This window comes from Adiantum capillus-veneris, chromosome 5, assembly GCF_014529385.1.
Source record: "Adiantum capillus-veneris isolate H3 chromosome 5, ASM1452938v2, whole genome shotgun sequence".
NCBI classification, from domain to species: Eukaryota; Viridiplantae; Streptophyta; class Polypodiopsida; order Polypodiales; family Pteridaceae; genus Adiantum; species Adiantum capillus-veneris.
The window spans coordinates 21,860,424-21,932,512 of NC_140935.1; the positions used below are offsets into that span (position 1 = coordinate 21,860,424).

Genomic DNA, 72,089 nt, shown 5'->3' on the forward strand with positions numbered 1-72,089 from the left:
ATGGAATTTTGAAAATACCTTGTCAACTCTCCTCACTCCAACGCCTTTGATGCCCTAGTGCACTTCTGTACTAGCTCACCCGTTGTGCCTTAAAATCTTAGGGTGGTCCACCGAGGGGCAAGCAGTTTGTCGTGCACCTCTAGGTCATTCCACTGGCCTCCTTGAGAGACGAGTTTTGCCTTGTCAATCATGTCCTTTGTCATAATAGCCCATGCCTAGTTTTGTTTACAATGATTGACTTAAAAAATAACACCAAAGACTAGAGACCATGGCAGTGGGCCAAATGGGAGTCTGTCATGAGACTAGTGGAGCAAGGTGCCACCGCTTAACCTGTGAAAAGTTTATATTATGGCTTATGGGAGCTATTCTTTGAAATCATTTCTAAATGAAAAACTATTCTCCATGAAGACATAGCTTGATATCGAGGGTAATGGCCGGATGTCCACTAGATTGGAGCAATATGACAAAAGTATATTGTGTTATCGGCTCCTAAGGCGTGTTAAGGTTAATGGCAAGAGGCTAAGGACATGTCTAGTAGTAAAGGAGTATGAAACAAGGAGAAAAGAATCCATAGTGAGCACGGTTGCCGGCATTTTGACATTTGCATTGTAAGCTCTCTCAGCTTTGCATACATCGCCCAATGCGCCAAATCTTGTGCGCATATAATTAGAAGCGAGAATGGGAAGTCTAAGATGGGTTGAAAGGGGAGGCCGGAGTGAAGAGAGCCATGGAGAGACTGAAGGTAGCATTAGTGCTGGCTCTCATCGCTTTGATAGGGCTTACAAGTGAGGCAGCAGATCATGTGAGTAAAGCGGCGGACCGCGTCGTGGGCTTGCCAGGGCAGCCTAATGTCACCTTTGACCACTACGCCGGCTACGTCACCGTCAATGAAAGCCATGGCCGCGCCCTCTTCTATTGGTTCTTTGAGGCCACCTCCGACCCCATCTCCAAGCCCCTGCTGCTCTGGCTCAACGGAGGTCTCTCTCTCTCTCTCTCTCTCTCTCTCACACACACACACACACACACGCACGTAAGTCCAACTCCACCTGTTGACGTGTGCAGGTCCGGGCTGCTCGTCGGTGGGCTACGGACAGTCAGAAGAGCTTGGGCCGTTCCGCGTTAACAAGGATGGCGCCAGCGTTTCTTACAACAGCTATGCATGGAACAGTGGTTGGTAGGTAGGTAGAGAGAGAGAGAGAGAGAGAGAGAGAGAGAGACAGAGAGATGCAAATATACAAGATTTTCTCTCGTAACTTTTACTGGCTTTTATTCCTCTTGCCCTCGATTTAAATCCGGTTAAGTCAAATTTTCAACGAGCTCTAGGGAAATCATCCATGGTAGCCCATAGACAGCAACCAAACCTATTCTGGCTAGCTCCTTGAGTGCCTGGGAACTATCTGGTAGAATTTTGACCAAAATTCCGAATATTTCATGATTTGTTTTTGGCATTCTAATGTATTTTTTGAAGGGTAGCTCACGTTCTTTTTTGTTGGAAAAAAAAAAGGGTAAAATACCTCAAAACGGGTAAAATTCCTAGCAAAAAGCAACCATGCTGAGTATGGATCTCTCGAGAGGGGTCGGAATCGTAATTAAAGGTGCAAGCACCTCATCACTATATCACACGAGGCTGGTCAAATGGGATCAATGGTGGAGGGGGGGGGGGGGGGGGGGGGGGGGGGGGGGGGGAATTCTTTACTATCCAATCAAACTTTTGAAGAAAGTGGAAACTTTGCATGGAGTCGCCTTTGTCAACAAGATGTCATTATCACTTTGTAAACTCAATTAGACTAATCTAGGGAGGAGTGGCCAATAAATAGACGGTCACCAAAAAGTAGATGAACCCATCCCCAATAGAGACAATACAGAGACAACTTTGGACTATCGTTGGAATCATGTTCATGGGTCTAGAACCCCAAAACTCAATTAGTTTCCCTTTAAGATCCCCCGGAATCTTGGAAATTCAATAGGAAAAGTCTTGGAGCCCCAATTCCCGCGCGCGGTGCAACCAACCCGTTTAAGCATGTCCTCCTAAGTGAGATGCTCCTCACGTTATCACCATCGCCTACATGACTCTGTGCTCTCGCACATCAACTTTCCATCATCATCTCGACAATAGGTGCATCTCTGGTGTGTGTGTGTGAGAGAGAGAGAGAGAGAGAGAGAGAGAGAGAGAGAGAGACTCTGCTCCTGCTCCCACAAGCGTACCCGCACCAATCATGGCAATGGCGGTTGCCTACTCCATCATCAACGCTCTACCATTGCCATGTTGCTTCCTTTCCGTCATTGCGCAGGCCAAGGACCACCACAGGTGAATGCCGCCTCGGATACTCCCCCTATCCTGCTGTGCTTTGCTGGCCGTTGGTTCTGCCCTCCCAACTGTGTCACCTGCTGGGCTTTCGCGTTTCAACCCGATTATCTCATGTTCGTCGCCTGTTGCTTCTGAACAACCTTTTCGCCTCACACAATTCCCTCCTACGACGTTAAAATTGTCTTCTGCCGGCCACATTCCGAAAAAATCTCTCCCCATTCATGATGACAGCTGGCATGTCCTTCTCTCTCTTTCTCTCTCTCCACGTGCCATCCCCCTCCCTCTTTCCCTTAAAGCCACACGAGCATCTCTTAAGATTCCCTCAAATCAACCCAAAAGCAAAATTGGCAGGGCCTACTGGGTCCTCTTGCAATTTGTTAAAAAGTGTACTAAAACTAGACTTGAATCTTGAGTGTCTCTAATCTTTGAAGAGCACTGAAAAATGTAGTCTCATATAGAGACTACATTTTTCATAGAGACCATTTTTAGACCAAATACAAAAAATTATCAAGCATGGTAATGCTGTATGTAATTCACCTTGTCATGAGCAATGCAATGCAATTTTCAAATTCCAAACATGATTTGATTTGCAAAATCCCTCCCAGCTTTCCAGTTTTGCCTCTAATGTACATGATCAATTATGTAGATATGTCGCATCTATGACCATACTTGCAACATTATCTTAGTTTATTCATTACTTTCTCAGATTCCTTTGACCTGAGGCTCACCTCCTACGCTCCTACCTCGAGATGGCTACCCTTCAAAAGAAAAACTCAAGATCCGAACCTGCAATCGCTAGCATATCACCTCTCGTGAAAGCCTCATAACTAGGCAAACAAACGTGCACATCTGCAATTCGTAGCGATCCTTTTTATTTTAAAAAAATGTAAGTTGCTCCCCGTCTTGGTATCGGCTTTGTTCGATGCCAGCTTGCACCCTCCTGGATGTTGCCTTCGCCTTTGCACGTGCCATCTGCATGCCTTGCCTTTCCTCCCCTTGCGAGCCTGCCTACTCCCCTTTTCGTCTTCTTTGATTTCCAACGCGGATCCTCCGTGATTCTCAATAATAAAACAATAAGAATGATTGGGTACCCCCTATTGATCTATCCTACCAAAACCCCATTAATTAGCCTACTAGATTCCTTGAGAATCTGCTTTAGATTGGAAGCAAAAGACATCCCTATCACAAAATCATCCCCGTCACCAACCCTTGTGCGCAATCCGTTCCATCGCGATCGTTGCCTCTGTGCAGAGAGATCGGGGGAGATCATGCTCTCTATTTCTGGCTTGGGATCTTCCCAACGGAATGGGATGGAGTCAAGCATGGTCCTTTGCTACCGCTTTCACAACTCTCTCCTCCTTTTGACTAAAACAGATTGTGTCACCGTCTGATTCTCGAACACCTCCTTCAACATCCCCTCTCGACTCCTGCCCTACGTCCTTCTCTTCTCGTGCAGGTGAAACTCTTGCAAATGACTAAAGAGAACTAAGCCTTTATACATAAATTTTACAAGAGCACTCTGCAAACTCAAAACCCTATATTACATACTCTCTCTCTCTCTCACCGGTTGTCCCTTCACGCATCTGTGTGTGTGTGTGTGTGTGTGTGTGTGTGTGCGCGCGCGTGTGTGTCTTTGTCCTCCCTGGCATTACATGGTGCTCCCCCCCTTCCATCACTATGCATCTCTGCTTGCACCTTCTTTTGAGCAACATATTGCAACATTATCTCAACTTTTGTATAAATTTAGCTACCTATTGACGTTACATTGAATTCCCATTCATTGTTGATCTCTCTTTTTGGCTTTCTAAAAGAGGCTCCAGAGAAGTGTCGGGTTAGGCATACTCTCAATGTTTTCAGCGATGATTGAGACTTACCTTAATTGTGATTTTGGTTTTAAAGTATTAAATGGATGCTTTTGATTTCACCTTTCATTTCACTTCCTCACATGGCTTGACTTCTCTTGCATTCTATTGTTTTAGAACGACAAAGTGAAACGTTCACCTTGTATAATTCTTATAATTCTAGTAAGTTTATACATACAAATACATATACACACACACAAAAACACACACACAATATAAATAAATAAATATATAACATATATCAATGAGTTTTTTATTAGATATGTAAATTTATTTATTTATATACACACATGAGCATCTTTAAGGAATAGTTCATGTGCGTTACTCAATTATATCTATCCCAAAAAAAAAAAACTATTTGACAATAGGCCTCTAAAACTCGTTTTGACAACTGTCCATGGCTTTGCATGTAATATCTTTATTATTACTGCCATATGTGGCACTGTTATCGAAGGTGGCAAGAGTCTCACTTGTTGTAGTTTAAATATGCATGACATGAGAAAAAACGTAACAAAAAAGTTGGATTGATGTACTCTTCTATAAATATTAATAATAGCAAACTGATTTCAATGCTGGATGTTCATATTTGAATATATATATATATATATATATATATATATATATATATATATATATATATATTTTGATAAAGAAATGTGATAAAATACTGATGCTTTGACATCTCTCTGTGTCTCTGTCTCTAGTGGCCAATCTATTATTCTTGGAGTCACCAGCCGGTGTAGGTTTCTCTTACTCAAACACATCAAGCGATTATGACCAATTTGGTGATGCACAAACGGGTATATGTGCTACTTGTTATTTTTGTTGATCTATGCACCACCTTTCACAATAAAGAATGCCAACATCCATATGTAATGTTATGCAGCACTCGATGCATATGCATTTCTAGTGGGGTGGATGGAGAAATTTCCTGAATATCAAACTCGCGACTTTTTCATTTCAGGAGAGAGTTATGCAGGTAATCCATAAGGCTTGCCATCGACCAACACTAGAGTTTGCAAAGCATTTGTAGTGGCTAAACTTGATTAACTTTTTCTTATCTTAAACTCTTTGGACATGCTAGGCCATTATATACCCCAGTTGGCAAAAACCATATTGGATAATAACGAGGATGCCACTCTCAAAATCAATTTAAATGGCATTTTGGTAATACAAATCTTCTCTTTTCAATAAATGCATCTTATGGGGTGGGATAATTCTATGGTATTTAAAGAAAAAACATGGTTAGATGATTAACCGCCGGGCTAAATTCAGATAAGATGACAAGCAAACATATAGCCAAAACAAACATGCACGTGCACACACGCACGCACGCGTGCACACACGCACACATGCTTGTATGTATGCACTTTTTCTTATGCTTGTGTAGATATAGAAACCTAATATATATATAAAATTTATTAGTCTAGGCATTTATAGTGATTTGTTTTTGTGTATATGTATTATACATAACATGCATGATGCAATATATATTGATATTTATTATTATTATAATGTTTGCAAAGGAGATATGTTGAAATGAGCTAAAGAACTTGTAGAATAACTTGTGCTATGTTGAAACTGCAGATGGGCAATGCATTGTTCCATGATGGTATAGATACAAGGGGTGTTGTGGACTATGCATGGACTCATGGGGTATTATCGGATGCTTTTTATTCTAATATAAGTATGACTTGCGGGGAGTATGTTGAGAACTCATCTCAGCAATGCTTTGATTTAATCGATGAGATGTACGAGCACTACAGACCTGTGGATATATTCAGTCTCTACTCTGATGTTTGTTTGCAAGAGCAAACCACAAAGTTGAAGCCAACTTTGGTAAAGACACCTAGAAAGGTAAGAAGGAGATCCAATTCATACCTAAAAGCATGATGAGAGAATTTTCATGCATCTATCTGGAGAATAATGAGAGTATAGAAAGGAAAAAGAATTTACAAACTGTGTCAAAAAAGAATTGAGGTTATTTGTAAAATTCTAGGCTACTACTCCCAAAAACCAGATTTCACCCTTGGCTTTAATAAGGGCTGAATTTAAAATTAAGCCAGTATGTGACTAAAATCAGCACAAAACAAGGGATAGAAATAAGGGTTAGCCTTTGAATTTTGTTTGCAAATAGATTTTGTTCTATCTTTGACTACAAATTCAGTATATGCTTATGGTGAAATCACACCAAAAAAAGAATTCTCTTTTGTGTCCCAATGCTAGCGAGAATTTATAGTACATCAACTTGTACATTACCTTATCAAACTCATTTTCTAATTTTGTCATTGGAATAGTTTGCTATGAGAATACCTAGCGGGGCAAGTGGAGCGGGATACGATCCTTGCATGGACATCTATGTATATGCTTATCTGAACTTACCAACTGTACAAAAGTCTCTACATGCAACGCAAACAGGGCCCTCATTTGAATGGACATCATGCAGGTAAAGAGCATTATGATCCCCCCTCGCCGCCCCCCCCCCCCCAAAAAAAAACAACAAAACAAAAGAGCAAGCAAGAGATTATGTTAGAGATCAAGAACCAAATTATGATTATCTTTGATAGAGCTTGGCATTAATGTATGCCATGAAAATAAAGGCAATAAGTGTTATACAAATGCACCCAAGGGGGACTAGCTTAGTTGGAAGAGGGTTGGACTTGCATCACCAAGGTGGTGGGTTCAACCCCCGGTAAGCGCCCTTGGCGGTTTCTCAAGGCAGATGATGGTCCTGGGTGCCCGGCTTGATGCGTGGTGTTGGTGCAATAAAAAAGATGACTTGCCAGCACTTAATTTTTTTTAAAATTTATACAAATGCATACTCACTAATTTTCTATTACATACCATAAAATGTAAAATACCCTTTAGGTTTTATTCTCATCAATTCAAATGTTGTGACAGTCATCTACTCACAAGATGGACAGATGCTCCTTTTTCAATGTTTCCCACATTGAAAGAATTGATGAGTAAAGGACTCCGTGTGTGGATGTACAGGTGAGACGTTGAGTCAATGTAGACCCATCAATATACCTTTTCATGACCTATTTTTGGAAAGAGATGATTCCACATGTAGTGGTTTTTACGGATATTGAGCTAATTGTGCAGCGGAGATTGGGATGGTCGCATCCCACTAATGTCAACGCGATATTCAATTGCTGCAATGCAGTTAAATGTTACAACCGATTGGTACCCATGGTACTATCAACAACAAGTATGACATACTTTTTGTACTACTAATTTTGGATTTTAGTAGTTGTAATTTCTTTTGACAAAAAAGTTGCAGAAATGTGCCTTCCATAACTTTTAGCTCAAAGATTTGGTATACATTCCATAACCTTTTAGCTCAAAGATTTGGTATACCTTCCATAACCTTTTAGCTCATAGAGGCCAGCGGTCATGCGTGCACCAGTTATCAGTAACATGTTACTAATGCAATCATGCCAAAATTGTCAGTTTGCAGTTGCATTGTTGCATATAAGAGACATAATTGATGCATGAGACACAATACTTGACCACTATTAAAAACTAGCAATTCTTGTAGCTCACTAGAGAGTCAAGAAAAATTCCAAAATGTGTAATTAGATTCAAACCTATTTTTAATTTTGTTTTAATGCGCTCTTAATGCAGGTTGCGGGATGGATAGAAGAATATGATGGACAGACATATGCAACTATAAGGGCTGCAGGACATATGGTGCCCTCATTCCAGCCAGGCTGATCCCTTGCTCTTGTTTCACAATTCTTAGATGGATCTCCCCTTCCAAGTTCTCCTAAAAAATCAAAATAAATTTTAATACCAAATCTAGACATTGACAGAATGAGGCCTTTATATAACGAGAATTATGTAAAGGTTGATGAGGCTACAAGAAATTTTGAGGATTATGTAGTTCATAACCGCTATAATCACTTTACTCGTATTTATACGTATTTGGCTCTATCTTACTCTATTAGATAGAATCTTCTCAGATTCCACCTTACTCCACTTTGGAGTGCTGTGACAGAATGACTTGTCATTATGAACTTCGAACCTGTGACCTGAGCATCCACACAAATCATCTTAACTAAGCCAGGACCTCATAGCAGCTTTTGTGCCTCCTAAGCCGTGCACAAGAATTTTTTAAAAATAAATCGAGCTTGCTATTGCCCCCCCCTCCCCCTAGGGTCTATAAAAGACACGCCCCAAAGTAGAGGGATCGACAACAGGGGCTCTTGATCGATGATGTGTGCGTTTTGGAGCATCATATCGATGCAGTAGGGGGGGGGGGGGGGGGGCAAGATTTTATACACGTATCCTCGCCATGTGTGCAACGACGCACGATATGTGGGCTGGATAAGGTGTGGGAGTGTGGAGGGACAGGTCCAAGGTTCGAACCGCAAGCAGATGGTGGGAAGCCTAATCTTTTTATCCCATGGAGATGGAATCAACGGTGGATAAGAGCATAATTTTGGTCTTCCAAAGGTCCCTCGTGGAATTGGGGCTATTCTAGTGCAATTTGACAACTATAAACGACTTTATATGTTGAAACCAAGAAACTACGTATTTTTTGGGCTCTCTAACTCAATTAAATCTCGTTGCTTGAACTCTATCTTGAATTTTTTATCGTGCAAAATCTCTTGAAAATCTTGAAAAACTCTTGCAATAACATTAAAACCAAGGTTTTGGGCACCTCAATTGTGTATGTACCACGTACTTTGATACATTTAGTTGATCTACATAGAAAGTTTGATATTATTTGAGGTTTTAAATGCTTATGTCTCAAGAATGAAAATATCAAAGTTCTCTCTCTTATGCGCTTTTATATTTAAAATAATCCAATAAATGTTGCATACCAAAGCCCTTCTACTTTCCACCTTGAGTCTTCAATGAAAAGAGTAAGCAATATATCACTTTTTAAAACTCACAAAAACATCAAAAATATTTTTTTGTTTGTATTCAACGATATGCTTGAAATGGCTATGTCAAACACATAGAACTTTCCATGAGTATAAAATATCAAAGTCCTCTCTCTCTTATGCTGTTTTGAATATTTAAAACAATCCAATAATTGCTGCATACCAAAGCTCTTTACTTGCCACCTTGAGTCCTCAATGGAAAGGGTAAGCAATATATCACTTTCTAAAACTCACAAAAACATCAAAAACATTTTTTTCTTTGTATACAACGATATGCTTGAAATGGCTATATCAAACACATAAAACTTTCCATCATTTTATATACTCCCAAGTCTAATTTTTTGCACATAAAACTTTCAATTATCTATAGCAAAATTGTGGAATTGGACACCTAGATTTTTTTACAAGGTCGCTTCATTTTTTCTGGAGCTTATAAAGTCGATTTCTTCAAACCATCAAACGCAGTCTTACGAGGGTCAACTTGATGAGTATAGTTCATGATCATGGTAGATTCTAAAATGCAAGCTTTTTCGTGTAGCAAGGGTGAGGATTTGAGCATTGTGCATGTTTGGGTACACAATCACCTCATTTTCCTTGCCTCCCTTGCCTCGTTGCAAAAGTATTTAAGAGTTATTACGCAATAACTCCAATTTATGGTGTTATTTGAGAGTTCTTATGCAATTAGTCCAATTTAGTGTGGATGTCATGACAACGTGTACGGATCCAGAACACCTAGCTTAATAGCCTTGTTGGATGTATGATTATATCTTTCTACACATAGATGGTATGTATTTCAAGCAATGTGTAATGCAAATGTGGCTTTTGTGTTTCTCAAGGATAACAAAAGCGTGCATGGAAAGACAACAATAATTGCTTCTTGGTGTGGAATGAGCTAGTCACTTTTGATAGCTATTCCAGGTTGAGTTAGTAGAGCTAGTTTAACTAGGTTAGGCAAGCACACTTTAGATGACAAATCAGATAGGATGACAGATCAGATAAGACAAAGTGAACTAAAATGGAAGTGTGAGACTAATACTATAACTGTAAGTGTGTCTTCAGTGAGACACACTGAGACTAATACTATAACTGTAAGTGTGTCTTCAGTGAGACTAATACTATAACTGTAAGAGTGTCTTCAGTGAGACAGACTTTAATAGATGCTAATCATGTCGTCAAGTTCATTAGAGAGCATGCCTTTACTTATGCTCTTTTTAGAACTACATCACCTAGCAAGAATTTGCAGATATTTTGTGTAACACGATTTGCAACAGTGTATTATGTTCTTGATACATTGAAACAGGTAGATCCGCCCTTTGAGAAACAGTTTCAGGCAGAAGATGGGATATTTGGATTGATAAGTATTCTCGCTATGAGCCTGCTGCCACTAAGTGCTTTCAACTTGTGAACTCTCTTGTGTTCTGGAGAAATGTCGAAAAAAGTATCAATGTTACAGAGCCCTTAGTGCATCTAATGTGCTTGGTTGACAAAGATGCGTTCATATTTGGGCGGTTTTATTGATACATTCATGAAGCTGTTCACAAGCTGAAAGAGAGTATGTCCTTTGCAGTAAGAGAGAAAAACATGATGGTCTCTTTTGCTGAGAAATGGTGGGATCAATTACACACCCCATTACATGGAGCAGGCTTTGTGCTAGATCAAAAGTTTCAAATGTAGAATTAATCTACTAATAATGAGGTCAACAATAATTTCAAGAAAGTGTATGCTTAGTTATTGGCTGATGTAGATGAGATGGTTGCTTATATACAGAAGACAATTTACACCAACATGGAAGGAATTTTTGGAGATCCATGGCACATAGATGCAATCAAGACAATGAGTGCACCTATTTGGTGGAAAGAATAAGGTGGGGAGAAAGTGCTTCTAGAACACATGGCTATCAGAGTCTTGTCAATGACCACCTCTAGTGGAAGTTGTGAGCGGAATTGGTCATCTTTTTCCTTTGTACACACTAAGGAAAGAAATCGTTTAACTCCTAAATGGGTTGCAGATCTAGTATACGTAGTTTGCAAGATGCAACTAATGCACAAGCCAGTAAGGATAGCTACATGGGCTACAAAGCAAAGCTTTGGATGTTTTCAGACCCACAAAGCAATTAGAGATGAAGCCCACTCTGATGATGAAATTGAGTGGGATCTTGAAGATGTGGATCCAAATTATTCAGATGCAGAGGAAGTAGATGACTTGGTGCCTATGATTGATACTCTAGATGATGTATAAGAAACATTATTAATCAAATGAAGCTCTTGAGTATTAGACATCTCTCTCTCTCTCTCTCTCTCTCTCTCTCTCTCTTTGTGTGTGTGTGTGTGTGTGTGTGTGTGTGTGTGATAAAAAGTAATTTCATTAGTTTAGTTGTTTCTAAAAGTTGGGATTTTACAAAAACTAGCAATTACAAAAAGGATGGAATGTGCATAGAGAAGATCTAGCTTAGATCTTGGACGTAATCTCCCATGATCTCCAACAAGTGAAACTCATCTGTTTCCATGGATCCACTTGTCCCTGCTTGCGATATACCTTCTTCTAAGGGTCCAAACTATAAGGAAACCAAAGCTATGGAGGGTGCCAGTGGGGTGTAACCATGCTGAGCTTGAGTGAACGTGTAGAGGAAAAAGGGGATGAAAGAGAGAGAGAGAGAGAGAGAGAGAGAGAGAGAGAGAGAGAGAGAGAGTCGATACCAAGAGAAAAAAAGGAACAACACGCTATATTGATTGTATATCTTTGTAAAACCACCTTACAATATAAAGAAGCCTTGCCATGCAATCTTCTAAAAGAACTGGAGCTGCATGCTCTACGAGCTATTTCCCATTGGCAATTGGGCTTGAAACCCTACAATCCCTTCTCAAGCCTGAACTAGACAAACCACGCTCATGATACCTCAAGTTTTTGGTGTACTCGAAAACCGTGAGTTTTAGATTCTTTCACAAGCAAGGGTTTTGGTACACCCATAACGTGGTGCTACTATTAAGCTACCAACTAATGGAGTTTCTTGTTGACTTCCAAACCTTGGGTTTAATGTGTACCCAAATCTCATGAGAAGTGGGACAATGGGCTCATAACATATGTTTTTGGGATGTCTTACCACTTGTCTGTGGCAATGTCTTTAACCCATACAAAATTTTTTCACGACAGTAATTGATAGCTTGTAAGCTAAAACAAGGCTTTGATAGAAAAATAGACTTTGACTGAAAAGTATGTGAATGTGTTGACAGTAGAAAAATGATAAAAAATTAATGACACTCAATTGGTAAAGAATAATTTGTGAAGTCTTGTACAACAATTTCGAAGAAAATCATTTGCACAATGATGGTGTATCTCCCAAATATTGCGGCGATCCTTGTATCTTCTAGCTTCAAGAAGTTTCTTAACATCCGGGCTCTTAAGCCTCTCGTATGCTTTTGTAGCAAAACATCAGCTTTGGTGCGCTTCATCCATAAGGTCAACATGTCTTCTTGGAGTTTAATTCTCTCCAACTAGCTATCATCGTTTAGTTTTGGCTCCTAAAGTGTTTCAAGAGTGCTCTACAAAATTTCATATACATGCATCATTTTTGTATGCATGCGAAAATTACTCTTGCCACTTACAACCCACCAACTCTGCACAGGACTGCTCCAAGGCTACATTTTGAAACCGCTATTATTGATTAGCTACTGCCCACAACTGGACAACGTTTTGAAATGCTGTTTGTAAAATTTGCTGGCCAATTCCTATCAAGCAGCATTTTGAAAACGCTCTGCTGTAGCATCATTGAGTCCTCTTGAGGGATAGTGCTTGCCAACTACCAAATCCGCAGCGTTTTAAAACACATGCACAGACTGCGTAGTGTATGGGGAGGCTTGACCTAGTCACACCAAATTTGGCTATGCAGCATACAACATCTTGAGATGCTAGTCGCAAAGGAGATTCTTCCTGTCTCACTTGCAAGCTCTGTCTCTGCCAGCATTTTGATATGCTTCTGCAAGTGCTGCTTAGGGTTGCCACTGGCTCTGCATACCACTCCAACAATGATGCCTTGAGATGTTGTTGCAAGTGCCAATTTCCCTTGCATTTTGAGATGCCCTCTCCTGGGCTCTGATACCAATTGTAAGAAAAGCAAGGCTATGGAGGGTGCCAGCGGGACGTAGCCATGGTAAGCTTGGACATACAGAGGAGGAAGGGGATGAACGATAGAGAGAGAGACTCGATACCAATAGCGAAAAAGGAACAACATGCTATATTGATTGTCACTATCTTTGTAAAACCACCTTACAATATAAAGAAGCCTTGCCATGCAATATTCTAAAAGACGTGGAGTTCACCTGCATGCTCTAAGAGCTATTTTCCACCACGGGAAATTGGGCTTAAAACCCAACATAAATTTTGCTTCATATCTTGCTAGTTTATGCTTTAATCCAATATTCTCTGCTTCTAATGCTTCACATTAAGCATGCAATGATTGAGCAGTCTCTACTTGGTTAGCGAGTTCAATGCCTTGGCTAGCCAATTGCTCAAGGATTCCTATCTCTGTGGGGATGTAAGTGAAGCCCTTCTTGCGTAGATGCTCTCCCTTATTTGTCCCTTGAGCGTGAATTGGTTCTGTCGACTGTCCCTTCACTACAAGAGGTACTTCACATTAGCGACGCTTGCAGTGCGACGCTCAAAAGTGAAAATCCACGGTGTCGCTATGAGCGTCGCTATAGGTGTCGCTATTTTCTTTGTTGCATAGCGACGCCCGTAGCGACACCGACAGGGGTTAAAAAAAACCGAGAGCGCCAGCTGAGATCTGAGTTTTTGGCGCTCAAGCGAAAGAGGTAACCCACGCTCTCCCTCTCTCTCTCTCTTTCTTCCCTACACACACACACACACACACACACACACACACACACACACACACACACACACACACACACACGAGGAGAGGAAGGAGAGCCAGGTATGCTCCTTCCCTCTCCTCTCTCTCATGTTTCCTTCCCCTCTTTCTTTCTCTCTCCCTCTCTCTCTCTCACACACACACACACACACACACACACACACACACACACACACACACACACACACACACACACACATTGTGTCTTTGAGAGAGAGAGAGAGAGAGAGAGAGAGAGAGAGAGAGAGAGAGAGAGAGAGAGAGCACATGCATAAACAAAACACACACACACACACACACACACACGTAAACAAAGAATGTATACACACACACATTGAGAGAGAGAGAGAGAGAGAGAGAGAGAGAGAGAGAGAGAGAGAGGAGAAAACAAAGAGAAACAGAAAGAGGGAGAGAGAGAGAGAGGAGAAAACAAAGAGAAAGAGGGAGAGAGAGAGAGAGGAGAAAACAAAGAGAAAGAGAAAGAGGGAAAGAGAGAGAGAGAGGAGAAAACAAAGAGAAAGAGGGAGAGAGAGAATAAAAAACCAAAGAGAGAGAGAGAGAGAGGGGGAGAAGACAAAAAGAGAGAGGTAAGGGGAGAAAACAAAGAGATAGATAAAAAAAGTAGAGAAAATATGAAATGAAATGTTGTATTAAGATTTAGGGTTAGGTTAGATTTTAAATTACATTTCATTAAAATTAGATTAGATTAAGATCTAAGATTAAGTTAGATTATATTTAACTTACATTTAAAATTTATGCTCAATTTAAAATTAAGGTAGACTTAAGATTAGGTTAAGATTTGAATTAGATTTAAGATTAGGTTAGATTACATTTAGATTTATGTTTATGTTGAGTTTAAGATTAGGCTAGATTTAGATTTACGTTAAATTTAGATTAGGTTAGATGTAAAATTAGGGCACAATTTAAGATTAGCTAGCTAAGTTAGATTTAAGTTAGATTACATTTAGGTTTAGGATTTGTGATTGTATTAGTTTTGGGTTTATGTTGAGTTTAAGATTAGATTAGATTTAGATTTAAGATTAAGATAAGATTTAAGATTAACTAGATTAGATTTAGATTTTATAAGTTCGATTACATTTAGCTTTAGGTTATATTAAAATATTATTAGATTAGATTTAGGTTTATTTTGAGTTTAAGATTAGATTAGATCTAGATTTATGTTCGATTTAAGATTAAATTAGATTTATGTTAGATTTTAGTGCATGTCAATGAAGGCCTTTCCCAAAGAGCAAACACTAGTTACACAACAATATGTATATTCCCATCAAAATCTGACACTTATTAGCTCACACACTAACCATATTCAATCAGTCACGAATAACCATATGCTCAATTAGGTTAGATTTAAGATTAGATTTTGGATTTAGTTTTTATGTTAAAGTCTACCTTTGGGATTACAGTAAAAAAATTAGAGTTAGGCGAACTGTGATCCCTCTCTTCCTCTCTACGGATGTGACCTTAAGTTGGAAATCTTTCAACGGCATGATACTCGGAGGCCAACATGTAATGTGCTAAGTAATCCCTCGAACAAAGATCTGCTATGAAGAGATGTTAAGATGCTGTGAATTGCTATAGCTAGAGAAGAGGCAAAGGGTGTGTAGATTTCTCGTACCCACAAATATAGACATTGACCAATAAAGATGAAATTATAACCCGGTAGTTCTGATCTCCGTGCACCTCTAGACCAAGGTGTGTGAGGATTGGACATGACTAGAGAATGTGAGGTAGTTTACAGTGTGAACAGAGAGAGAGAGAGAGAGAGAGAGAGAGAGAGAGAGAGAGAGAGAGAGAGAGAGAGAGAGAGAGAGAGAGAGAGAGAGAGAAGACGGAGGATGCCAATAGAAGATTAAATTTCTGTCCAAGTTATAAGGTTTTTACCTTCATTATGAGTAGTGACGAGGATGTGGGGCCGTCCAACCGAAACACCTATCTCTCAACAAGGATCTTATGTCCTTGTAATCAATGCAAGCATATTGTGCGACAGATAAGACGTGTTTCTTTGCAGCACGTTCGTGAATTTGGTGAGTTTGATCCATATATTATAGATCAAGTTGTTGCCAATTATAACTCGTCGGACTCTGATGCTGGCCAAGATGCAGCAAGCTTGCAACCCAATAGATGTGTTCGCGCAGGGACTTTGGTCAAGCAGCATACCTGAGGCCACAAGATGTAGCCTCTGACAGCTCGAAGGATGATCAAGCAGACCACATTCCCAACGAGGCGATGTTTGAGCCCAAGATCGATGAAATGATCGAGACGATCATGGATTCCAAAAGGCTTATCTATGATGATATGCAAAGTGAAGCCGATACGCCATTGTATGATGGAGTACGTGTGTCTAGATTGAAGGCGCTCCTGGTTCTTCGCAACATGCAGGCAAAGTTTGGATGGAGTGACACTAGCATCACAACGCTTTTCAGGTGATCTATTACAGTGTGTTTACTTTAATTAAAAACTCTAGATGTATAATGATCTGATAGATTACTTACACAAGTGTACAACATTTTTTTGCTGTGTAGATTGCTCAAAGAGCACATACTGCCAGCTAATAATGTGATGCCAGATTCTAGAGAGGAAGCAAGAAAGATCTTGCAAAACTTGGGGATGGATTATAGTTTGATTCACGCTTGTCCTAACGACTGCATTCTTTTCAGAGGGGAATACATAGACATGGAGAAGTGTCCGAAATGTGATTCCGAGAGATATCGAGTAGATCTCCACGGAAGAAAAATTCCACAAAAGGTTTTGCGACATTTTCCCATGCTTCCTCGCATCAAGCATTTCTTCAAATGTAAGTCCATGGCTGCCCTAGCATCATGGTATGGAGGAGAATAAATCTTCGGATGGTGTGCTACGGATTCTTGCAGATTGCATAGCCTGGAAACATATAGAAGAAACATGGCCGGATATTGCCAGGGAAGCTCAAAATTTGCGCCTAAGCCTGGCTATGGATGGCGTAAATCCATTTGGTCAGAGATCAACATCTTACAGTGTATGGCCCGTTGTCATTGTCAACTACAACATTCCCCCGTGGTTGACTACCAAGAAGGGGCACCTGTGGCTAAGCTTGATTGTGCCGGGGCGGTATAAAGTGAAGAATATGGATGTGTATCTTTGTCCACTATTGGAAGAGATACAACAATTGTGGATTGGCATAGAAGTGGTGGATATGAGTTGACACACAGGTCGACGGAATGCTTTGATCAGAGGCATTCTAATGTGGACCATACATGACTATCCCGGACTAACAGAATGCTCAGGTGATTTACACTCAAGCTCAAACACTATCAATATTGGTTTTTCTCAAGCTTATCTATTGTCATGTGTATACATGCAGGGCTTCAAATGAGCGGATACAGAGCATGTGTCACATGTGGACCTAGACTTAATGCACGTCGGGCGCCCTCATTGAAGAAGCAAATCTACGAAGGTCATCAAGTGTGTCTTCCAGAGAATCATGTGTTACGTGATGGCTTTCTGGGAAGCGAGCCACCAAGGATGTCTGCACAAGCATGGCTAGAGCAGAAGGAGATGTGTGATGACAGTTTGTCCCCAGGGATGAAGAGACTCTCTCTATGGTACGGGTTACCATATTGGCCCAGACTCATGATCAATCACTTGCTCGATCCAATGCACATATTCAAGAATGTGGATAATCTGTTGTGGGACCATCTGACCGCAAGAAAGATACTTTGGGAGCCAGGGTTGACCTTAGAAATGTGGATCGTATGGAGCAATATTGACCGCAGACAGCATCGGATGGATCGATAAAACTCCCTAAAGCGCCATGGATTTTGAGAGGAGCCCAAGAACGCAAAGTAAAAGAGACCATTCAATATGTGCGGACCCCCACTGGCGTAATGCACTCGCTCCGAACGTGTTCCACTAAAGAAGGAAAGCTTATCGGTTTGAAGTCACACGACTGGCATAAAATGTGTCAGGTATGTTTGAAGTGGAATATATCATAATGGGAATTGTGTAACAAATTCATGTGTGGACTTTAATATCATTGCTAGACGTATTTTGCAGTTTATTTTACCGGTGGCCATTGAGGGATGTTTGTCTCCTAACGTTCCTAACACAATCTACAAACTTGCAAAGTTGGTGCAATGGATCTCACAAAAGGAGATCAATGTAGACTCCATACCATTCGCCAAACTAGACGCTGTGGAGGTTGTGTGCATGTTTGAGAAACACTTTCCTACTACCATGCTAACCATTCAGATGCATCTTCTTGTTCACATAGTTGATGAGGTGTAAATAGCAGACACACTACATTCCACATGGATGTTCTTTTTAGAATGTTTCATGAAAACACTCAAGGGATATGTGCATCAGAAGGCACTTCTGGAGGGTAGCATGGCAGAAGGTTGGCTGGTATCAGAGTCCCTAGTTTACATTGGAGAGTGGCTAGATGGATTTGATAAAGCCCGGGACACGCTATGGAAAACCATAGATGATGAGCGCATATCTAGGATTGTCATGTGCAATCTTAGTGTTGAGAACAAGATGACGAAGGATCTAGAGGCTAAGATCGATTTTGCATGCTTCACAATCCAGTGATGCAAAAGTGGATTTCACAGTACGAGGATGCAAAGCAAGAGCGACAAAGGGCACGGATTGAGTGGAGACGGGGAAGACGACCACCGATGCATTATCCGACGGGTCTGGAGAGATTCTTAGAGTCTCTTTCACCCGATCAACTAGATCTAGTGGAGGGGTGAGCAGCATCTATGAGCAGAGACGGATCACCTCCTTCGCGATTGCAACCTCAGTCTCCATCGCACTCAGAGCGCAGTGCTTTTACAAGATACGTAGAATGCACAGGCAGACAAATTCACAAGAACTTCACATGAATATTTCTACATAGGAATCCCTCCCTCTTTATGAGTCCTCTCTCTCTCTCTCTACTTGTCCATGTTTTCTTCTCCATTCAATATTAAGATTAAATGTCCGTGTGTTTAATGCAGGTATGGATGATGATGAGTTTCTTTTGTTGGGGTATAAAGCCCAATGTGGTCGCCCAGGTAAGTGGGCAGGCCGCCAGGTATGTACACATATTCTTTTGTAAAAACCTAATAAGAACTCACTATGCTCTACACATTACAGTAGAGCGAGTTCACCATATCGTCATGCTCTTCTTCTCGCACTCTCTCTCGCGTCGCATTTCCGCTCGTACTCCTTCAACTGGTATCAGAGCTCAGATCGAGGCTCGGGGCAGCACTGCAGGAGGCTAGAGTCACCAACTCAGATTGGAGTGAAATTCGACAGGCGAAGACATGGCCCAAAATCTCGTGGGAGTGCTCGAAGGACTTGGTGTTGTCAGAATTTCATTCTGAGGTCATCTCGGCCACCGTTCGGCTTCGACAAAGGTCTGCGCAGGCCATTTTCGACTACGTGGTCTCGACGGGTGCAGATCCGACTCTGCAAATTTGGGGTTTTTGGCCTACGACTGCAGGTGCTGAGGATATCGACACTCCCAGAGTGTTGATTTGTGGCTGTCTACACATCGAAGGACGGCTCACAGTTCTTGGAGGCGTGTCACATACGACACGGGCGTATCTACACACAGACTGTAGGCGACATCGACTAGTTCATCAGGTTGATATTGGTTCAGAGGTCAGTTTACAGGGGAAACTCTGCCGAATTTTTCCCAGGAAAGTAAACTACTGTGAAGCGTAGCTATGGTTGGATCACAGGACACTGCTCTTTACAATATCAAGAAGCTGGATGGAACCAATTTCCCATTGTGGAAGAAGCAGATTTGGCACGTGTTGGTACAAAAGAAGCAGATAAAACCTATAAAGCTCAAAGGGATAAAACTAGAAGATATGGACGAAGATGAATGGAGGGAAATGGATGAATTGGCACTTTCTACCATTATGCTGACTTTGGCAGAAAGCGTTTACTTCAATGTAGCAGAGGAGATGTCGGCTTATCAAGCATGGTTAAAGCTGAGTGATCTTTATGAGAAGCAGAGTGCAGCTTCACAGGTATACTGGCTTAGGAATCTTGTTGACTTGAAGATGAAAGAAGGGACACCTATGTCCAATCATCTGAATGAATTCAACACCATCTACAGTCAGTTGTCAGCTCAAGGTGTCAAGTTTGATGAACCTGTTAGAGCTATGTTCCTGTTGATCACATTGCCGGAAAGTTGGGACACTTTTCGCACAGCTTTGAGTAATTCTGCACCTCCAGATGGTTTGAACATAGCAGGTGTAGAAGGAAGTCTGCTTACTGAAGAAACCAATAGAAAGACAATGGACAAAGGCAAAGGAACAGCCTTAGTTGTCAGGGGAAGGACCAAAGAAAAGTACAAAGGTGGAAAGAGGAATCAGTCTCGTAGCAAGTCCCGCAGTGCTAAAGGCAAGAGTGACATAGAATGCTACCATTGTGGCAAGAAGGGTCACATGAAAAGAGACTGCAGAGAAAGGAAAGCAGAAAAAGGCAAAGAGAAAGCTGAAGACCATGGTGAGAAGAACAAGTCCTCAGTGAAGATTCAAGAAATAAATGTGACAAACATTGTTGCAGAGGATGACAGTCTAGTGTCAGGAGACATCTACTTCTTGAAGAATACAATGGACTCAGCTCTTCTTACAGCATCTGATGGAAATGCACCGAGTGACTGGATTATAGACTCAGGGGCATCACTTCATGTGTCTCCAAACAAGGAGTGGTTTACCTCTTATGTGACCACTAAAGATCATGTTCGGCTAGGCAATGGGCAGACATGTGAGATCTTAGGTGTTGGAGATGTTCAATTGAAGTTTCAGAATGGCTCTTCTTTCACGCTGAAGAATGTGAGACATGTTCCCGCAATTACAAAGAGCTTGATTAGCACAGGTTTACTTGATGATGTTGGCTACGTCACCACTTTTGGACAGAACATGTGGAAGATATCCAAGGGTTCTATGAAAGGAGCACATGGGGTAAAGTCTGGAGGACTTTACATGATTTATGTATCAAATGTCTCTAAAAATGTAATCAATGTAACCGAGCAGCCGAACGTTTCTTTGTGGCATAGCCGGTTAGGACATATGTCCAAGAAGGGAATGGAAATCTTGTCTCGTTCTGGTTATTTGCCTGGCTTTTCATTTAATGATTTTGAATTCTGTGAACATTGTCTGTATGGTAAGCAAACACAGCAGCCACATAAGCATAGAAGCAGTAGAAGAGATACACAGTTGGCACTTGTTCATAGCTATTTGTGTGGACCTATGCGTAACCTATCTCTAGGGGGAGCTTCTTACTTTATGACATTTATAGATGATTACTCGAGGAAAGTATGGGTTTACTTTCTCAAGCACAAGGATGAAGTGTTTAGTGTTTTCAAAACGTTTGTGACACTTGTGGAGAATCAGAGTGGCAAGAAGCTTAAATGCTTACGCACTGACAATGGTGGAGAGTATGTTTCAAAGGCCTTTCAGGACTTTTGTGAGTCAAAAGGTATAAAACGTGAACTTACTGCTCCTTACAATCCTCCTCAAAATGGTGTTGCTGAGAGGATGAATAGGACCATACAAGAGAAGGTCAGAAAAATGTTGTCTAATGCACAGCTGCCAAATGGGTTTTGGGCTGAAGCTGTATCAACAGTTGTTCATCTTGTAAATAGATCTCCTAGCAAGGTTTTGTAGAAGGATTCAGTGCCAAAGATGGTATGGTCAGGCAAAATGCCCTCATACAAGCATCTCAGAGTCTTTGGCTGTGAGGCATATACTCACGTTCCAAAGGAATTTAGGAACAAACTTGAGCCAAAGAGTAGAAAGTGCATCTTTCTAGGCTATGGTAATTCTGGTGAGATGGGGTACAGACTTTGGGATCCCGACTCCAGAAAGGTTGTCCGCAGCAATGATGTTCACTTTAATGAATCAAAATATCATTCTAAACGAGAGAGGGTTGAGGAGATTAGAAGAGTTGTCTTCCAAGAAGATGGACCTGCACGTGCAAGACAAAATGTCAGGGCTCAAGAGGAGCAAGGACAGGATAGAGTGGAACCACAGGTTGTGGTTGAGCCTGAGCCACCTATTGTGCGTAGATCTGGACGTGTCACGCGACCTCCTGATAGGTTTGTTCCATCTATGAACTATGTCATGTTGACTGATTGCAATGAGCCTTCATGTTACAAGGAAGCAATGCAAATGAAGGACTCCAGGAATTGGCAATTGGCCATGCAGTCAGAGATGACAGTTCTGCATAAAAACAAGACATGGAAGTTAGTTAAATTACCAGAGGGCAAAAAGGCTCTACCTTGTAAATGGGTTTACAGGTATAAGATCACCGCTCATGATAATCAGCCAAAGTACAAAGCAAGTCTTGTTGCCAAGGGCTTTAAGCAAGAACAAGGCATTGACTTTGATGAAGTCTTCTCTCTGGTGGTCAAGATGACTACATTGAGATGCTTTCTTGCATTGGTTGCCATATTAGATTTGGTGTTGCACCAAATGGAATGTCAAGACAACGTTCTTGCATGGTGATTTAGATGTGGAAATTTACATGCAGCAACCAGAAGGGTTTGTTGAGAAAGGCAAGGAAGATTGGGTATGCCAGTTGTTAAAGAGTCTTTATGGCTTAAAAAAATCACCGAGGGCATGGTACCATAAATTCCACAAGTTTATGCTTTCTCAAGGCTACAAACGTAGTGAGTTCGATCACTGTCTATATACAAAGAAGGCTAAGGATGGTAGTTGGCTGATCCTTATTTTGTATGTGGATGACATGTTGATTGCTGGCAAGCACTTGGAAGAAATTTCAGCTTTGAAGTCAAAGATGGCAAAATCGTTTGACATGAAAGACATGGGTGAGGCAAGTCATATACTTGGTATGCGCATTGAGAGAGACAGATCAAAGAAGTTGATTTGGTTATCTCAAACAGAGTATATTGACAAGGTTTTGCAACGTTTCAATATGGAGAAGGGAAAGGCACTGAGTGTTCCATTGCCACCATATGTGAAACTTAGCAAACAAGATTGTCCTGTGTCTGAGGAAGAACAGGCTGAAATGGATAAGATTCCATAATCGTCTGCAGTGGGTAGTTTGATGTATGCAATGATTGCTACTCGCCCAGACATTGCATTTGCAGTGGGAGTAGTAAGTCGATACATGTCAAACCCAGGCAAGAAACATTGGGAGGTAGTGAAAGGAATATTGAGATACCTGAAAGCTACAAAGAGTATGCGTATATGCTATGGGAGTCAGGAGCTAAGTGTAAAGGGTTTTACAGACTCAGATTATGCAGGTGACTTAGACAACCGAAGGTCTACGTCAGGGTATGTCTTTACATTGGCTGGTGGAGCAGTATCATGGCGTTCTAGATTACAAGATTGTGTTACTCAGTCTACTACAGAGGCTGAATATGTTGCAGCATCAGAGGCATGCAAAGAATCAATTTGGCTTAATCGACTAGTAACAGATTTGGGAATCAAAGAAGAGATGCCTGTGTTATATTGTGATAGTCAAAGTGCTATACAATTGGCTCGCAATCCAGTTTATCACTCAAAGACAAAGCATGTGGATGTGAAGTATCATTTCATCAGGGAAATGCTCAAGGATAAGCAACTTCAGCTTGTCAAAGTTCACACCACAGAAAATCCTGCTGATCTACTTACAAAAGGACTTCCCTCAGAGAGCTTTGCGCATTTTCGCAAGCAGTTAGGTGTAGGGTAGTACATCACTTCTCTACATCTCTTGTATATTAGCTTGTATAGTAGCTTCTCTCACACTTAAAGTACCACATTGGACTTTAAGTGGGAGTTTGTTGGGGTATAAAGCCCAATGTGGTCGCCCAGGTAAGTGGGCGGGCCGCCAGGTATGTACACAAATTCTTTTGTAAAAACCTAATAAGAACTCACTATGCTCTACACATTATAGTAGAGCGAGTTCACCATATCTTCATGCTCTTCTTCTCGCACTCTCTCTTGAGTTGCATTTCCGCTCGTACTCCTTCATCTTTCTTCTTTGTCACTCCAATAGAGGAGCTGGTACAAGGATCGTCATCGCTTTGGAGCATCATCACATCGTTCTACTCCTTCAGCGTCTCCCTCTGTTTCGGAGCATTTAGCACACTTCGAAGCTTTGGTGTCGACAAGACGATCTTCACACTTGTCTAGGCATCGACGCTCGAGTGGTGGTGGCGGCGATTGTTGTGGGGATGTCGTCGCTGATGCCTCGACACCGCCTTGTGTTTGATGAGGCTCTTTACCTTCCCCTTCTTTGCCCGCCCCAACAACATCGCCATCTACACCAAGTTTTATTCCGCTATCGGCGGTTCCTGGCTACACACCACTACCTAATCTTCTAAGAGTCACCCCAGTTGACACTCCTTGCTTCGGGGCCCAGACTCCAATGGAGACACCTGACATATGTACCCCCATTGACACGTCACTAGAGACCCCTGCCGAAACACCCAGGTTCACGGGTCATAGGCAAGAGGGCTTGCTGTACTCCATCGATATCAACAACGGCATCATCTTGGATGATGAAGGCAAGAAGGTGATCTCGCGCATGTGCGGTCTTTGCTCTCAGGTGTTTAGACACTACATACTAAACAATTGGAGTGAAGTGCCAAGTGAATTAAAAGACAAAGTCATTAGCATGCTGCATGATGAGTTTTCCGTGTCAAGTCGGGAGGAGCGCTTCAATGAAGACCTGATCAAGGTTTGAATGCGCGAATACTGCAAGCACAAGCGTTCTGAAGTACAAAAAACAATAAAGCATGGGTGGAATAGGCCAGATTGGCTAGCCAAAGAATATTGGAAGAATGCGAAGCAAGCAGTGCGTGAGAATCTTGACAAGTGGAAGCAATAAAAGGAGGCAGCCAAAGCGCGAGTAGAGGCAGGGAGCTCGTAGAACTTGGGGAGCGGCGGGTGGGCATCATTTGAGGCCAATTTTGTAAGTGTTTCTGCATTTCTCTTTAGGTTTGGTAGTTACGCCTATTTGTACTTTTAAATTCTAACATAATGGATTCTTTGTATGTTTTGAACAGTGGTCGATGACAGGACGTGACCCCACCACCACACGAGCACGAGTAGACAGGCAGAAAGGGCTTAAACGCCCTGATGGACATTCTGAGTTCTCGCGTGGACATGGTTAGTACTAGGGTTTACTCTATTCCATTTGTTGTATTGTTTTGTAGATTATATGTTTATACATACAGAAAGTATTGTTCTTTTTTGCAGAGTCCGACAGAAACTCCGCTTGGACGCGATGAGACGTCTGATTAGACGACGTCAGTCTAGCCATATCTAGATAGCATTAGTTTCCTTTTGTCATAGTATGTATAATGAGATGACGTGTATACGTTGTCAGGATTTTTTTGGAGCAAGGGATTGCGCATATGTACATACACATGCATGGTGCATCGAATAAAGGATTGCCCAATTTCCAGAGCCAAGTGGTTACGTGGGGCCCACATGTGTACAGGTAGGACAGGATGTACATAGTGCATCGATTTTCACTATCACTAGTACCAGTATGTTTTTTCTACAATAATGAGGAGTTTATAGCGCGTAAAACTTCTTGAGGAAGCTATCCACGGGCCGACGACATGAGGTAAGCAGGTGCGTCAGATGGCATCGAGTGGCGTCAGGAGGCCGAACGGGGTCAATATTTGCACGTGGATGAATACGGACACAAAGTGGTATTTTCTTGTGAGAGTTATGCGGAAAGGTCATCATTAGGACCACTTTTTGGGGCCACTTCACGTGGTGGCGAGATGCATTATTGGAAAAAAGCTGAGTGCCAGGTGTGCGAATGATGCAAAAAGGTGACAACTATGCACTGCAAGGTCAGTTTTTGGCCTGTTCGGGGTCCGTTTGAGGTCATCTAAAAGGCCAAGGGTGCCCATCTAATAAATCTAAGTGTGGGAACTGAGAAAACAGAGAGAAGACCAGAAAAAACGTGGAGAAGAGAGGAGAAACAGCCGCAACTGTGTTTTTGGGGTTTTTGGAGCCTATTTTGGCCGTAAACTGCTCATCCGAGGTCGGATTTGAGCACTTTGACATTGTAGACTGGGGTTTTGGGCCATTCCAGACGCGATGGCGCTGTCCAGTTTGCCAAATTCCTCACTCTTTTCCTGCTGTTTTTCTGTGTAAGTTTCTCCTATGAGCGAAGTTTCTGCTCTAGTTTGTGATTGTATCTGGCTTGTTTTACCTATATTGTGTGAGCTATTTGCCCCATTGGTGTTGGACCAAGATCAATTGTATCTAACCATCAAAAATTCTCCTCTTTTGAGCTGAGTTTTTTGGGTGTGTGTGTGTGTGTGTGTGTGTGGAGTGGGCAAGTGGATAGTCTCTGTCCTCTCACTCCATAGGTGTGTTTCCTGTCTCGGCCAGGTGTGTTGTGTAAGCCGAGTGGTGCCCCATAGTGTGTGTGTGTGTGTGTGTATCTTCCCAAGAGTGTGTGTCGGATCGTTATAGAGGCGTTCTGTGTGTTTTCATCCCGCTCACATTCTTTTGGTGCCCCCACTGAGGATCTTCTTCGAGTACCTTCTGCTTCGAGCTTCAAGCTTCGAGATTCGGGATTACAGGTTACAGGTTACAGGGACAGGTACATGTACAAGTGATTCACACAGGTACAGGTAGCTGGAGTACAGTGATATACTAGCAGTGATGTCACTTGCAGTTGTTGTGGGTATGCATCACTTGGCGCCTATTTGAGCGCATTGTCTGCTGGATTGTACGTTACTTGTGGAAACTTCCATTGTACGCATTTGTGGAGCCATACTTGGTTGTATTTGGTAGTCCCAGCCATTTCTGAGACTTGGTCTGGAAGATAGTCATTTCTGAGACTTGACTATACGCGATTTGCATTAGCCTTCGTGTGAGGGTCGATAGCGTGAGGTTTTTATTGAGCTGGGGGATTCTCAAATGTAGAGATCCTTTCGGTGATACAGGTAGCTGGAGCACCCTTTTTGTGACCTCGCCATAGGCTATGTACTAGTGAGTCCTACTTGATGCTCGGGTTCTATTGTTGACAGTTTATGCATACATATACAGTCTATATTTTGGGTTCCTACTGCTCTATTTCTGGGGAAACTCTGCCAAAATTTTTCCAAGTTATGATGGCTGGTTTTTTGGTCTTTTGAGCCATTTATGCTGTTATGCTGCTGAAATTTTGGCAAAATCAGAGGTTAAGTCAGGTGTACCTTCTTGGGAGTTTCATGGTTGGATTTAATGGATGATCAAAATGGCCCTCAATTCACTCCATTTCATTTAACTCAAAGAATCCAGATAAATGTTCATGTGTCCAGGAAGATTTTTTTCCAGCAGCGCATAGTCTTTATGTTCGGGCCAAGAAGATTACGAGAGATCTTGGAATGTCCTTTGCCTGTTGTAATTCCGATGATCAACTATGAAAACTCATTTGATGTGCATGTGTTTGTCCTTATCTAAAGTTGAGCTCCATTGAAGTTTCTGGGGATTGGGTAGTCAAAAGTTTTGGGTTCTTGCACGTGTGTTCAAAGGGGTTCTCAAAGCATTGGAAAAGATGGAGGTTGCCTGCATTAGCAACCAGATTCATGACCCTGCGCAGATGTTACGCCTTCTCCAAATTTTTTTGAAGAGTGATGCACGAGTTTGGTCTAAAGCATTTGAAGAGGAGTTGCGTGTGGCTGATCCACCTATAAGGTTGAGTTGGGACAATCTACGACATGGGTTGGAAGTGGAGTTTGTGAAGATAGAAGATCCTGACAAAGTGTGGCAAGAAGTACAGGCTTTGGTGCAAAAGGAAGGTGAGCCAGTAGATGCGTACATACGTAAGTTTTCATTGGCATGGGAGCGAATGTGCAAGGCCTTAACACCACAGGTACCCCCGCCTGACATGATGAAGAAGGATAGGTTCTTAGCTGGTCTTTGGGAGAATATACGTTGGAGAGTGGAGCTAAAGAAGCCTAGGACATATGAAGATGCACTAGAGGTAGCAAGGAACAAAGAGTGGAAGCTGAGGAAAATGAGCCAGTTAGGGGTGGAGTCTTTGCCAATGAGGTCTGAAGTTCAGCCTATAGAGTCTTTACAAGGTTGCATGTCAGGGGTTCATCATGAACCAGTGGTTCCTCTTACTACTCAGGTTATGCGAGCAGTGGTCACTACATCGGTGCAAGGTGATGGGCTAAGGCAAGACATGAGGCAAGTGGTAGATTTGATGAAGAATCTCAGCTTAAACATGCTAGGTCAAGTGGGAAATAATCGAGGTCGAGGGAGGTTTGAAAATCAGCCAAGAGGTGAAGAAAGGCCTAGGAATGGTGTTGGACAAAGCAATGGTAGGTACTGGAGGCAGACGCCCACATGTTATAATTGTGGAGAGTTGGGTCACATCAGCCCGCAATGTGATAAGCCACCAAGGATGGGGGGAGACATGCATCCATTGCCAAGACAGGTGCTAACTAGGTCAAATGATTATGGCATTGAAATTAGAGACGAAGGAACCAGTGGACTGACCCAAGAAGAAAAGGGAAAGACAAAAGTGCTAAGTGTAGTCACCTTGGAGAAGGCATCAAAGCTAGAGGATACATTAGTGATGCCTATTGGGAAGAGGACCACAAAGGATAAGGAAGGAAGAAGTGCCCCAGGTCCTAGTAAGAAGAAAGGAAAGAGCCATGAAGGCGAGGATGTCAAGGCCAAGAGGAAAAGGAGAGCTCGTCGAAAGTTTCATGTTTCAGATTTTCCACTAGGGGATGGGCAATTAAGCTATGACTTGAAGGAGGATCTGACGAGCAGGAAGGCAGATGTTACTTATGGGCAGCTTATAGAGATGGTGCCTAAGCTAAAGAGACAGTGGAAGAGGATGGTTAACCCAATGGAGAAAGAGCCAGATAGAGGTTCAGTAAAGGTGTTGGCAATGGATGAGCTACCAGACATTTGTCCAATAGTAGATGTGTGGCATAAAAGGAAAAATTTGGGACAAGGTTATGTGGATGGCGGAGCCCAAATATGTGTCATAACACACTCATGCGTTGAGAAGATGGGTCTCACAGTGGCTAAGGTGTCAGGTTTTCGGATCAGATTGGCAAACCATCAAAAAGTAAAATGCTTGGGTGTTGTAAAGAGCTTAGAAGTGGAGGCATACGATGCAAAGGCAGTGGTTGATTTTCATGTGATGCCAGCAGGGTTGGGAGCATATCCTATTATACTGGGCAGACCATGGTTACGTGCAGTGGGAGCTGTTCAAGATTGGCGACATGGTACGATTAGCCTCTATGGAAAGACAGGTACCAAGAAGCTTTATAATATGGACACAAGGAAATGATTAGAGGAGCTTTATGAAGATGAGAATGAGTCTAGTGATGAAGACTCTTCCACGGTGGCAGACGAGGACAGTGATAGCACTACCAGCAGTGATGAGGATGTTGATGTTGCATTTCTTTTGATGGACAAAGAAATCCAGGAGTTTGGTTTAGTTGCATTTGCGAATGAGGTTGAAGATGAAAGTGAAGGGCCTTATGAAGTGATTGAAGGGCTGATGCAAACCAAGGTTGAGTTGTCAAAGAAGCAGGAATTGATGACACAAATGATCAGTGGAGACCTCTCAGCTATGGAGAAGGATATATATTTGCACATGCTGGCTAGTTTTCCTGATTTGTTCATTACTTCATATGAAGAGATCAGAGGGTTCAAGGGTGAAGAGATGCATATAGAGCTGAAAGAAGGTGCTAAGCCAGTGCGGCAAAGGCTAAGAAGGATGGGTCAAGAGCAAATGGAAGCCTTGCGGGTAGAGGTGGACAAGTTATTGAAGGCAGGGTTCATAGTTCCAGTGGAGACCACAGAATGGGTGAGTCTAGTTGTAGTCAGTCCAAAGAAGGATGGGAAGTGGATAATTTGTGTGGATTTTAAACCCTTAAATGCAGCCACTAAGAAGAACCCATATCCTCTTCCATTCATCGATCAGATCTTGGATTCAGTGGTAGGTTATGAGAGGTACAGTGTGTGTGATGGTTTTTCACTATTTTCAATTGAAGATTGCTCTTAAAGACCGCACAAAGACAACTTTTATTACGCCATGGGGCTGCTATTGCTACACAGTGCTGCCGTTTGGGTTGTCAAATGGACCATCTTTCTATCAAGAAAGAGCAAATTGGGTGCTGGAACCATTCATTGGTAGTTGTGTTAATGCTTTTATGGACGACTTCTGTGTCTACAGCAGCAGGGCTGAACACCATGAGAAGTTGCAGATGGTATTAGCTCGATATGATGAATGTGGAGGACAACTAAATCCAAAGAAATTTCATCTAGCACAGCCAAGGGTGAAGTTATTGGGCCATATGGTGTCAGAAAATGGCATTGAGGCTGATCCAGATAAGGTTAAGTCTATTATTCTTCTTCCATCACCTACCAGTACGAAGCAATTGGCAACCTTTATACACAAAGTGAAGTACATGGCAAGGTTTATTCCATTGTCTTATCAGATTCTTTATCCATTACAACAAGTGGCAAAGCATGATCCATTGCAATGGAATGACAAGTGTGAAGAAGTGTTTCAAGAGGTGAAAGAGGTGTTAGGGGGTTTGTGAGCCATGCAGGCTCCTGATTGGGAGAAAGTTTTTTATGTAAATCCCTCAGTAGGGGATGATGCCATTTGAACCATGCTATTGCAAAAGGGGAAGGGCAGCCATTATAAGAGGCCAGTGTATTGTGCAAGCCGAGTGAAGTTGGTAGCGGAGAGAAAGTTCTCGGAAGTAGAGCTAGTGATGGCCAGTGTAATATTTGCTTGTCGACGATTTCGTCATTACTTGCTACCACGGCCTTTTGTTTTCTTGACGAGTTATGCCTTTTTGCCACAGTTAATTAATGGTACTAACATGTCAAATGTGGTGAAGAAATGGGTAATTGAGCTGCAAGAGTTTGAGTTCTCTTTTCTAGTGGAAGATAGTACAAGGGCAACCCTAGCTGATTTGTTGACCTACAAGGAGAATCCCCTTATTGTTAAGGAAGAGGTGGTGAGAAAGGTAGTTGAAGAAGTTCCACAGATCAGCAATGCACATGTGGTGTTCTTTGATGGTTCATACAGAAAGAGCCATGATGCAGCTTTAGGGGGTATAGCACTTTATGATCCATAGGGGAAGCTAGTATGCAAGAGAGGTTTCAAATTGGATGCTCATAGTAACAATGAGGCTGAATATGCTACTCTGGAAGCCGGATTACACATTTGTTTGAAGCATGTGGTTCGAAGGTTGAGCATAAAAGGTGATGCCTTGTTAGTGGTGAAGCAAGTGCTGGGTGTGTGGAAGAGCAAGAACAACTCATTGAAGGAAATGTGCTTCAGAATTAAAGGCCTGTTAAAAACGTTTTAAGCATGGAGCATCAAACACATTGAACGTGCTCTAAATGGAGAGGCACATGAAGCAGCTCAAGGCATGATTGGGGAGCTATTTGTGTTGAGGACCACTTTACCTCTTTATCATGGCCGTGAAAGTTTGGATCAAGAAGAGGAGTTTTTGCTAACAGGAATCATTCCAAAGGAGATTCAGAAGTCTAAGAAGTATGGCTTTGTGCGTAGAGCATACATGTACAAATTGATTGGTGATGTCTTATACATGAAAGGGGCTGATCTCGTGTTGAGACGTGTACCTTGGCGGGAGGAGCTTTACAGAGTGTTGGAAGAAAATCATGAAGGCGCATGTGGTGGCCATTTTGCTCTAAAGATCACATTGCATAAGATTTTGCAAGAGGGGTATGTATGGCCTAGTTTGCACAAGGATGTTCACCATTGGTGTAGGTCTTGCAATAGGTGTCAATCATTTGGGAAGAGAGTGTTGAAGCCAGAGCTACAAAAAACCATTATGGCATTTGATGTGTTTGAAAAGTGGGGGATTGATGCAATAGGCCTGTTACCTATCACAAGAAGGGGCAAAAGCTATATCTTGACGGCAGTGGACTATCTCTAGATGGGCAGAGGCTATAGAAGTAAAACAGATCACTGCAAAGGATGTGGCAAAATTTGTGTATGATGAAATATGTTGCAAGTTTGGGGTGCCATTAGAGCTACTTTCAGATAAGGGGCCAGGATTTAGAGCTAAACTGCTAGACTTCTTATGCACAAAGATGAAGATTAGGCACCAACATACCACTCCTTATTACCCGCAGTGTAATGGCTTAAATGAAAGATTCAATGGTGAGTTGGTACAAATTCTTTCTAAAGTGACAGAGCACCAAGGAAAGAATTGGGATTTGGAATTGCCTAGTGCATTATGGGCTTACCGTACTTCGGTGAAGACAGGTACAGGGTTTACTCCATTTCATTTGGTGTATGGAAAGGAAGCACTATTGCCTGTGGAGGTAGAGTTTCGTGCGGTCAAGATGTTAGATAAGTTGCTTGGGCCGCCTAGTGATGCATTCAAAGAGAGGCTCTTGCAGTTACAAGAGGTCCAGTTGGATAGGATGAGCGCATTGGAGCATTATGGGCAGATGTAGGATAAGGCTTTGGCAAAGATAAATGAAAAGGTCAAAAGTAAGGGTATCAAGAAACATGACTTGGTTTTGCGCTACAACAGTAAGCTGGATAACACCTTTCAAAAGAAGTTTCAAATTAAGTGGGAACGCCCTTTCAAGGTAGTGGAGTGTTTCCTGAATGGTACATATCAGTTGGCTAACCTGGATGGGTTTCTACATAAGTCAAGGGTAAATGGATTGCGTCTTAAATTGTATCATGCGAAGTTGATGATGGTCGAGCAGGATGAGCTGTATGTGGATCAAGGAGTGTTGGTGAGGGATGAGGAGACCTGTGATGCGGCGAGTCTCATATCTCTTTTTGCTGAGACTCGCCGCATCACAGGTCTCCTCATCCCTCACCAACACTCCTTGATCCACATACAGCTCATCCTGCTCGACCATCATCAACTTCGCATGATACAATTTAAGACGCAATCCATTTACCCTTGACTTATGTAGAAACCCATCTAGGTTAGCCAACTGATATGTACCATTCAGGAAACACTCCACTACTTTGAAAGGGCGTTCCCACTTAATTTGAAACTTCTTTTGAAAGGTGTTATCCAGCTTACTGTTGTAGCGCAAAACCAAGTCATGTTTCTTGATACCCTTACTTTTGACCTTTTCATTTATCTTTGCCAAAGCCTTATCTTACATCTGCCCATAATGCTCCAATGCGCTCATCCTATCCAACTGGACCTCTTGTAACTGCAAGAGCCTCTCTTTGAATGCATCACTAGGCGGCCCAAGCAACTTCTCTAACATCTTGACCGCACGAAACTCTACCTCCACAGGCAATAGTGCTTCCTTTCCATACACCAAATGAAATGAATGATCTAGCAGGCTAAGGGATGGGCAAATTATGTTAGGAGTTTTTTGGAGCAAGGGATTGCACATATGTACATACACATGCATGGTGCATCGAATAAAGGATTGCCCAATTTCCAGAGCCAGGTGGTTACGTGGGGCCCACATGTGTACAGGTAGGACAGGATGTACATAGTGCATCGATTTTCACTATCACCAGTACCAGTATGTTTTTTCTACAATAATGAGGAGTTTATAGCGCGTAAAAATTCTTGAGGAAGCTATCCGCGGGCCGACGACATGAGGTAAGCAGGTGCGTCAGATGGCATCGAGTGGCGTCAGGAGGCCGAACGGGGTCAATATTTGCACGTGGATGAATACGGACACAAAGTGGTATTTTCTTGTGAGAGTTATGTGGAAAGGTCATCATTAGGACCACTTTTTGGGGCCACTTCACGTGGTGGCGAGATGCATTATTGGAAAAAAGCTGAGTGCCAGGTGTGCGAATGATGCAAAAAGGTGACAATTATGCACTGCAAGGTCAGTTTTTGGCCTGTTCGGGGTCCGTTTGAGGTCATCTAAAAGGCCAAAGGTGCCCATCTAATAAATCTAAGTGTGGGAACTGAGAAAACAGAGAGAAGACCAGAAAAAACGTGGAGAAGAGAGGAGGAACAGCCGCAACTGTGTTTTTGGGGTTTTTGGAGCCTATTTTGGCCGTAAACTGCTCATCCGAGGTCGGATTTGAGCACTTTGACATTGTAGACTGGGGTTTTGGGCCGTTCCAGACGCGATGGCGCTGTCCATTTTGCCAAATTCCTCACTCTTTTCCTGCTATTTTTCTGTGTAAGTTTCTCCTATGAGCGAAGTTTCTGCTCTAGTTTGTGATTGTATTTGGCTTATTTTACCTATATTGTGTGAGCTATTTGCCCCATTGGTGTTGGACCAAGATCAATTGTATCTAAACATCAGAAATTCTCCTCTTTTGAGCTGATTTTTTTGGGTGTGTGTGTGTGTGTGTGTGTGTGGAGTGGGCAAGTGGATAGTCTCTCTCCTCTCACTCCAGAGGTGTGTTTCCTGTCTCGGCTAGGTGTGTTGTGTAAGCTGAGTGGTGCCCCATAGTGTGTGTGTGTGTGTATCTTCCCAAGAGTGTGTGTCGGATCGTTATAGAGGCGTTCTGTGTGTTTTCATCCCGCTCACAACGTCTTTTTGTAACTATTGGAAATCCATGTATATTTTCTCAATAATGACAATGGTGTTGTAACTATTACACTTGCAAATCTTAACAATCAAGTGATTTTGCCTATGATGTGTACAATTGTCATTGATTTACTTTCTTCAATTTACTTTTGTCAGTTTTGTACCTTTATTCTACAAAAAATACTATGGATGATGGAGTTAATGATTATATTGTCTTGTGGATGACTACTTTGGGTCTATACCTTGCACTTTCTTTCAAAAGTGAATATGGGCTTATCTTGGATTCAGTCAGGTTTACTCTATTATTGAAACATTCAATATGGTTGATGGGTGAATGCCCTGCCACCCAAAATTTTTTACTCTTGGACGACGCTATATAAGGCTCTGCAATATCACTATGAGCGTCGCTATAGGTATCCTATAACCATCGCTATAAGCATCGCTATATAGCGACGCTCATAATGACGGTTATAGCGACGCTCATAGGGATGTTCTCATAGAGACGCTGTTAACGACATCGAGGAGTATAAAAACCCAATGTATTTCCCTCTCTAAAAATGCCACAAGTGCACACAACCTCTTGTAGTGCTTGCCAACGCCTCCCATGCTAGGTCAATCATTCCAGTCTACTTTGCACCCAAAAACATAATTACAATAGCATTGCTGCACAAAGTAGATGGCTATCTGGTTGTTGTTTCGATTCTGCCTATGGACCTATCAATATCTGGCATGCATGTGCTACACTAGTATCATGTGTTGCAAATTTGAAATGTTTAAAGGAGGAGACCCCTTTGCATTGCTAGAGGATCTAAAAGTGTGTGAAGTGCAAAACCATTCTGGCATAATTTCATGCATCCTTGTATCTCAATGGCTCTCCATCATTGTCTGATTCATCCTATTGGGGCCTTGCCAAGCCACTTAGATTGCCTTTACCTACATGAATATCCTCTTCATGGTAGATTTGTTGTGCTAATTCATGGTTCATGTAGGGATATTCATTTGAACTTTTATCATGATGTGGTAGTACATCATCTTACTCAAAAGGTGTATCATAAGCTTGGGGTGGTGTGTCAGCGTGCTGAGGTACGTTTTCCATCTATATGTAGCAAGAAGCACACATCAACAACATGAAATGTGCATGACCCTCAAACTTTGAAATTGCTTTAACAACATATTTGGAACTAAATATGAAATAATTTATGGCATGATATTCGAAAAATACTGAAAGACTTAAATTGATTAAGCATTGCACACTTTAAACAATGGGAAAAAACATGTGATTCATTGATAATTTAATCATTAATTAGTTGTAGACAAGAGTAAGTTACAATATTATAGCCAACAGTGTGGGCTCTTTCCCTTGCACGATATGTTGCAATAGGCTGCACAAAAAAGCTTGCTTTTGGCGTCTAGGAGGTTGTGGAATATTGAAAATCAAGCATGTAAGAATTTAACGTATGCTATATACATCATAGGCTTTAGTGACAGGAGGAGGGTTTGTGCTAATATTTTCAGGAGCTACCCATGGATAATCTCTTTCTGTTGTGCTCTTGCTTCTGGTGCTACAATATGCAAGGGAATGTCTCTTTAGTGTTTGCAAAAATGCTTGATCCCCAATCAGCAATGCTGGCATACATACCTTTGGTCCCGAAGTGTATCATTATGTTACAAGCATGAAGATCATTGTTTAGAAAGTCATGGTTGTGCAAAAATTTTAGCATCTGCAAGAGGGCATTCATGATTGGTAAGATGTTCTCAATAAACAACTCCAAGTTGTGAGAGGTGTATTGGAACTCTCTTATGGATGGTTTGCTCCCGTCATGGCTGTGAAAAAATCTTAGCGTTTGCAAGAGGGAATTTGTGGTTGCCACGGTAAGATGTTCTCAATAGATAGCTCCAAGTTTCCAGAGGTGTATTGGAACTCTCTTATGGATGGTTTGCTTCCGTCATGGTGGCATGCTCATATCCACTGCTCTAGGTGACCATCGTTCCACAGTCTGAAGATAAGCATTGGATTAATGCTATGGCGCACAAGATCTTTTTCAAGTAACATACCACTATATTGAGTAGTCATGGCAATGCCCTCTTCTAGTGCCATCTCTATGGGAGATTTACATTGCGGCATGAGCTTGTAAATTTTGGCTGTGTACAATGTATCCTTGAATTTTGGATGTGCTACCTTCATTTGCTTCACAATAGCAAAGCAACCTTTGCTGAGTTGGGGAGCTTGTAGGTGAAACACAAAACTTTTTCCAAGCAAGTAAAGGATGAGGGGGGGGGGGGGGGGGGGTTAGGCTTTCATCTAGAGTAATTGCCTCTGTAATAGAGGGACATGTAGAAGATGTGATTGCTTCTAGAGTTTGGGTGACAGATTTAGTAATTGCTCCATGAGAAATTGGACCTTCCTCTTCAGTCCTTGGATGTTTGGAGGAGTCTTCTTGTCTGCTTTTACCCTTAAACATTGAGTGAAGATGTGAAATTATTTGCGTTCGATCTAGAATCGTTTAGAGAGCCTTGGTCTCAGGACATTGGATGCTCTTGAACGTCTTGACTATTTGTCCCAAGAGCTGCTTGATTGTTACATGCATGAATCCATTTTTCAGCATAATTGAGCCAAATTGCATTAAAGAACATTAGGCTTTGAGCTTGATGAGACAATGCCTCACAAGATTGGTAATGAAATTCTCAAACTTTGATGCAAGTGGATTAAATGCTTGTTGTAGATGATCCTCTGAAACATGATATAGGTAGAGTACAAGAGCATCAATTATGACTTTAGGACGATGAGCACATGGTAGCTTTGTTTCTACCATGGCTCAAATTCTAAAAAGCACATAAGAAAGTAAATCTAAATATTAATGCATGAAAATGTCATAAAAATAAATGACATCAAACATAAACTACAGTGCAACGCGGAGGTCTGCACAGTCAAGGACAAGGTTTATATCTAAACCACAGTGCTCCCTACAATGTAGCATTGTAGGGAGCACTGTGGTTTATATCTAAACCACAGTGCTCCCTACAATGTAGCATGATGGTGTGCACAATTAGAGATAAGAGAAACATACACTTTTTTGGAATATAAAGTAAAGCATGTAACCTTTTCCAAAACGATCGATTACAAACTCAGTTAGAAATAGAAGATGTCCACAAATAACGCACTACTTTTATTTCTAAACAATGTCGTTAATGAATGGTTTTGGATAAGATTAGTTACTTCACTGTACACCAGTCACTAGTTAATCTGTCTTTGCGGTGTGACACGATGGTTTGCATATCCAAACATAGAACGTTCATATTTAAGCCCTCTTTGCAGTGTGACATGGTGGTGTGCACAATCAGAGACAAAGCATTTTGTCATCTAAACTTTGTAGTAAAGTCACTTGTTCAGAACGAACGACTAAAAATTCAATGAGGAAAAGAAAACATGCACAATTGACACATCTTTCATATACAAACACACTCAAATATTAAAACAAGCATTAAGAATCTATGTGTGCATAAACATGATGGATGTGATGAGAATGCAACGTTTTATTTCTCATTGAACTTGTAATGCCTTGTACTGAAAAAGTGATCAATTAATTCATTGAAGATAAATGTATCAATTTTTGCGCCATCTCTACAATGTGACACAATGGTCTACACAGCTTGAGATAGATTGATCATTGTACCCTAAACCCTCTCTAGACTGCAACATGATGGTTTGCACAACTAGAGGTGTGGAATCTAACCCTCCTTGTATTTTTCTTGCAGTGCGATGCAATGGCTTGTAGAGTTAGAAAAAAGTGTGATTTTTTCTAACTCTCCTGTAGTGTGATACGAAGGTCTACACAACTAGGAAAACTACCTAAGCTAAACTATTCCTACAGTGTGACGCTTTGGTATGAATCTTAAAAGCTTCGACAGACAATTGCAACAACATTAGTGATCTTGATCAATTGCTTGAGATGATCCCTCCATTGGCACATTTTACTTATGAATTGATGCAAATTGGCTTTCAGTGCATCCATAGGGAATTTTTGTTCAACCTCATTTAATGCATCTTGCTAGGCTACACACTCTGCTCTCCTTGGGCCATACCATTCTCCCAGCTAATCTACGATCTTGATGTGACATTGTTGATCAACGGGTTTGTGATACTTGGGGTAAAAAACAAGGAAAAATCTAGAATGATCATCCTTCTTTACTGTCAATGCATACATGATCAAAATTGGTGAATCGAGAATAGACTCAATGAGATTCATAACAATTTGGTCTTCTTATTGCGGCATTTTTTTGAAAATTTTGATGAGATGATATAACCTTTTTAGATTCATTTCGTGTTCTTTGAGTGTCATCCTTGTCTTTGACCCTTTGCTATTGGTTGCATCGTCTCCCCAGTAGTAGCTTGACCCTATGATCTAGTAAACCTCTAGAAATCTGTAGGTTGATTAACATTGCTTTGATATGAATTCTGATATCCTTGATACATTTGTATGTTGGCTTGTCCCCCAATAGCATTTTCTGATTCTCTAGAGATTAAAGGATGGCTTCTTCAAAAGCGGGTTGACAATAACATCATAATTGATCAGAAACCATTTTGGTACCCATTCCAACACCTAAATTCCATTGGGATATGGAGGTAAAGAGTCAAACCAAGTACTAGCATCTTTCCTAAGGACCACCTCAAACATTTCTACACGTTCTTGATCGGTTACTATCCTCTTGATACGGCAAGACATCTTGAAATTTGCTAAAAATAATTCTGCATCCTCTCCAGGCTCTCCAAAGAAAAGAGGATATCCAGACATTTGGCGTTGGCTCTCCATTATTATGAAAGATTACAACACGAGTTACAATAAGGGATACAATAGAGATTTAGAACCACTCGCCTGCAAATGAAGAAGTAAGAAAATACCACTCTAGGTTTTCTTCTTCAACTATCCAAGCTTCAATGAGGTCTCGATTTGTTTGATCAAAACAAAAAGGTAGACTATTGATGAGCTCTAAGAAGGGTTGAAATTCTTCAAAGATAAGGCGATAAACAGAAATCTCTAGAACTTCATTTTCTGGATCCAAAAGAGCAACCACGTCCCAAGTGATAAATTGCACTTGCTCTACAATTCCCAACGCACAAGCGGTTTGTATAAAAACTAGATCTTCATGCTCGTCGAAGGCCATGAGAAAGTAGCAATTGACTAGGAGCTCCTTTCCTTCGAGTTCCACACAGTCGGAGTGAGGCAACCTTCTCACAATTTCATAAAGAACATCCTCATCAAGTCCAATCAAGTTTGCAAGATTTAAAGACTCCACTTGTGCTACAAAATTCCTGGACAAAAACTCCTTAGGATTATGGTTAAATCATTCAAAAGCATAAAGAGATTTACAATGTCTCTATGAACAAAGTGTCATAGAAAGTAGAGAAGGATGAGAATTTATACAAATTTGCAATCTTCTCTATGCTCTCTTTATTAAGACAAGCTCTGAATAGCTCCCTATCTCCTTTGTTGAAAGCGAAAGGAAGACTATTAATAAGACGCAAATGAGGGAAAAATTCACCAAATGTGAGTCTATGAAGCATGAACTCTGGCCGCAAGTTTCCTGAAGAGTCTTCCTCAATGGTGAAATGCACTCGCCAAACGCCAAATTTCACTCTATTTACCAATCTTAGGGCACACACTAGTTGGATGAATGCGCGGTCTTCCTTAGTGCCCAACAACAAGAGGAAAATGGAATCCACGCGTAGGACCTTTCGTCTTAACTTCACCACCCTCTTGTTATGAGGGAGATGCCTTACTACTTGCTCCTGCAACTCAATTGGTAATAGAGCTAGATCTCTAAGGATTGAACTTTCAGTGCACACACATTCCCTGTTAGAACAAATGATCGTTTTTTGTTTCTTGTAACAACTTGGACAAAGAAAAAACAAACATACACACTATTTTGCCGGGCTGCACTTCATTTTAAAATAAAATGAACACATGTACATCAAAAGAAGTGTGGTAGTTGATGAGAGGTAGAATGACAGGGTTTGGTGATGCAAGAATTTCTCCTACTCTTTGGGCACCAAACATGAACACCATTCGTTGTTGAAAATGGATCTTTCTACTAATTGCAACGTTTATTCTAATGTGTGGAGTAAAATGAAAGGAAAAAACCTCTATTCCTGGGCCATTATCCATGGCCTATGTATGTCCTAATGCTTAAAATAACACAAAAATATGGACGTCCAAGCTAATATCGTACCTAATGAGAGGCAAAATAAAAGGATTTACCGAAGTGTTTATCTCGGCTAACCTAAGAGGACCTAAAATCCTACGAATTACTCGTTGAAATTGCAACTTAGTACTAACAATTATGTGTATCTTTTGCCTTGCAATGGGAACGAAAGGATCATACAAACTCTCGTGATTCATGCAAATTACTTGACTATGCTAAAAGTTGATCCTACACAAAAACATACACGAGTTGTTTTCCTCAGTGGGGGCACCAATTTGAGGCGGTCTGGGGCGGGCAACAAGAAGAGTGGCCTCCAAGCACTCTTCTAGGCTCCGATGCTGCTCAATTGGGTTGGGGTTGGAAAAAACAACAAACACACACACAAACCCGCAACCTAACCCTACACAAATTTGGGGCACCACCTAGGTTTGGATGCGAACTAGGACGCGTAGAGAGAGAGAGAGAGAGAGAGAGAGAGAGAGAGAGAGAGAGAGAGAGAGAGAGAGAGAGAGAGAGAGAGAGAGAGAGAGAGAGAGAGAGAGAGAGAGAGAGAGCTCGGGCTGCTTTGAAACGTATTAGCAATGATCAAGCAAACACAACTATATATTTAAGAAAGAGAGAGAAAGGGGGAGGGGGTGCTTGTTGCATTAATACCTCCTTACAAATCTGTCATGACAAATCAAAGTGAGATTAGTATTTGTTCAACATAGCTTGCATAAATTTCACCACAATACATCACAAGAAAAGCCACCCCAATCACTGTCTTAAGGCCAGGGGAGTCCTCTCCACCTTGTCGCCCTCTTACAGTATGTGGGATTTATGGCTAGATTGATGAAAACACCAGAGACAAGCTATCAAGAACTTAACAAAAAACACCAAGACACTTACGCATCATTGTTGTCCATTACTTCACATTGGAAGGGAGACAAAGTTTCCAAGCTTAGTCCAAATCCACCCTCCTTGATTCAGCAAATGTTGGGCTTACACTAGTAGGAGAAATGATAGATTTCCTAATCTCAATTGAATGATCACTCTCTCTCTTACAATGGCATAGAGTTCCCTTGCTAATCCCCTATTACAACACATGCACATGCATAAGACAATGAGCTTCCACTCAAGAGCTCCTTCTAGAGAGGTTGAGCTTGGCTTCTCAAGCTATAGCATAGTGCTCTTGCTTATGGCTCCCCCCTTTCGTGCTAGCTACACCCTCCTTTTATAGCAATTTTGAAGGCTAGGGTTAGTCCTCTAACTATGGTTGGGTTAGATTTTCAACAATTTACCTAATTTATTTTGCTTGGAATTATCAAGAAGTTGGTGGGGAAAGAGAGAGGAGAGAAATGGAGGTGATAAGACTTTTCATAGTGGGTTAGTGTTAGTAGAGTTAGTATTAATTTACAAATGGAATTAGATATTTACAATGGGAGTATCCATGTAGGATACAAATAAGGAAGAAAAACTCTTAAGAGGTAAGGAAAGGTGGATTTCTTACAAGGTTGATGCTCCAAGTGTCTTGAGTAGGGCCAATTTTGACGCTTGTTGACGGTCCACTAGCTTTGACGGTACATTTTTTCTCCACTCTTGACCTTCCTTGAGAGACAAGGTAATTGAAGCTGAGTAATCAACCACCATGATGCTGTCTTTTAAGAGAAGAGGCTGAATTTTGTGGTTTTTTGATAGATATGGGTAATTTGGAGGAGGAAAAATGAGACTAGGTGGTCAATTTTGGAATGGAATTGTGTGTGGGAGGTATGAGTTCACCATGGTTTCTCTTATTCTTCAAGGTTGAGGAGAAGGTGAGTAGGGTGCAGAGAGCAGTGGTGAGAGAGGTGGGGATGATGAGTGGAGAAGTGTGTGTGAAAGAGGAAAATGATAAAGTGAAAGAGAGAGTGTGGCTGCATAGCATGGGAAAACTGGGGTCCACTAATAAAATCATAGCTCACAGCTCCTAGCTCAAAAAAATATGAAAAAATTTGAGGAAAAAGTTCAGCCCACGAGCTACACCTTTTGTTTGTATCACCTTTTCAAATTCGGAGAGCAAGTGAACTTTAAAAATTCAGCAAAACCGACCGTTTTTTTCCACTGCACAAGGTCCTTGTGGGGTCCTTCTTTGGATGATTCTTTTGAATACCTCCAAGAGTGAGCCCTCCATAGTGCATGTATGCATGCCACCTACCCTTGACCTTATTTGGTAGGTCTATAATTGAAGATATTGTTGAGATCATGATATAAGTGAATAGTACAACTAAGAAAATCAAATATTGAGGGGTCTAAAAAATATGTATATGTCAAATATAAATAATATAAGTGGAAAAAATATAAAGGGGTCAAAAGAAATATCTCTCATTATAAGGCTACCATAAAAAGATAAATATTTTTGGTGTTCTAATTTTTTAGGAAAAAACAAAATAGATGTAGGAAGGGAAAAATCACAATAGTGAGAAAATATACACATAAATAAAACTAGTTTTTTTGGATTTTTGTTGGGGTGAAGTTACACCAAATATAAGAGAAGCTTACATGAAAATATTTCTATATGGAATAAAGAGTATGAAAAATGGTAAGAGAAATTGTGGTAATGGTGAGGCAATGTACAGAGCATAACATACACCTAGGTAGAAATATTTAAATAAATACCAAAATAATTATGAAAAAATCTTTTATTTAGGCCCTATATACAAAGAAATATTTACATACGTATGGGCCATAATATACTTATATTTTTTATATTTTTTTATTTTTTTGGCTCAACTAGCCCAATGACTAGCTAATTGAGGGTTTTTTATTTCAGTAAGGAGATATGGGAAAAGTCCCCTAACTCACACGCACCTATATACAGTGAAAGGGTGAGGGTAACCACAGTGTTTGAGTGATTTGATAGGGTGAGATAACTCACTATGGCAATTACATAGAGCCGAAAAACGGCTATCAGTAGCTAACAAGTGGTTTGTTCATGATAACTAATTGTTTGCCATTGCTCAACCATCCTCCTAGCTTCAACATACGACATCTAGAAGCGCCTCAAATCAGAGTAGGCTGCCTCATCATTGTTACCATATACATGTGGTAGTGATGTGTGTGAACACACTAGGACCGCCGTGGCATTTTTTCCCTCTTTAGGAGGTTGTTCCCCCCCGAGCATTGTATATACGGCCATCACTCTAGATGATGTACATGATGTACTTGATGAGGAAAGGACTGGAAATGAGCACGCTAGAGGTATGCCAAAATGGCTAGTACACATTTTGCGTGACAGTAAATTGGATGCACCTTTGTCTAGTCGTACTCGTTTAGGCTCTCGCCATGCATCTTATTCATCAGATTGTTATGCTTTGGGTGTGTCTAGCTTACATGATGTTGAGGAGCCTCTGTCTTTTGATGAAGCACAGAATTCAAAAAATTGGATGGCTGCCATGCAATCAGAATATGATGCACTTATAGAAAATGACACATGGACTTTATGTGATTTGCCTCCTGGCAAAAAGGCCATTGGTACGAAGTGGGTTTACAAGTTGAAATGAAAGCCAGATAGTGAGATCGATTGCCATAAGGCTCGACTTGTTGCAAAGGGTTATGCACAGGAAAAAGGCATAGATTATTAAGAGACCTTTGCTCCCACTTGTCGTATGACTACTGTGCGTTTTCTATGTGCATTGGCAGCTCATTTTGGTTGGGATGTACATCAATCAGACATTGGTACTACTTTCTTGAATGGTGACATATTTTAGGAATTTTATGTAACTCAACCTCGCAGTTTTGTCAAGAAAGGACAAGAGGACAAAGTGTGCAAATGTAACAAGGGTTTGTATGGGTTGAAGCAATCTCCTTGTGCTTGGTATGAGAAAGATGACACTCATTTGGTCAAACAAGGCTTTCATAACAGTCCAACAGAAAGCACATTGTATGTAAAGCGTGAGGGTGATGTACTTCTCATTGTGGTTCTTTATGTAGATAATTTGCTGATCAGTCACTAGACCAAATGAGAGACATATTGCTGAATTTAAGGCTGATTTGAATGCTGCTTTCAAGATGAAAGATTTGGGGTTGTTGCATCATTATTTGGGCATACAGTTTAAGCAATGTGATGGTGGTATTGCCTTGTGTCAAAAAAGTTACATAGAGACATTGCTATGTAAGTTTGGACTTGAGGATTGCAAACCTATTGCCACTCCCATGGAAACAGGTTTGAAGTTGAGTCTACATGATGCTAATGTCACTCTTTATCAAACTGCTATTGGCTGCCTCATTTATGTATTCAACATGAGGCCAGATATTCAGTTTGCAGTCTCACAGGTCAATAAATCTATGCATAGCCTAGGGTCTAAGCATTGGCAGGCTGTCAAGAGGATTTTTCGCTACCTTAGTGGCACTTTACATCTTGGCTTATTTTATCCCAAGGGATCATTGCCACCAGAGTTACATGCTTTTTCGGACTCAGATTGGGCTGGTTGTTTTGACATGCGAGTGTCCACAAGTGGTTTTTGTTTCATGCTTGGCAGTTCATGTATATCATGGTTGAGCAAGAAGCAACCTATTGTGGCCACTTTGAGTTGTAAGGCTGAGTACAAGGCAGTCTTCACGGCTATGATTGAATGTGTATGGCTCAGACGCCTTATGGATGATTTGGCTGTTGGACAGGACACTGTCAACACTATCTACACTGACAGTCAGAGCACATTGGTAGTTGCGAGGAACCCAGTTTTTCATGCTCGCACAAAGCACATTGAGGTGCATTACCACTATGTCAGGGAGAGCTCTCAGCAGGAGAGATTAGCGTGGCTTATGTGCCAACACAGGACAACCTTGCAGATCTTTTCACAAAGGCATTGTCTTGTGAGAAGCTTGAAGATTTCCGTAAAGCTTTGGGTTTAATCCCCTTTGTGGACTGATCATGTCCTCAGGGCATGGCACTTCCCTTTACTCATGTGCCAGCTCTCGTTCACCGCATCACTCCAGGGGGGATTTATTACCATATACATGTGGTAGTGATGTGTGTGAACACACTAGGACCGCCGGGACATTTTTTCCCTCTTTAGGAGGTTTTTTCCCCGGAGCATTGTATATATGTCCATCACTCTAGGGATATCTATCTTTCCATTGCACACTAAGTAACATACTCTTTATTGTGTGCCTTGAGCTTCCTTCGTCTTCTCCAAGCTGTGTGCATTTCTCTGCAACCCTAATTCCAACAATCATGCAAAATTTCTTGAATCTGTGTTGCCTTTTTCTTCCTCAATCTTCTGTTCAATGTCAACACATCACTGAAATAATTCCGATCCGTGTCTAAATTTGAATCTGCAACAATCTCTTTGCCTTTGTTAATTCAATCAGTTGCTAAAACAACTTGTTGTTGAGTTGGTTGCTATGGGGATCCTTGATGGGTTTGCTCCTAGGACCGATCAGCCTAGTGTGTCTGATTTATTGCTTCTTGATTTCTTTTTCCATATGCCGCCTATTTAGTATTGGTTTGTTGCTTGCCTATTGATGAGCCTCATGCTGGAGGAGAAGTTAAAGTGTCATCATCATCATCATATCCTTTGCTATTAGGACCCACACCATCATCCTCGTGCTCATCTTCATCATCTTCATAATTATCATCATTTTGTTCCTCCCGATTCTTCATGTAGTCTATCAGACCTTGTTGACCAAGGTGATTGTGTACTCTTTTGATTTATCATCCAAATTAAATTTGACGGACCGCATAATATTTTGCACATCACTTAGGTTTAAGATTAGATTCCCATCTGAATAAAAAATGTCTAGTAGTCTAATAAATATACTTATCCACAACTGCCTTTTGAGAGTGTTATGAGCATAAGTCAATGTTCTTAAGTAATCTCTTTTTTGATCCAATGTCCTTTTGGGTGTGTGCTTTGTTGTGATAGCTTCTTTCTTTTGCTCTTTGAGTACTACATTATTGGCTATCAATTACTCGATCTTCCTTTGTTGGGTAATCATTGGCCGTGCATTCTTGCTTTGATTGATATGATAATCCAAAATTAGAGCTTTCAATCTAGCTGTTTCTTTCTTGAATTTTTTAGCTTAGTCTTTTGGAGTTTCTATTATAAGATAGTCAGCTCCGAACTAGAAACAAAACCTTGTACCTCCATCATTTGTGCTATTGCATTGATGACTGTAGTCCAACCAGCTTGGATTGTAGCAACACATCTATTAGGGACCGTGTCTCTATCATTCTAGTCAATTTCATATACTAGCATAGGGGTGTGGTATGGCACAAACAATTTTTTAGCTTCCTTCAGGATGAGGTTTCCTTTGTAGAGGTTTCTTCTGCAATTGTTGCAGCCGATCTGGTCAGCAGCCGATCTGGTCAAAATTAATGAATAGGTTTAAGCACGACCAAAAACTTCTGAGTCTGAGAAGTACTCTCCAGCACACTATCTTTTTCCTTATTAGAAGTGGCCTTATCTGTAGTTGTCTCTGATGGCATACCAAAAAATTTGATAGCCTTATCTACTCAGGTCCCTTTGGTATGGTCAATATTAGTAGATGTATTTTGCTTTGTTTTTTCTTTTATTTTCCCCGAATTTGTGCCAACAAATCTATCGAGTTTCTCTTCTTTTCCAACGAACCGGCTTCTACTTGCACTACTGGTCTTTTTTATCCTGCTAAAGCCAGTTCTTTGACTTTCCCTTCTAGAGTTTGCTCTGTTTCTTGATCCTCTAACGTTTCTTGCTAATTGATCTACTTATCCTCAGTGCCATCACCCAAAACTTTATTCCATACAATTTCAGGGTTGATGTGTGTTGGTATGCAGGTTGCCCAGTGCAAGAATTTCTAGGCATACCAAGCTTTGAAGAGGTTCTATGTCTTTTGTTGGATGTCTACTGTACAAGGCTACTATCCAAAAATTGACTATGCTAATCTCAGCCTCAAGGTGCTTGATCTTAGCGAATAACATGCTTAATAGTCTTTCAGATACATATGTGGGATTGTTCTTGAGACTGATGACTTCAATAACAACAAACTTTTAAGATGGCATGTATACCAATGCTGCCCCACTGGATTCCTTGTCCACCAATTTTTCTCTTCTTCTTGACTTGAGCACATTCTTTCATGAAATTTTTGACTTCATCAGTAGTGCATGGTGTGGAATGAGTTGAAAACGGTAGATGCAAGACATGGGAAAGTGCTCTCTCATAGCTCGCACTAGTCTGCCATGGATTACTATAGTATCCATGTCTAGATTAAAAGTATCTACCACCTGTTGATTAATCTCTACATCAACGACTGGTTTCATGGCTTTTAGCACTACTTCCATAATCCATAGCTTGAGAAGCTCTATTTCATTCTACAAGTGAAAGACATATCTCCCTATCTTATGATACGGCAATAGTCTTATTCATTAGTATACGTTTCTTAGCGGGTAGAGGATTCCTTTTTACTCTCTGCGACATCATTCCAAAATGGATGACTAGTCCATTTGGTGCCTAGGAGACGTAGCTGCCACAAGCATGTCTAATCTTTAGTCCATATCATACTCTCAAAGTAGAGTGACCAATTCTACTTGGTGTTTGAGTGTCGTCATCATCACAAGCATGATTCTAAGCATGCATACTATTTAAATTTGTGCACAAAAGAGGATTAGTCTTATAAGACAAAACATTGCTCATTTAGAAAGCATTTATATTTCCTTACTCTAGTGCAACATTGTAAGCATTGCATCTTTTGTGACATAGATTAATTCTCCTTGCCCATGCATAAGTCCATGAACAATCTCAACTAGAAAGAGAGAACTCACTAGATGAAGTCGGTTAATCAAACCAAGAGCACTCTAGCAGGAGTGAAGATTGCATATGCTTGTGTGAATATAGAGTGTAGGCAATCATAGGTTCTACAATTTTTTCCAAGAAATTTTTCTTGTGGCATACGTTTTGAGCTTGTTTTCTCACTACTTGCGTAATGAACTTGCACGCTTTATGCTCAGTCGAGTTGTTTCTCCCAGATTGTATGCCTGCAGATAAAAGATTGTGTAGTTGTTTTATGCATATGTAAGCATTGGTTTTAATGTGATTGATCATGGGCTTCATGATTGTGTAGTGGTCGAGTGATCTTCCACTTTGTTGCCAATTTGGCATGGTCTATGGTTGAGATTTTGCTTGAGATTTTCTCATGTTACAAGGAAGCTCTGCCAATTTTATCCCAGGATTTTTGACATTAGTTTCTTGACATCCATATAGCAGATGTGACAGTTTAGAATTAGCAGTCATGACTCGTGAGGGCGGTCTCGTAAATACCGATATAACAGGGCACATTAGGTGCCATTGTTTCAAACGCATGAGGCAACAAAGGCGGAGATCTATACAAGATCTAGAGATGGTTTTGACACATGCTAGAGATGTGGATTCATATGCCAATGACAGTGATGTCACATTTGCCTTTAGCATTCATCTTGCTTACATGTCTTTTAGAGGTGACACTTCTCCTCATTGGTTACTAGATGAGGATGCAGTTTTCCATGTCACACCACATTGTGAGTGGTTTACCACCTTCTCTAGTGGGAGGTTTGGTTGTCTACACTTGGTCGATGGTTTGGATTTTGACATTGCAGGTGCAAGGGATGTTTGCTTATCATTTTCTAGTGGTGCATCATTTAAGCTATAATATGTACTCTATGTTCCTCATCTGAGATATAGCTTTATCTTAGTGAGACAATTAGCAAATTGTGGATGTTTGCATATCATTGCCTAGTGGTGCATCATATACACTACAACATGTACAATATGTTCCTTAGTTGAGATAGAGCTTGATCTCAGTGAGACAATTAGTAGATTGTGGATGTCAAACACTGCTTAGACAGAAGTCTTTCTAGATGCATTGCAGATCATTAGTGGTTTCCAAGGGAGCCACAATGGCTTGGTATATCCTATGTATGTATCTGAGGTATGAGATGGCATACTCTTGTTTTTTTTTCTGGCATACATTGAGAGAGAGACGAGACGTGTCTCCTTCACAGGTGAGATCTAGTATGCTCAAAATATAGAGCATTTAGCTGTGCAAGACATGCCAGTAGACTTTGTAGAGATAGATAGAATGGTAGTGCTCTAGTGAGACACATCAGGTGTTGTCAGAGTTTGTGGAGGCAGAGGTAGAGTAGGTTTGCTCCCAAGAGACACATGTAGAGATGACGAACATGGAGCTATTTGATATACTCGTGCTAGAGGCTAATGAGTTGATGGCAAGACACACAATTTTTCCTAAGGGTGAGAGGGATGCAGCCATCCCAGTGTCAACATTGACACATCCATATGCAATGAGTAGTCTTGATGAAGCAATGCATGCACATAGCACAAGAGATGCTAGGGAAACCAGATTTGTGCAGATTTCATTGATGTTCGAGTGTCTCATGTATGACCTATTAGTGCCAAGGATCGACCTAGCAACTGCAATGGGAGAATTTGTAGCAGGGATTGTCAGTCGTATGATGACTGGCACTACTATGATGCATTGTGGAGCTTTGCATACCATATAGAGTTTTCTATGGGATATTCATAGAGTCTCTAGCGTGAATACACACACTCACCTATCACTAGAGCCAATACGACTACATGTAGATCGACTCAGCAAGCCAGTGGGTGTAGGTTGAGAGAGTCTTTCACCTATTTTCTTGTACATACTAGTAGTTTAGCTAGTAGCACTCACTTATCGGCACGTCGTCTTTAAGTGGGAGATTGTTGGGGTAAAGGCATTGCACCTTTGGTCGGGGCCTGATGTTCGGTATCAGGCCACCCACTGTGTCTACATGTACATTCATTATTCTTCACATACCAAAGGAATAAGGAGCTCCTCACGATTTATAGAGGCTTGCTCCACCCACACAGTGTGTCTTCTACTCTTCTCCTCCCTCGCACTCTGCATGTACCACATATCACTTTTGCACCTAGCGCTCTCAAATGAATTTTCCTACACTTGTTTCCATTCATTGTTGCTCCCACTCGACTCTTGTTATTAGGATACTCCTAGACTTAACGCTTTCATTTTGTCCAATGGTAGACTCCTAGAGTTGTCATATCTGACCATCATCTCTTCAAAAATTTTGAACTTCCCTTCTTTCGACTTGTTGACACCTCCCAGTTGCTAACAAGACTATTGAAATTATTATTGATCAAATATTGAAGTTTTTAAAACCTGATATAAGTCTTGATCACATTTGAAAAATTAAAGAATTGATTTTTGGAAATCCTTCATAATTAGTGTGCTTTACTGAAGATATGATCTCGTCCTTAGGCATACCCTATTTCTTGGTTGACCTTGTGTAGTGCTGATTAGCTACATATCATCATGTTGAACTTCATTCTTACTGAAAGTCATGTCCTGACATCCAACTACAGAAATATGAGTCTCATCCAAGATCCCCTAATCACAACTACACACCTCTACCATATTGCAATGGTTTTTCACCCTCCCTTTCTTGCTCGTGACAAGTACATTCCCTTTCTCATGGATCACCATCACCTCCTTTGTAATGAATGCCTCCATTTGCTCAAAAACTACCCCCACCCCATGAATCTTGTGCATCTTCCATTATACAATATGAAAGATAGGCTTTCAACGGTGTGATCTTGGTAAAGCCTTTAGAAACATCATCCAACCTTGGAACGTACAACTCAAATTTGATATCGTACTCATTGGGATGTAGCCAAACTTAGAAACACTCCAATGCATTACCAGCTATGTGCTCCTTCCCCAAGGTAAGACCAATCATCATATCAGATTGCAAAGCTGATCAATCTTAATCCAATTGTGGCCCACTTATCTCTACTATTATCAGCTCCTAAGGATGGTGCTTTCGATCATTTGAATGTAGCTTCTTAGAATCGAAATTTGAAAACGATCCACATGAAGATTTGAATGAGTTGGAAAACTCCATTTATACTTGCATATCTTTATCCCATCGGTTCTAAAATTTTGTCTGGATATCGACCAAAGTTTGAAGAATTAAATATGTACAATCCTCAACATTCAAAACCTTGTGGCCTCTCTTTTGACAATGATCACACATTTTTCATGGTTGAATATTCTGGAGTAGGGATTGCTACCACCATTCCTTGAAAACTTCTAGGTTTGCCAAGACATCTTCATACGAACAAGCATAATGCCTCTAAAAGGACCTCAATCAATATATTTTGCTGAACAATGGTACTTCAAGTGATATATAGAATGCCAATACTTACATTTCCATAAAGATTTAGATAAAAAATCAGTCCACTTTTGAACAAATGCTTCATCGGTATTCATGGTGGCTATCCCAACATTTTGCATCATGCTACTATGAGATGCTCTATGATATCTATTGAGCCTAAAACATAGCTCAGCCTTTTTGGAATCCCGTGCTCATGACTGGACCCTATCACATTCCAAATACGGTTCAGTATCAAAGAAACTATCCTTACCTTCTCCTAGAAATGCTCCTTCCATGTCGCATTCTCATGGATGGAATGATTGAACCTTAACTAACTCCAAAGCCCAATGGGGAGATAGATCCTCTATCAAGCTATTTAGCTCACCACCGTGATTGCCAAAATGGAATGAGCTGGTCACTTCTGATAGCCATTCAAAGTTGAGTTAGTAAAGTTAGTTTAACTAGGTTAGGCAAGCATATTTTAGATGACAGACTAGATAAGATTGATATTAGAATTGTGAGACTGATATTGGAACTAAAACTAGAATGTATATTCAACTTAGAAACTAGAATGTATATTCAACTTAGTATAATGATAATAAGTACAACAACATGAGCCATATTGTTGGGTATTCCTAGACAAGGGTACCAATTCCTCTCTTAGGACAAAAGCCTATGGGAAAAAACCCGAGTCTAACTACTAGATGCCCATGTGGCATAAGTCCATGTGATTCCCCATGCAACTGTATGTGACATTTTGCACATAGAACAAGTGACCTACTTGATGAGATATCACTACCCAATGATCCTATAAGTTGAGCCTTTTATTCACTCTACTTGATAAGGTATCACCTCCATGCACTCTGCTGCTTGGATTGTCCCCCACCTAGGCCAACCCGGACTCTACAAATCCTATCCCACTCATGCTATGCATGCGGCTTATTCCTTACCCCAGTTCCCCACCTAACCTAGCAAGGTTGCGTTGAACCACACACTTCATTGCATTACAAAGGGATGGTGAGACCTAACTCCTCTCCCTTTTGTTCTCCAGTCCTTCTAGTGCAAAAGAAAGATGGTACATATTGTATGTGTGTGGACTATCGAGCACTAAATCATATCACTACCAAAAACATATTTCCTGTGCCTCGGGTAGAAGATCTATTTGATAAGCTACAAGGCTCAACCTTCTTCAATAGGATTGACCTTAAAAGTGGCTATCATCAAATAAGGATAGTGGATGAAGATATCCTAAAGACCGCTTTTTGCACAATGTTTGGTCTTTATGAATATCTAGTCATGCCGTTTGGCTTGACTAATGCACCAGCCACGTTCAACCGTCTACTGGAGAAAATTTTTAGACCCTACCGCAAATTCAATGGAGTGTTCTTTGATGATATCATCATCTACGCCAAGTCTTTGGAGGAACATAAGCAACATCTCCAAGTAATTTTTCAAGCATCGAGGGAGAACAAACGTTTTCTCAACCAAAAGAAAAGAGATTTTTTCCTTCAAGAGATTCAATACCTAGGTCATATCTCTCAAGATGGTATCCGTATGGATCCATCAAAGTTAGAGGTAAGAAAAGCATGGCCTAATCCAAGGAATCTACATGAGCTGGCTCTCATTACCGTGTTTATTGGAATGGTTGGTTTTGTTTTGGATCCAATTGAGCTTGGCATAATCCCAATTTTGTTCATGGTTGCTTTCCCTTTTTCATCAGGGTTTTTTGGACAATGTGGAATGAGATGGTCATTGTGCACCCCTCGCAAAACCCAAAAAGTTTGATACGCTCTCCTTTGTGTGGAAAACTTCTTGCCCAATGATCACCGCCGCATTCATAGCATGGTCCTACTGGTGGTGGAGAAGCTTGTGCAGCCACCATCGGTTGTCCTGCTCTAGGAGGATATCCCTTTGGTTTGTAGTTCTGGGTTGCCATGAACATAAGCATATTTTCATCGACCAAGTAATGGTTTTTTGTCGGTTATGCTATGTATGCTGATTATGGCATCTCCTCAGAAACCATCCATGGAATTTGTCCCTCTAAAGAATATGTATTTTTGTCAAACCCACTCTTCATAGGTATTTTCAAAATATTCTTGGTATGAAACTACCTGGACCATACTCTAATCCGAAGGTGCTTCTGAAGGTTGTGAAATCCTTAGCATGGCCCTGTTTTCTTGGGGTAAAGGAGGTTGATGTCCTAACACAGGTTGAGTTTTTTCTTGCCCTTGGACTGTGTTATTTTTTCCTACTCGGTATCTTGGAGGGGGTGGTAACTATTGCCCTTCATGTGGCCCGTATTGTCTTTCTCTAACATAGTTTCTATTATAGAAACATTCGTGGGTCTCATGGTTTGTCCACTTTTGTTCAGTAGCACACCACTTCAGTACACGTGGTACGTTTACTCATGGCCTTTGTTGGAGGTTGCGCCACTGAGCTGGATGATTTCCTCCACAAGTGCCACATTTTCTAGAGGGCTGTTGCCGTGTGTTTGGGTTCGTCCTGTTTCCTTGGTTCATCCTTCTAATCACTTCCTCGATCATTTGATCAACATCCGACACAATTGGGTTTTGCCCACCCCGTTTCATCATGGACTCACTAGTGGTTAAAGAGGTGCTACTCATCCCTTGATCTGTGTCCTCTGTCACCTCCCCATATTCCTTGGAATTGTCTACCAAGTACAATGCTTCTTTCCTGACGTGCTCAAAAGTAACACATGCCTTAAAAAGCAAGTCCTTTTTGAGAGTGTCATTTTGAAATCCTTCTATGAAAAGGACTAATAGTCTCTCATCCTGAGGTAGTTCTCTACCAAGGTATCTTTCTATGTATTGCTTAAATCGAAGCAAGGCTTCCTTCACCTTTTCCTTCTTCTTTTTTCTAAATGCATAGATCTGGGAGATAATATTATGCTTAATTCCTCTGTTCGAGAATTCCTTAGTGAATTCTCAGAGAAGTTTCTCGATACTTGGAAATTCCAGGCTATTTAAAGGTTGAAACCAGGTCAAAGCCGTTCTTTCTAGGGTCAACCCAAATCCGTCATATTGAGTATGGAAATCAGTTACCTGCTCTGCCCTCAACACTTGTTTGAAGATCAAAACATGAGCATACGGATCTCTCGATCCACTATACGTTTTGGGTACACACTTTGCCACTTGAGACGGTTGCATGCGTTTGGACTCCGCAACCATCCTCACCATCCCTGTTCCTCCTAGTGTGGTCTCTCTAGGTTCATAATCTCCCCTTGGTACTACAATTGGTATCCTATTTGCCATATGTTCATCAAGTCATTCTGTTCGATCTCGTGTAATAGTCGGAGGAACTCTAGTTGTGTAAGTCGAATCAGGTGCTACACTACCCCTTTGTGTGTTAATAGAAGCCCTAGACCCCGTTGCTTTCATAGGCCCTGTGTTTGAGAATCGTTGATGTCCAAAAGAATCTTCCACTCTGGTTCTTACTGGACTTACATTCCCAGTTTCTAGTCTTGTGTGAGTAGTCGTGGTTTTAACTTCTTTTGAATTTACATTCCCAGTTTCTAGTCTCGTGTGAGTAGTCGTGGTTTTAACTTCTTCTAAATTTACATTCCCAGTTTCTAGTCTCGTGTGAGTAGTCGTGGTTTTAACTTCTTTTGAATTTACATAGTGTTGGTGGAGTGGTCCCCTAAAAAATATATATCTATCTAGCTCCTTACTGTCCATAGGAGGGTATTTTCGGCCATACTTATCCATTATGACCACATGTATACTTCTCCCCTCTGTGTAAGTAAAAACGTATAGTTTTTAACAGCCAGTCAATTCCTTGATGCGGGGTTCATCGCATCTATAATAGAGTGTTTGTTCTCCATTATTGAATTTATATAGCCCCATGTAAGTGTTGTCTGTATTAAGCCACTCTGTCTCGTTAGTGCGTCTGAGTACCATGTTTTGCTTGTCCATTTTGGGTGGTTCATCTGCTAGCTCTTCATCTACCTTGTCCTTGGTGCCAGTCATTCCCCATTTTTCCACAATAAAGGGGTTGTGAACCACTAGGTACATTATTCCCTCTCTGTCGAAGTATCTATCTCCATCATAATCCACATCTACAAGGTTCTTGAACTCGCTTGGCTTGTTTTCCAACTTAACACAACAGCGGTCCATTCCATCCTTATAGATTTTGGCCTTAAGCACATTTCCAAATTGAAAATTCAAATACAACATTTTTATGTCAGATGCAGGTTATGAAGGACCTGCCCCCATGAAAGTTGCTTCCTTAGGGTTCAACTTGCTGGATTCCTCAGTCATTAGGGTGTAAGATCTTTCTGACGAGGTGTTAGAAAAGCTTTCCTCTACAATGGATTCTAAAGGATGCAGTGGTCTTTGATCCACGCTACCTTCAGTTGAGTGATTGCTCACTTGGTCTATGATGTTGGGATTCCTATTCTGGTACAATCTTCCTGATCACAAATATGATCTTACTTGTTGGGTCGCATTCTCTAGCACTTGCAACCTGTCAAAAAATGCTTGATAGCTATGAGTTTACCACCGTTCTTCTTAGCTCAAGATTCCAATCGACAAAATTTAACTAGGTTTTTCAATACACAATTTCACTCACAACATCAACAATTCAGGTCCAATTTCAATTTTGAAAAAGCCACCACGCTCTTGGGGACTACCTCCCTCTATGGTCAAATTGTGCTCTTATGTTGACTTAGAGAAGAACATGGATCGCGATCCATCTTGGGAGGCCAAATTGACTTTTCTTGGTACCAACAAAATCAGCATGATTAGTGGGCCATTTGGTACTAGAATTTTTAAAAATGGAATTTTGGATTTTAGAATTAGGTCAGTTCTGTCACTTGCTCAGAATGCTTGACAATATGGACTTTTGGCTTGAATTTGGGGATCCTAATTTAGTTTTGAAATGATCACTAGAGTCCTTGGGATGTTTTCTAGCTATGGTGTAAGTCTTGTATAAATTTGTAGCAAAGGAACGTGGATCGTGATCCATGTACCTCAGTGCTAGATCAAACTGAAACTTGACACACAGCTTTCCTTTGGCTCCATGATGTCAGCTTTAGGGTTTTTATAGTATTTGGACTTTTTTAAGTCAACCAAAAGTCAATTCTTGGGTCTATTTCAGTGGTTTTTAGCGTGCATCTGTTTTATGCCCTTTTGGCCCACCTTTTGACCTCTTCTGATAATAGTGGTTTAGGAGAAAGTAATTCAAATCTTATCACTTTTTTACCTATCAAATATCAGCTCAAAATTCCCAAAAGGTACATGGATCACGATCCATGTTTGGCATGATTTTGGCATGATCTTTGGTGAGTTTGTGATAGAGGGTGTGGTGATGCTCTTCCCCAAATATTTTTAGATTTGACCCACTTTTTGCAGGCTAAAAGCAAGATTTTCTGTATGCTTTGAGGTTTTTTGCAAACAACTCCTTTTTTGGTATTTTGATCAAGTTCATACTTTTTTGCTGTGGGTCCTTTTGGAAAATTTGTTCCTTTAGTTCTCACGAGTGCGTTGATCAATTTTCCTTTACAAATGCCTACTAGGTACATGGATCATGATCCATGTTTGGTAGCATCTGGTAAATATTTTTTTTCCTACTGGTTCCCAGCTTTTAATTGAACCCAATTCTCACCCTTTTTTGAATTTGGACAAATAAAAGTTCGATTTTTTCAAAATTTTCCAATTTTCATAGCTTTGCTTTGCTCAACCCAGTTTCTTGATTTGGATGTTCTTTTAGCACTTTATTTCTGACCAAACTCAATATTATGATGTCTGAGAGTCGGTTCTAAGCAAAGGAAACAATTTCTACTCACTTGGCTTGAAAGGTATATGGATCGCGATCCATGTTGGGCAGGCAAACTAGAAGAAATCTTCATAATTTGTATCCTACAAGCTTGTATATCCCCTTTTTCCAAGTTTTGTTGAGTTAAGTTCATTTTTAAAGCTCTGACCATCAATTTTACAACTTTTCAGAGTTATGTTTTTTGGCACCAAAATAAGGTTTTGGACAGTTTTTACCCTTATTCCTTTGGCCCCAATTGCTGTTGGAATGTGATACTTAGCCTACTCCTATAAACTAGAATTGATTCACAAACATAATTGAATTTAACAATACAAAAACGACAACAAAATTTATGGTGAAACAGTCCTTTCCAAGCATGAAAAAATCAAGAACAAAATACTCTTTTGTACTTCACTCGCAGCTTTCTTTGCTCATAAAGAGTAGCGCTGGCTGGTCCTGGACTCGAGTATCTACTGAGCACTAAACCTACGTCTAGCTGTCTTACTGTCTATGTGTAAACGAAATGGGTGTTAAAATCTTTGGAAGGGATTTTTCATGTAACTAAGTCACTCACCACCTAAGGATCGACTTCCCCGGCAGCGGCGCCAATGTTAGCGGGTCACCGCTACGATGGACGTTTGCAGCAGCATAGCTTTTTGTTACTAACATAATGTCAATATGCAAGGAAGTGACTCAGTATGGGGCACGAAGACTTAATGAGATCATCAATCTCATCAAAGTGAACTCAAAGGGCTGTTCGTACTACTACAAAAGCAAATCAACCACTTCCTAGTCAAAAGACCAGTCTACCGGTCATCACGCCCTTTCGGCATCCAAACAAATTCGGAATGCAAGGAGAGACATAACAACACCTAAGGGTACATTTCTACCAAGTTCTACCAAGTTCTGTAGCCATCTAGGAAGGTACATAAATCACGATCCATCCCAAAAAATGTATAGAAAATTGAAACAGAACTACACGGAAAGGTCCCCCTTAAGCATAGAAACGCTCTTCCAAGGTCAAAACATCAAAAAACAACCAATTAAGACCTCAAATCAATGCGTTTATCTCACCAACAAGATGTTGCGAACCACAATAGAATTGAGAATGATTACACTTAGATTGTAGAGCAAGAGACAAAGAACACAATGTGCTATTCGGAATTGAATTCTGATTACCAGACAAGGAGAAAGATTGATTACAGTTTGTAGCAGCAAAGAAGCTCTCTGTCGATGTCCAATTACTTGCAAAGATAATGATAGTGTTTCTTACAAAACTAAGGGTTTTGACTTACCGAGCTTGGGACTCTTTTCCATGGCCATTCGGCCACTTACATGGTTTGTTGGCTCAGAGAGACTAAGAGGGAATGATAGAATATATTACAATTTGAGAATCCTCAGTAGCATTATCAACTAACACATCATCCTTGTGAACAATCACGTCTTGATCATACAAATCATCATGCTTGTGAGAAATCACATCGTGATCATTATGCAAATCATCATGCTTGTTCTTATCATCCAAATCATCATGCTTGTTCTTATCATCCAAATCATCATGCTTATCATCATGCAAATCCTGTGTATCATGCTTTGGAGAAGACGAGACCAAGAGAGTCTCCTTCTCCTAAATCCATTCAATCTTCGCCTGCATATTAGAAATGAGAGATGGAGAATGAACAACTTGCTCTCCATGAATGACAATGGGAGAGTCACTTTTGGCATTGAAAGTGAACGTATTTTCTACCCAACCAATGAGAGGGTTATGCTCACGAAACCATCGAATGCCCAAAATCATATCACATATCTTGAGAGAGGAGAGGCTGAAAATTTTCTACGGAAAGTAGCTTGTTGAACTGTAAACAACACATCAAGGAACCCTTTGTGATGAGAGAGTCCATACCGAGAGCAAAGCCAGAGACCTCGAGAGGAGATTTCTAAGTAACCTCTAGGCGAGCTCTCTCAACAAGAGAGGAACTAAACACATCATGCATATTGCCTGGGTCAAACAATATGACAAAATGTTGCCCGTCATATGACCATAACATTTAATGAGAGACTCATCAATGGGAGGGTCATGAGAAACTTGGGGCACACTCGTGTTCTCATTTATTGCATTGATAGAGGAAGTGGGTTCTGTGGATTCTTTAGATTCATTAGAGTCAAGCTTAGGACATGTTCTTTTTATGTAACCCTTAATGTGACAATGAAAACAACGACCTTCCTTAGAATAAGTACTTTGATCTTTCGACGTGATGTATCCTCCTAAAATTTCTTGTGCTACTTTTTCATCAGGAGTGAGCTTAGGCTTAGCAATTGTGCTAGCTTTACCCTTAGGTTCATTTTGAGAGTTCTTTTCTGAGAGACTATTGGAAGATTGGTTAGAAAATTTACCGTTCTTACCGTTCTGAAGGTTCTGAGAGGTACTTGTGGAAGTCTTGTTTTCCTTAGGCTTTCCCTTGTTGTGCTTCATCTCCTGTGCGAGAGCAATCACTACCGCCTTGTTGAGATTGATTGGATCGAGCATCTCGACATCATACTTGATATACTCATCCACTCCATAAAGGAAAGCCTCTTTGCACTCATCATCTGACTTGCATAATTGGGTGCTAGCTACAAAACACGATTAGAGAAAGACATAACTGGCATACCATTTTGCTTGAGACCGCGCCAATCATCCTTCAATCGTGCGAGGTACTGAGATGGCATAAACCGCGCCTTGAGCTTGTCTTGGAAACCGGCCCAATTGAAGGAAAGGGGTGTGAGTTTGTCGGCTTCCTTTAGGTGCACGACTAACTGTGCCTCTTGCCATGCATGGTACCAAATGATGGCGTCACCGGCAAGGTACATAGCTGCCATCAAAACCTTGCTATTTCCTATCTTCTTAGTTGTCGCAAAATAAGCATTAAATTGACCGTAGCATCCATCTTACCATCATACTTATTGACCTGGATCTTCTCTGTGATTGGGTTGTTGGAGTCCAAATTTGGCTTGTGCCACTTGATGAACTACCAACATCTTTGGCTGGCTCGGACTTCACGGTGAGAACCTGTCAAACCAATTATTGCGTGCGTAGGTCTCTTTGTGCTTCACGATTGGCCTCCAAGGCCGCTCGTCTTTCTTCGGCCGCAACGTGTGCAGCATCACGCTCATGCTCCAAAGCTGCCTTTCATTCTGCTTTTCTTTCTTTTTGTTCCTCGTTCGCCAAGCGCGCTTGTTCACGCTCGCGAATTATCCGTTGCTTGGAGGTTGGCTGCCGTTCTTGTTGTTGTGCCATCATGTCCATCATCGTCTTGACCAAAGCCTCCATAGGATTTGGTGCAATCCCTGGCGTAGATGGCGAAGGGGGAGGGTCAGGAAAACCTCCATGGTGAGGAGATTCTTCTTCACTACTTTCATGCCCATCACCTCCATGCGAAGTATCCATTCCACTTTGGGTGATGACCATACACTGTGATCTTTGGTTCTTAAGTCATTAGGAGATTTCGGAGGTCTTTTGGAGGGCCTTTTGGTAGAGAGAGGAAAATAAGCTCCTCCAATGAGAGAAGAGCCTACGTTACGTAGAAAAATAGATTGATATTAACAAAAATATAAAAGGTGTCCCTCTCCTCATTTAATAATCTAGTGGTCCTTGAAGACGAGCACTCTCTTTTATTTAATGCGAGCACCTTTTTCAGAAGGTAGATGCGGTGCATTTGATACGGGATACGTCATCACTAAAACTCAAAAAGTCACAAAACTATCAAGTGGTGGAAGATTTTGAAACTTTTGATACTGCCAATGCGTCCGGAACACACATATCTCCTAGAAATGAATGTCCAATTGCCTCGCTTAGACATCCAAAGAGGCCAAAAATGTCAAACACCCCTAAAAGAACATTTTACTAACGGCGCACGAGGGGGCATTTCAAAATTTTGGAATGCCTCCTCGCGCGCCGTTAGTAAAAAGGCCCTTTTTCCCTCTTTTTAGGGAGCTTTTTGAGAGGAAAATGTCCAAAAACCTCTAAAAAGGGGCTTTTTGGAAAGATAAGTGTCCAAAAATCACTAAAAAGAGCTTTGTACTAACGGCGCGAGAGGGAGCATTCCCAAATTTTGGAATGCCTCCTCGCGCGCCGTTAGTAAAAAGGCCCTTTGTTCCTCTTTTTAGGGAGCTTTTTGAGAGAATAATGTCCAAAAACCTCTAAAAAGGGGCTTTTTGGAAAGATAAGTGTCCAAAAATCACTAAAAAAAGCTTTGTACTAACGGCGCGCGAGGGGGCATTCCAAAATTTTGGAATGCCTCCTCGCGCGCCGTTAGTAAAAGGGCCCTTTTTTCTTTTTTTTAGGGAGCTTTTTGAGAGGAAAATGTCCAAAAACCTCTGAAAAGGGGCTTTTTGGAAAGATAAGTGTCCAAAAACCCCTAAAAATGGGCTTTGTACTAACGGCGCGCAGAGGGGCATTCTAAAATTTTAGAATGCCTCCTCGCGCGCCTTTAGTAAAAAGCCCATTTTTGGGGGTTTTTTGACATTTTTTGCCTCTCCGGATGTCGGAATGAGACAAGTAAACATTCGTTTTTAAGGTATTTTGGCGTTCCGGATGCATTGGTGGTGTCAAAATACTCAAAATCTATCACTATTTTACAGTTTGTGACTTTTCAACTTTCAGTGATGACGTAAGCTGCATTGAATGCGCCGCACCTGCCTCCTGAAAAAGACGCTCGCATTAAATAAAAAAGTGACCGTTTTCAAGGACGATTGGGAATATAAATCTACTTTTCAGAGTGTCTGGTTGTCCTTTTGGACGTACTCACAAGGTGCAAGTGCATTTTAAAAAAAGTTTCTAGAGAGAGAAATACAATTTCTTACAAGGCCCTCCAAATGACCTCCGAAATTTTCTAATGCCATGAGGAACTTGGGTTCTTGTGGTCTTGGGTTCTTGGGGGTCTTGAGGGTCTTGAGTTCTTGGGGTTCTTGAGGGTCTTGAGGTTGTTGAGGTTCTTCTTTCGCTTGCAATCTGTGTTAGAGAAGGCTCTTCTCTTCACCCGAGTTCTACTCTTTTTCGCGGGCGCACCCCTTGGCGGCCTTGCACTCACACCAAGGTTGCTTTTTCCCACCTCACGTCGATTGGCCGGCTGCTAAGTGCATGGTCCGCTCTCAATGAGTGAAAAGAGGCACAAGGGGAGGCTAGACAAGCCCTTCTTTCTTGGGTTTCCTATCAATCTTCAAAAACACGATTAGGAATCGACATGCCCAAGTGAACTTGGGTTCGTGCGACCTCAACAAGAATTTTTGTTGTTGTTGTGGTTCTATCCTTGAGTTATACAGAACACTTCCAAATCTCTGATACCAATGTAAGGTGCAGCAGAAGTGAATGTTGAACTTTGCTCAAGATGAGTGCTCCGAATTGTGCTCAAGGTTCCTTTTACTTACGGAAGGGAGAGCCTTCCGTTCCTTTTAGTTAGAGAGTGCAATGGACACAAACAAAGTGATGAACACTGTGAATGAAAGTGCATGAGACTGAGAGATAGTGAGAGAAGAGAATACGACACAGAGAAGTTGTCAAACTTTCCTCCAAGAGCCCCACTCTCGATGGCAAGAATGGTCTACTATTGATTGCACAATCTGATACAAGGGCTGATGCAATGAGTCTAAATGCTCTGATGTCGATGTCAACGGTGTGGACGACGAGGACGAGGCTAATGTTGAAAACTGAGTGCTTTGAATCGGCAACTGCTGCACCAATTCGGGGGCTGATTTGCTAACTTGATGGCTGCAAAAATGGTGCTTCCTATCTGCTGAATTTGTTGCCTAAAAATGCTGAGGTTGCTGTCCTTCTAACGCTGGATCTGGCTATCCATAAATGGTGTCTTTATGGTGCTCAAAAGCTGCTGCAAAACGCTGATATGATGCTGTTGGAAATGCTACCAAATTGCTGTAAATACGCTAATCTTGCTGGAGCAGAATCACCTATTACAAGCTGGGAAAAATGCTGATGAGGCTGGCTAAAAACACAGATTGTAGGGGTTGAAAACGCTGGCTATTAGGCTCCAAAACACCAGGTTGAAGGGGGGGTCGTCTTGCTGAGAAGGGTCTCCGAAGGCCTGCTGCACTGAGTATCTGATGCTCTCCTTCTTCTTCTCCCAAATAGTGCTAGCTTTTGTTTTCTTATATATTATCTTAGCAATATTGCCCTACCTAGTTCCCAACAAAAGTCACTTAATAAATAAGTGAAAAATGTCAAAAATAGGAAAAATAGGTTTAATGCACTGGAAAATTCCCTTGATGGATTCTGATGGGAATGCTGATGATCCTGCTGTGTGCAACCGGAGGATATGCATCTACTCTAAGTGACTGGTTATGCACGGTCTGTGAACAAACTCACAAAAGTGCCAGATCACTTCCTATGCTAGACCGACTTGATTGAACTGAACCCGTTTCATGATGTAGCTTGTGGACTAGAGGAAGGTGAATTCCAGCCCTCGATGATAGAGGAAATCAAGGTCATCAAGGAACACGTACAAATTGTCAAAGAGAAAAAGAAACAGAATGGGGAAAAGATGTCCTCGTGGGTGGACGTAATCACGAAGACACATAGGGTTGGATGTGTCACGTGAAAATTGCAACTTTTCACGAAGTTGTACGCTCCAAGCTCAAAGATCTAGTTCAAGAACTGATAGAAACGTTTCCGACATGGTGGGACTATTTTGCAGAAGGATTAATTTGCAAAAGCTCAAGGATCATGGATTTTAGAAATAGAATAGGATTTTGGATCATGGATTTCAGTTTGGCTTCCAGTGAAAGGGAGTAAATGCTTGAAAGGTCGAAGGGTGACCAGCTTCCATACTTATAGCACTTGGCCCTTGCAAGTAGGACCCCTTAACTTATGCCTGGCCCTCGACTCCTAGCCGGACTGAGCCATTCAGTCCCTGGCCTTTGGCCTACTGCCCGGTCCTACCATTGGCTTGACATTACTCCCCTCTTAGAGAAGCATTTTTCTCCTCAAAAACAAAAGTAATGAGATCTTCCTAAGAACACAAATGTTTTTTTTCAGTGGCAAGCTGTCTGTTGGATCGGAGCATTTTTTGGCCCTAAACTGCTCTTCCGAGGTCGGATTTGAGCACTGTGACATTGTAGACTGGGGTTTTTGGGCGTTCCGGACGCAATGGCGCTGTCCATTTTGCCAAATTCCTCACAGATTTTCTTCTGTTTTTCTGTGTAATCTTCTCCGGTGAGTGAAGCCTCTGCTTAACTTTGTGGTTATCACTTGAGTATGCTAAACAAGTTATCACAACTAAGATGTACCCAAAAAAGTATCTCTTTTCACTTTCCATGAAAGTAACTTGCTGACATCGCTCATCAGTAAAGTTTAAGTCCTTGACTTGTTATCTTCTCTATCAGTAAACAACCCCACCATAACTAGTGTTCAAGGTTGAGAACCTGAAGTATACATGAAGATCTAACTAGAGCAATAAATTCTTACTAATTGGATTGCTTGGTGCTAACGTACGCACTTTGCATTTCCTTTAGCACAAGATTATACTTTGTAATCTACCTAATCTGCCTATCCCCTTTGATACTAACAATACTGAGGTGTGTTTCCCCAAGGTTTACAAACAGCCCCCCAAAATGATTGGTAAATGGGGATCACAATGTCGTACTATAATGTTGAGGAATCAACAATGGCATGCATAACTTGAAAGATCCACAAGCACCCAAATTGAGCCATGATCTCTATTACTGATGGGTAGATCCAAAGTAATGTCATAGAGATACTGCATATAGAGTGAAAAATGCTTCATAAGCAATGAATTTGATGAATACATATGCCACTTCAAATCAGCCTTTGTTAAACAGTAGGGCGCATAAGCGTTGCTTCATAAAACAACGAATTTGATGAATATGTATGCCGCTCCAAATCAGCCTTTACTAAACACTAGGGCCCATAACACCTAGTGTGCGTGCATTTAGCAAAAATAGATCTGAACCTGTATATGTTCTAAGAATTGACCACTCTTAGTGCTGTAGATAAAATAGACAATCCACTCAAGTTGGAATTGTATTCACAAGTAGATCTTCTCTAGACCCGAACATTCCATAATCTCGGGTTTTTGTAAACAAACGTGCTATCTAAAATGCTTGCTTCATCGATGCACCTTGGTAGAGATAAGCATTTACGAGTTTGAGACTTTTAAAAACTCAACTTGATCTTCACACTCAAAGTGTGTAGTGCTAAAATAACAACCAAAAGATTAGTAATGGCAAGATCTTGCTTGCTCATGAAAATCGATGGGTACTCAACTCAATAGAATTGTTCAATCTTGAAAGCAATCGCTGATGGATTAAAAACCGATGGCTCTTAGCCATTCTAAAATAGGTGGCAATAGATGGCTCTGAGCTCTTCCTGTTAGTGTATTGACATAGAAAGATTTTAGTAAAATCATGCCTGATTTCACCTTTCCCGCAGAGAATTTGAAAAGAGAGAGAAAGAGAATGCTGGGTTGAGGAAAACCCCTTATTCTAATGAGTTGTATGTCCCTTGCATATGCTTCAGTGCTGACCATGTCTTGTCATAACTTATCCTATAAGCGTACAACAATGTGCTTGTACAACTCTCTCGTAGAGAGAGGTAACATAAGTCACTTCTTGACCCACCTAACTTATATGTGGTCATGACCATACCAGGGTGATTTAAGTATGACACTTTTCCTAGTGACGTATGTATGGCACTTTGCCTGTAAATAAACATAAATAAATAAAAATGTTGACATTAGTCACTTACCTTGTCCTTGACAGAATAGTTAGTGTTATAGCAAAAGAGCGAATAGTAATGAGATGGAATGATGTCAATCTCACTAACATGCCATGCACACAGAGGTGTAAGACCTTGGCGACATTGATGGCCCTACAGACTGAGCTTAACGAGATTAAATTGCCAGAAGTTTATGGGCTATGGGTGTTGCACTATGCTTTAGGTGATGCTCTAGTATATTGTGGTGCCCATCAATGCTATGTTCTCTAAATGGTATTTGATCCAATATATTGTAGTGATCTTCAAAAGTAGGTTCAATATGGATAGGTATTTTTGGGTATACATTGTGGTTGCTTTCTGTTGGATCCAGGAATAGCATATTTGTAACATAAATACTTGAAGTTGATTTATATAGGAAATGTATGCTCATGTGCATATTATGTTGATCCAGTGCTAGGGCAATTCCTTCTTATTGCATTTGATCTCGAGGGCTACTGAAGTGCAGATTGCAGATTCAAGGATATCAATTATTTTCTTATAGCAGGTTACTTGGCACTAGGTTTTGTTTTTGGATTTATGCGATGAGGAAATAGTTTTTGGTTTTGTGGTCAGTAAGTTTACATGGCTAGCTTCCATTTGAATTGTTTGGACAATTGATGAAGTGTCTTCACATATTTTGGGTTGGTTTCATTGCCGGAACTTGAAATGAAGGACTTGACGACCATTCTGTGTGCAGACACACTAAGGTATACTTGAGCTTGACAAAGTTCCCTAAATCGAGCTTGATGATCAAGACGTGTGCACAACTAACTAGAGCATACTTGAGTTTGGCGGGGTTCACTGTACAAGTTTTCACTTAATTGAGTGTGTTGGAGATACAAAAAATATGGTTCAAATAATTGTGATGGCAGCTACCAAATAATAAAGTTAGACCATTGGCGATAGGTGTTAAACCTTATATTTTGTTGCGTCTACTTACCATTTAGGTGAGCGTGATGGTAAGGAGCTTAAAGTGCTTATAGCAGATGCAGATTGAAGACCGGTTGGTATAGACTAAAGGTTGTTCGGGTTTAGATGGGGTAGATGTCGTGCCGCTCTGTTTCCATAAAGGGAAAAAGAGTAGAAGGATGCAAGCTAAGCTTCTTTAAAGCCTATACTGTTATTAAGCAATGACCACGGCTTGATAACATGCAAGGGTTAATGATGAATGTATGCTAGATGTGTGGTTTTAATGGGCTAGGAACTATGTGTTTGATGCTAAAAGTGGGTATATATTCTCAGCAATGCCTTGGTTGATGAAGGTGTTAGAGAAATTTTTTGTGCTTAGTAATGTTTAAGTCGAAGTACATGGCACGTGTGGTCATCTCGTGGAGTCGGGTTTTGGACCACACTAAAACGGAATAAACCCAACATGGTTTGGATTGGGGTGCTAACAAAGTCATTTACTGTGCTTGGAAGTGCTTCAATTGAATTGTATATCGTGGTCGGCTAATGGAGACACGAATGATGTGCTTAACAGTGCTTTGGCCGATACATATGTCAAATGTGGTGCCTTTACGAAAGCTCATCAAGTTCTTGATGAACAGTGTGTCTTGAATTTTGTGATAGGCAATGCCTTGGGTGATATATATGCTAATTGCGGTGCCGTTATGAAATTAAAGGAGGGCTACCCAAGGGAATTGGGTCAATGGCCACCCAAGGGAGACTGCCCAAGGTAATTTAAATGGAAAGGGTTTAATCTATACTATATATTAAGGAGACTGGTTTTCCAGTGCCATGTGTCAAACTTTGCTACATCCGGTGAGTTCTGGTTTATATGAGTGAGAGAGAGGGGGAGAGAGAGAGAGGGGGGGAGAGGCTGTCGAAGGCGGCCGGCCGTACTAGTGAGTGTAAAAAGGGGAAGAAAATAAGGCATGGTGACCTGGGAACAGGGCGAAGGCAGCGAACATGGGAAGAGAGAGCTCGCGCAGGGCTCTGTGCAGCTCGGTCGAGCTCGGGCATGAAACAAAAGATGACCAGCTTGCTAGGGCGCCTCCATTTGGCATTAGCTGCACTAATTTTTGAGCGGGCTCAAGCCCGGATTGCCATGTCATCAAGGGTCCGTGCCCACTAGTGGTAGGGGGAGGAGAAACAAATAGCAAGTGGTAGTAATTGCATTCAAAAGGGAGGGGAAGTTTATAAATAGGAGATAAGTTCTCTCTCAGAAATTGGAAAGGGGAAGCTGCTCTCTAGAACCTATCCGAAGCTCCCATTATCGAGCTTGAAGAGCCATAGCCATTCCTCTCTTTCTCGTGGCTTCTAGAGTTGCAATCTCCCTCTCACCATCATAGCCGAGCTCCCATATCCCTATGCTTTTATATCTCTCTTTCATCGTCATTTTTACCGAACAACCATAGCATAATCTCTCTCGATCACCTTTGTAATCCTAAACTGCCACAATCAAGCCATGATGTTTTCATCTCTTGGCAATAAAGAGAGCAACAAGGAGAGCAAGAAGGGAGGCATAAAGAAGGACTATAAGCAGGGAAATAAGAAGATGATTGGGAGGAGAATTGCATAGAGGAGGAGAGAGCTCAGTGGCAATTGCGGCAGAGAAGAGCTCCATCATCTTCAACACCATCATTGGCAATATCATCAAAAAAAAAAATCCTATTAATCACGGTGATAAATCGGGTTAAACCATTGTGAGAAGCTTAAACTCCTTAACCCTAATGTTATCCAAATTATGGTGTTGTTAACGGCTCCCTTTGATTGTTGTTACTTGAGGTATATTTATGCTCATGGTGATGGTTGAAGTTATTTGTGTCTACTCTTCTCTCTCACACACATCTCTCACAGCTACAGGTCCTGCACCTTCTCGGCTCACATTTCGAACACAAATCCCCCGACTTTAATGAAGCTAAATTCTTATTGGCTCTCAGGGTAAGCTATCCAATGATATTTAAGCTAACTCATGGGATGTTCAATTCTGATTGGTTCCCTTAGTAGGCTATCCAATGGAATGAAGGCTAGCTCATGTGATGCTCAATTTTATTGGTTCTCTTTGTGGGGCTATCCAATGAGATTCAAGCTTAATATAATCAAGCTTAATTATCATTGGTTCTTCAAGTTGGCTAGCCAATAGGATTCAAGCTTGGTTGAGGGTAACATGGCTGGGTGCTTGACATGTGTCTTTTATGCCTTATATAAAAGAAGTGACTTCTCTAGCGTGTGTACACGCGCGCGTTCTCTCTCATCTCCCTACATCTAGGGCTCGCACCTCAAGTGGCGTCTCATGGTAACCTTAGAAAACATTTTAGATAGCTTAAAATACCTAGAGTTAGCATTAGAATTTCCTATTAATCCCAATCCCAATGGACTTTAGTACCTTCCTTTTGGAGGTTTAATGAAGCTTACCCTAAAGTTATTTCAAGCTTCATTGGGTTCACATTGCTCTTTGGTAGACTCTCTCTTCTCTTGGTCCCCTATTGAGAAAGGCCTAGCAGCACATAGTAATGTTCTAACTCTTGTTCTCATTATCCTCTCATTTTAAATGACCAGTTTAAGATGAAAATGAAATGGCCAATTTAAAATGAAAACATCAATTGACAAAGTTAGATATTAAATTTTATGACACAATTAATCCAATTCATGACCTGGTTTAGCATGGATCTTATGGCAACATCTAAAACATTTGGTTTCAATAGACTTGTTGGATTTTTTATTACATCTTCTTGCACATAGATGGTCTTGATTAGAGATGTGTCTTTTGTGCTTGTCAAGGATAAGGGTATTGCGCACTGAAAGACAATAATAGAGGCTTCATGGTGGGATGCCTTGAATGTTTTGGCATGTTTTTGTCTTACATTTCTTGCATCAATCAATAAAATTATGGAAGATCTTGAGGTGTACTCCATGGAGCCCACCAAGTTGTTTCTGAGAAAAGAACTCTCTCCTTTGCAATCTCTTACCCACGTCTCGTGGTTGTATGACAATTCAATTTCATGGCTATACTTGGCATAGCACAGGTCTTTAAAACATTGATACCTTGTCAGTTTCAAGAACTATATTTTGGGCATGGAGGTAGCAGATTTGGCCTACCTAGAGGTTACAAACGTAGTTGAACACAATCACAGTAGCAGAGCCAATCCATGGAACAACTTCAAACAAGAATATGGTTGACATGCGAGTGTTTGCCAACTGTGTATGCTTCTTTAGTGCCAGATAAAAGCCAATGAAGCCAGTAAAGCGCAAAAAATGAGAACAAGGGCATCTTCGATAAAAGGAACTTCTTTTCAACATTTTGCATACATAGATTTGTTTTCAAAGCCAAGTGTTTGTTTGGCAAGTCATGGTTAGGGTTTATCTTGATTGACAAACTCGAAGCACCAAAACCTTCCAATGGATACTGTTTTCTTTTGGAAGACATATGCAGTATATTCCTGAACAAACGATTTTTTGCTTATGACTCTGCAAAGAAAGATGCCTTTGCTTTCGATTGATGAATAATGAGACCATACTGAATGTGTCCTGCATTATTTAGAAGACAGTAAATAGAGGCTCCTTATATAGGAGTGGAGTAGGCACCTAGGGCTTACATACCGCATGATGCAAGCCTGCAAGATGCATTTAACATGCACCACAAGTTCCAGCATGCCAAGAGGCATAGACTGCAGCATACATGACTCGGATTCGTAGTGGGTACTCATGGGCCTGGCGCTACGTGCTCGAAGTGGGACATCACTCACATGGGAGGCATAGGCCATAGCCCATTGCAAGCATAGATGTATAAATATGCTCGGCAGTGGGATAATACTACCCTAATTAAAAGGTAGAGGGTTCACAATGGAGTTCAACAAAGATAGAGAAAGAGTCTCTCTCTCTCTCTCTCTTTCTCTCTCTCACACACACACACACACACACAACCATACATCATCAAAAGGGTTTGCATATTAAGTCCCTCATGGCTTCAGAGTTGCATAGTGGATACAAGCACGATGAAGCCTAGAACCAAACAAACATTAGATACAAGGAATCTAGAATACCAAAGAGATGGCATCGAGTTGCTTGCTATTAGCAAGTCAAGTTGTCCTCTTTTAACTCTCAATGTGCATTGCACACCAAACTGCAACACTTGTTATCAAAACAAATCAAGTTCAAACTTGTCCATAAGGTTTTGAGAAAAAGCAATCACATACAAAACAGATATTTCAAAAGCAATGCTTACCCATCTTCAGATTGCTCAAAAATTCGTTAAGAGCTTCAATGCTGCTGAGCTTGAAATGAAGTTAAATTTCTTCTCAATGCAGCAAAAGATAAGGTTGTACACATGGAACACCAACAAGATGCAGAAATCTTCAACAAAGTTAGAAATGGTTGAAGCCCTTCATCCCTATGGATCGCAAAATGTATTGGCACATTCAACGCTGCGGATTCAATCACTGAGCCTGCCTCTTAGCATGGAATTTTCACAAGATCGTACCTCATTAAGCTTCTGACAGCATCAAGTACAAGACATCACCACCACCAGAATAAGCGCTCCCACCAATGACAACTCTTCTTTCTGTCAGCACGACGGCGGGCTCGTACAACACAAGCATGGCTGAGGTGAGAGCCAGGAAGAAGCTGGCGAATGGGGTCTCGACAACCAAGCTCTTTGCGACAAGCATGGCGAAGAAAGGGCCAAAGAGCTGGGTCTCCAAGGTGCTTCCTACTCAGACTCCAGAGAGTATCCCCTTTCCTCACTCGCCACCATGCCTCCTCCTCTTCCATTCGCAAGGCCTCCCTCTCTTCTGCCCCCACAGCTACTACCGCCTCCGCTACTGTCCCTACGCAAGCAATCAAGCTTCACTCGTGTGAACTACCAATTTTAGTGTAGCCAAAATATGCACTCATGCAT

The 72,089-nt window shown here is 41.1% G+C and overlaps 1 protein-coding gene and 1 pseudogene across 2 annotated transcripts in view; one reads left to right on the top strand and one right to left on the bottom strand.

Moving 5' to 3' along the window:
- The first annotated feature begins 317 nt into the window (after nt 1–317).
- On the top strand, nt 318–11,300 carry LOC147456990 (serine carboxypeptidase 24-like; annotated as a pseudogene).
- Nucleotides 11,301–71,358: 60,058 nt separating this feature from the next.
- LOC147456991 (uncharacterized) overlaps nt 71,359–72,089 on the bottom strand; it is a 2,200-nt gene continuing 1,469 nt past the window's right edge. The window contains exon 2 of one of the 2 annotated variants that reach the window (XM_086513490.1): nt 71,359–72,012. In XM_086513490.1, coding sequence (XP_086369616.1) covers nt 71,708–72,012 — 305 coding nt within the window. In that variant the 3' untranslated portion in view covers nt 71,359–71,707. Of the gene's footprint in view, nt 72,019–72,089 lie in introns of both variants that reach the window. The other variant, XM_086513489.1, reaches the window with a different exon arrangement.